This window comes from Triticum urartu, chromosome 3A, assembly GCF_056163025.1.
Source record: "Triticum urartu cultivar PI428250 chromosome 3A, HENAU_Tu73, whole genome shotgun sequence".
Taxonomy (NCBI): domain Eukaryota; kingdom Viridiplantae; phylum Streptophyta; class Magnoliopsida; order Poales; family Poaceae; genus Triticum; species Triticum urartu.
Window position 1 is genome coordinate 53,459,967 of NC_141875.1, and position 72,089 is coordinate 53,532,055.

Genomic DNA, 72,089 nt, shown 5'->3' on the forward strand with positions numbered 1-72,089 from the left:
GAAAAAACAGAAACTTTTACGCTCACGAAATTAATTTTAATTTTTTTACCAGAGATCGATAAAATACCCATTCCAATTGTAATAGACCATTATACAAATTTCTCAGGTCATCCTAATTTTTCAGAATTTTGGAGTTACAGAAGTATTCGAAATAGTCAGATTGCTATAGACTGATCTGTTTTCACAGATTCTGTTTTCTTTGTGTTTTGTGCTTATTTTGATGGCTCTATGGTTTTCTTTGATGGGTTTTTGCCATAGAAAAGTTGTAATATAGTAGATATAATAAAAAAAAATATGAATTGGTTTGATACAACACTTATAGTAGTGGTTTATTATTCTTATACTAACGGATCTCACGAAGGTATTGTTGAGTTTTGTGTGATTGAAGTTTTCAAGTTTTGAGTTATCTTACGATGGATGAAGGAAGGATGTAAGAGACTAAGCTTGGGGATGGCCCGGCATCCCAAGCTATTATCCAAGAATGAGCAACCAACTAAGCTTGGGGATGCCCCCGAGTGGCATCCCCGCTTTCTTCCAACAACTATCAGTATTTTACTCGAGACTATATTTTTATTCGTCACATGATATGTGTTTTACTTGGAGCGTCTTGTATGATATGTGTCTTTGCTTGTTTTATTTTGTGTTTTAAGTCATCAATCCTTGCTGGACACACCTATTTGAGAGAGCCAAAATTATGTTATGACTTGTTAGCATTGCTCTCTATGCTTCACTTAAATTTTTTATGAGCAATGGACTTGCTCTAGTGCTTCACTTATATCTTTTTAAGCACGGTGTGCTTTGTTATTTTTGAAGAAATGCTCTCTTGCTTCACTTAGATTTATTTGAGAGTTAGTAAAATTTTGAAGAATTTCTCTCTTGCTTCACTTAAATTATTTTGAGAGAAAGAAAATTTGTTATGCTCCTGATCTTCACTTATATTTGTTTGAGCTTTCGAAAAGCAAGACGTGAAAATTAGTCCCAAAGTGATAGATATCCAAGAAGGATAAAGAAAAAAAAGATGTCATGAAGATCATTGGACAAAATAAACTTGATTCTTAGTAATAGTTTTGAGATATGATGATGTGATATGTGAGTCATCTTGATGAGTGATTATGCTTTAGTAGGAATATTGGTGTTAAGGTTTGTGATTCCCTATGCAAGCATGAAAGTCAATAATCATGCAATGAAATTATATCCTACTTATGGTGCATTATTCGGTATTAATTATGCTTAATGCTTGCTTATGAGATTATTTGTTTCTTGGTTGGTCTCTTCCCAATCTTTTGCTAGCCTTCATTTTGCACTAAGTATGACCTCTACTTGTGCATCCAAAATCCTTTAAACCAGTTTTGCCACATGAGTCCACTATATCTACCTATATGCGGTATTCTTTTGCCGTTCTAAGAAAATTTGCATGTGCCATCTCTAATTTTCAGAATAAACTTCTCTTTTGTGTGTTTGTTTCGCTTGCGGAGTGGTGAGGGGTGGCTAATATTTTCCATGCTAGATGTGTTATTCTCAAGATGAGTGTTTATTCACTTGTCATTGCACGAGAGTAAGGTAAAGGTATTAGGGATGCCCAGTCCTGAAATGCAAAGACAAATGAATTTACTTTATGTTGTCAAATAATAAATTCCTTGGAAAGTATTGGTATGGAGGGCACCCGTGGATACGGTTAGACATGGAAAGTGAAAGTTATGGTGGAAAAAGGAATAAACTTTATTTTCTATTTGGGAACCGCCTATGTTATATCTATGCATGGAAAGTATCGGGAACTCTAAGTCATTTTCGTTGGTGGGATGGATACACCTCCCAAAATATTTTTTATCTCAAATTTTTCGCTTTGAGCTCTGGCACCTCTACAAATCCCTACTTCCTTCTGCGAAGGGCCTTTCTTTTACTTTATGCAATTTTTATTTTGAGTCCCCATCTTCTCTTATAAAAGCACCAACTAGGAGGCAATATGATCGTGCTTAAGTATTGGGTGTAGTTAATATTTGAGTGTGTTTCATGAATGGATCAATGTTTGAGCATGATGGGCTAGGGATAACTTATTTTAGCGTTGATATTTTGAAAGACATGGTTGCTTGTTGATATGCTTGAGTATCTAAATTATTATGTCAAAACTAGACTATTGCTTTAAATCACATAAAAGTCCAAATGTCCATGCTATAAAGAAAAGAATATGATATGACATGATGAACAACACTCCTCATCAAAAATTCTGGTTTTATCACTTACCTACTCGAGGACGAGTAGGAGTTAAGCTTGGGGATGCTGATACGTCTCCAACGTATCTATAATTTTTTATTGTTCCATGCTGTTTTATTATCAATCTTGGATGTTTTATAATCATTTTATATCATTTTTTGGTACTAACCTATTGGCATAGTGCCAAGTGCCAGTTGCTGTTTTTCCATGTTTTTTACATCACAGAGAATAAATATCAAACAGAGTCCAAATGCCACGAAACTTTACGGAGATTTTTTATGGACCAGAAGGAAGATGTTGGGCCCTGTTTGCACCTGGGGGGGAGTCCTGAGGAGGGGACAACCCACCAGGGCGCGCAAGGAGGCCCAGGCGCGCCCTGGTGGGCTGTGCCCACCTCGGGTGCCCCCCGGACTGCCTCTTTGCTCTATAAATACCACAATATTCCAGAAACCCTAGGGGAGTCGTCGAAATATTCATCCAGCCGCCGCAAAGTCCAGAACCACCAGATCCAATCTAGACACCATCACAGAGGGGTTCACCACTTCCATTGGTGCCTCTCCGATGATGCGTGAGTAGTTCTTTGTAGACCTTCAGATCCATAGTTAGTAGCTAGATGGCTTCATCTCTCTCTCTTGATTCTCAATGCAATGGTATCTGGGAAATCCATATGATGTAACTCTTTTTGCGGTGTGTTTGTTGGGATCGATGAACTTTGAGTTTATGATCAGATCTATCTTTTTATATCCATGAAAGTATTTGAGTTTCTTTGATCTCTTTTATGCATGATCTCTTATATCCTCGTATTTCTTCTCCGATATTTGGGTTTTGTTTGGCCAACTTGATCTATTTATCTTTCAATGGGAAGAGGTGCCCAGTAGTGGGTTCGATCTTACGGTGTTTGATCCCAGTGACAGAAAGGGAACCGACACATATGTATCGTTGCTACTAAGGATAAAAAGATGGGATCTATATCTACCGCCATAGATAAACGGATCTCTTCTACATCATGTCATCGTTCTTATTGCATTAATCCATTTTTCCATGAACTTAATACACTAGATGCATGCTGGATAGCGGTCGACGTGTGGAGTAATAGTAGTAGATGTAGGCAAGAGTCGGTCTACTAATCTTGGAGGTGATGCCTATGTAATGATCATTGCTTGGATATCATGATAATTATTTGAGGTTCTATCAATTGCCCAATAGTAATTTGTTCACCCGCCGTTTGCTATTTTTCTCGAGAGAAGCCACTAGTGAAACCTACGGCCCCCGGGTCTTCTTTCTCATATATTTGCCTTTGTGATCTACATTTCTCTTGCTTTTATTTTCAGATCTATTAAAACAAAAACCCCAAAATACCTTGCTGCAATTTATTTTATTTGGCGTTCGATCTATCAATATTTACAATTTTCCCCCGTCCACGCACCGTTTCTGGCGCTGTTACCCGAAAGGGATTGAGAACCCCTTTAACACGTCGGGTTGCGAGGTGCTATTATTTGTGTGTAGGGGCTGTTTACGTTGTGTTGATTGGTTCTCCTACTGGTTCGATAACCTTGGTTTCATATCTAAGGGAAATACCTACCGCCGCTGTGCTGCATCATCCCTTCCTCTTTGGGGAAAAAACCGACGTAGCTTCAAGCGACATCAAAAGGAATTTCTCGCGCCGTTGCCGGGGAGCATCTTCATCATAACCAATTTCCTAATCATAAATCTCATCTCCTTGCAATTTACATTATTTTCCATTTGTCTCTTGTTTTCCCCTCCCCCACTTCACAAAAATTTGCCGTTTTATTCGTCTCTCTTTTTTCGTTCGCCGTTTTCTCGTCAGATCTATTCTTTGCTTGCAATCATGAGTGATTTTGGTATGGCACCAATAGATGATGGCCTGACTCCTAAGATTGGATGTACATGAAATCTGGATGCTAAAACTTTTATCTTGGGGCAAGGGAACGTTATGGGAAAAGAACATATCCAAGAATTTTTCAATTGTGTTGGAAATTTAAGTCTTGACGATACTCCTATACTTAAAACTACTAGATCTTATGCGGATGCTGTTTCAACACTAGTTCTGAAACTTGAGAGTAAATTTATTCATACTCATCCTACCTTGCAAAGATTGATTTTTGAGCTTCCGGAAATAAAGAATCCTAGGGCTAAAAAGTTGGCCACTCTTGTTCTTATGAACGAGTTTGACTACATAATTCGGGAAGCTAGGGAAATCTTTGATTTTTATGGTATGAATCATGGAAAACCCATGATAGATGAAATTCTTTACAATAGTGACTATGCACTAAGGCATTTTCTTGGGGACAATAAGATCTTTTATGAGAATCTTAAAAAGGAAGTCCCCATTCTAGATATAATCCAACAAGTTTTTAATAATGTTAATCAACACTACTCTTGGATTATTGCGGGAAATCAAAGGGGTTATAATGAAAACCAACTAAGGAATGCTAAAGTTTCCATGGATAATATGTTTTATGTTTTGCTTACAAAACCTCATGATGGAAACACCTCTAAGAGAACTAAGAAGAAGAAGGATGACAAAACTTAGATCCTTGTCTTATGTCTAGCTAAGGGCGTAAAACTATAGCGCTTGTTGGGAGGCAACCCAATGAATAAAATTTATTTTTGCTTTTTGCTTCATGTTTTTGAGTGTTAGCACAATTATGCTACTGTTATGATTGTGTTCTTTATGTTTTAATTAGTGTTTGTGCCAAGTAAAGCCTTTAGGATCTTCTTGGGTAATAGTTGTTTGATCTTGCTGAAAAAACAGAAACTTTTACGCTCACGAAATTAACTTTAATTTTTTTACCAGAGATCGATAAAATACCCATTCCAATTGTAATAGACCATTATACAAATTTCTCAGGTCATCCTAATTTTTCAGAATTTTGGAGTTACAGAAGTATTCGAAATAGTCAGATTGCTATAGACTGATCTGTTTTCACAGATTCTGTTTTCTTTGTGTTTTGTGCTTATTTTGATGGCTCTATGGTTTTCTTTGATGGGTTTTTGCCATAGAAAAGTTGTAATATAGTAGATATAATAAAAAAAAAAATATGAATTGGTTTGATACAACACTTATAGTAGTGGTTTATTATTCTTATACTAACGGATCTCACGAAGGTATTGTTGAGTTTTGTGTGATTGAAGTTTTCAAGTTTTGAGTTATCTTACGATGGATGAAGGAAGGATGTAAGAGACTAAGCTTGGGGATGGCCCGGCATCCCAAGCTATTATCCAAGAATGAGCAACCAACTAAGCTTGGGGATGCCCCCGAGTGGCATCCCCGCTTTCTTCCAACAACTATCAGTATTTTACTCGAGACTATATTTTTATTCGTCACATGATATGTGTTTTACTTGGAGCGTCTTGTATGATATGTGTCTTTGCTTGTTTTATTTTGTGTTTTAAGTCATCAATCCTTGCTGGACACACCTATTTGAGAGAGCCAAAATTATGTTATGACTTGTTAGCATTGCTCTCTATGCTTCACTTAAATTTTTTATGAGCAATGGACTTGCTCTAGTGCTTCACTTATATCTTTTTAAGCACGGTGTGCTTTGTTATTTTTGAAGAAATGCTCTCTTGCTTCACTTAGATTTATTTGAGAGTTAGTAAAATTTTGAAGAATTTCTCTCTTGCTTCACTTAAATTATTTTGAGAGAAAGAAAATTTGTTATGCTCCTGATCTTCACTTATATTTGTTTGAGCTTTCGAAAAGCAAGACGTGAAAATTAGTCCCAAAGTGATAGATATCCAAGAAGGATAAAGAAAAAAAAGATGTCATGAAGATCATTGGACAAAATAAACTTGATTCTTAGTAATAGTTTTGAGATATGATGATGTGATATGTGAGTCATCTTGATGAGTGATTATGCTTTAGTAGGAATATTGGTGTTAAGGTTTGTGATTCCCTATGCAAGCATGAAAGTCAATAATCATGCAATGAAATTATATCCTACTTATGGTGCATTATTCGGTATTAATTATGCTTAATGCTTGCTTATGAGATTATTTGTTTCTTGGTTGGTCTCTTCCCAATCTTTTGCTAGCCTTCATTTTGCACTAAGTATGACCTCTACTTGTGCATCCAAAATCCTTTAAACCAGTTTTGCCACATGAGTCCACTATATCTACCTATATGCGGTATTCTTTTGCCGTTCTAAGAAAATTTGCATGTGCCATCTCTAATTTTCAGAATAAACTTCTCTTTTGTGTGTTTGTTTCGCTTGCGGAGCGGTGAGGGGTGGCTAATATTTTCCATGCTAGATGTGTTATTCTCAAGATGAGTGTTTATTCACTTGTCATTGCACGAGAGTAAGGTAAAGGTATTAGGGATGCCCAGTCCTGAAATGCAAAGACAAATGAATTTACTTTATGTTGTCAAATAATAAATTCCTTGGAAAGTATTGGTATGGAGGGCACCCGTGGATACGGTTAGACATGGAAAGTGAAAGTTATGGTGGAAAAAGGAATAAACTTTATTTTCTATTTGGGAACCGCCTATGTTATATCTATGCATGGAAAGTATCGGGAACTCTAAGTCATTTTCGTTGGTGGGATGGATACACCTCCCAAAATATTTTTTATCTCAAATTTTTCGCTTTGAGCTCTGGCACCTCTACAAATCCCTACTTCCTTCTGCGAAGGGCCTTTCTTTTACTTTATGCAATTTTTATTTTGAGTCCCCATCTTCTCTTATAAAAGCACCAACTAGGAGGCAATATGATCGTGCTTAAGTATTGGGTGTAGTTAATATTTGAGTGTGTTTCATGAATGGATCAATGTTTGAGCATGATGGGCTAGGGATAACTTATTTTAGCGTTGATATTTTGAAAGACATGGTTGCTTGTTGATATGCTTGAGTATCTAAATTATTATGTCAAAACTAGACTATTGCTTTAAATCACATAAAAGTCCAAATGTCCATGCTATAAAGAAAAGAATATGATATGACATGATGAACAACACTCCTCATCAAAAATTCTGGTTTTATCACTTACCTACTCGAGGACGAGTAGGAGTTAAGCTTGGGGATGCTGATACGTCTCCAACGTATCTATAATTTTTTATTGTTCCATGCTGTTTTATTATCAATCTTGGATGTTTTATAATCATTTTATATCATTTTTTGGTACTAACCTATTGGCATAGTGCCAAGTGCCAGTTGCTGTTTTTCCATGTTTTTTACATCACAGAGAATAAATATCAAACAGAGTCCAAATGCCACGAAACTTTACGGAGATTTTTTATGGACCAGAAGGAAGATGTTGGGCCCTGTTTGCACCTGGGGGGGAGTCCTGAGGAGGGGACAACCCACCAGGGCGCGCAAGGAGGCCCAGGCGCGCCCTGGTGGGCTGTGCCCACCTCGGGTGCCCCCCGGACTGCCTCTTTGCTCTATAAATACCACAATATTCCAGAAACCCTAGGGGAGTCGTCGAAATATTCATCCAGCCGCCGCAAAGTCCAGAACCACCAGATCCAATCTAGACACCATCACAGAGGGGTTCACCACTTCCATTGGTGCCTCTCCGATGATGCGTGAGTAGTTCTTTGTAGACCTTCAGATCCATAGTTAGTAGCTAGATGGCTTCATCTCTCTCTCTTGATTCTCAATGCAATGGTATCTGGGAAATCCATATGATGTAACTCTTTTTGCGGTGTGTTTGTTGGGATCGATGAACTTTGAGTTTATGATCAGATCTATCTTTTTATATCCATGAAAGTATTTGAGTTTCTTTGATCTCTTTTATGCATGATCTCTTATATCCTCGTATTTCTTCTCCGATATTTGGGTTTTGTTTGGCCAACTTGATCTATTTATCTTTCAATGGGAAGAGGTGCCCAGTAGTGGGTTCGATCTTACGGTGTTTGATCCCAGTGACAGAAAGGGAACCGACACATATGTATCGTTGCTACTAAGGATAAAAAGATGGGATCTATATCTACCGCCATAGATAAACGGACTCGTCTACATCATGTCATCGTTCTTATTGCATTACTCCGTTTTTCCATGAACTTAATACACTAGATGCATGCTGGATAGCGGTCGATGTGTGGAGTAATAGTAGTAGATGCAGGCAAGAGTCGGTCTACTAACCTTTGAAGTGATGCCTATGTAATGATCATTGCCTGGATATCGTCATAATTATTTGAGGTTCTATCAATTGCCCAGCAGTAATTTGTTCACCCACCGTTTGCTATTTTTCTCAAGAGAAGCCACTAGTGAAACCTACGGCCCCAGGGTCTTCTTTCTCATATATTTGTCTTTGCGATCTACTTTTCTCTTGCTTTTATTTTCAGATCTATTAAACCAAAAACCCAAAAATACCTTGCTGCAATTATTTTATTTGGCATTCGATCTATCAATATTTACAACTTTCTCTCATCCACGCACCGTTTCTGGTGCCGTTACCCGAAAGGGATTGAGAACCCCTTTAACACGTTAGGTTGCGAGGTGTTGTTATTTGTGTGCAGGGGTTGTTTACATTGTGTTGCTTGGTTCTCTTACTAGTTCGATAACGTTGGTTTCATATCTGAGGGAAATACCTACTGCCGCCGTGCTGCATCATCCCTTCCTCTTTGGGGGGAAAAACCAACGTAGCTTCAAGCGACATCAAGCCTAGATTCCGAGAAATGGCTAGAGGCCATGAAATCTGAGATGGGATCCATGTATGAGAACAAAGTGTGGACTTTGGTTGACTTGCTCGATGATCGGCAAGCCATAGAGAATAAATGGATCTTCAAGAAGAAGACTGCCGCTGACGGTAATGTTACTGTCTACAAAGCTTGACTTGTGGCAAAAGGTTTTCGACAAGTTCAAGGAGTTGACTACGATGAGACCTTCTCACCTGTAGCAATGCTTAAGTCTGTCCGAATCATGTTAGCAATTACCACATTTTATGATTATGAAATTTAGCAAATGGATGTCAAAACTGCATTCCTTAATGGATATCTTAAAGAAGAGTTGTATATGATACAACCAGAAGGTTTAATTGATCCTAAAGGTGCTAACAAAGTGTGTAAGCTCCAGCCATCCATTTAGGACTGGTGGAAGCCTCTTGGAGTTGGAATATACGCTTTGATAGTGTGATGAAAGCATATGGTTTTATACAGACTTTTGGAGAAGCCTATTATCGGTGTCAAAACCGGCGGATCTCGGGTAGGGGGTCCCGAATTGTGCGTCTAGGCCGGATGGTAACAGGAGGCAAGGGACACGAAGTTTTACCCAGGTTCGGGCCCTCTCGATGGAGGTAAAACCCTACGTCCTGCTAGATTAATATTGATGATATGGGTAGTACAAGAGTAGATCTACCACGAGATCGAGGAGGCTAAACCCTAGAAGCTAGCCTATGGTATGATTGTTGATGTGTATGATCTATCGACTAGCTTGGCCTTGGTTTATATAATGCACCAGAGGCCTATGATAACAAGAGTCCTAGCCGAATACGCCGGTGGGGAGGAGTCCTTGTCTTGATCCCCAAGTCTTGTGGAATCCTCCTTGTATGCGGTAGTTGTCCGAACTGGCCCATGAGTATACGGCCATGGGGGTCCTCGACCCAATCTAACAGATCGGGAGATGATGTGGTGAGTACCCCCTAGTCCAGGACACCGTCAGTAGCCCCCTGAACCGGTCTTCAAGTTAGGGACGCTCCTCGATTCTTTCGAACCATTCTTCATCTTCGGTCGTCGGTCTTGAAAACTGGTTCAACAAATCTTCTCATCTTCGATCTTGAGGATCACCGAAATGCATTCGACGAGTTTACACGTCGGGTATCCGAGGAGCGCCTTTAAGTTTTCGATCTTTATCAATGCCTTTTTATTTTTATGCCACACCTCGGGTTTGAAGTTGTTCCCGGGCGGCAGCGTCCTCTTGCGTCCGAGCTCCAACGCCGGACTACAGTCGAGGTATCTTTTGCAGCCGAGCACCAACCCGGAACCGCTTCCCAGCTCTAATGCTAGAATGTATCCGAGCTCCAACGCCGGACTATGTATCCAAGCTCCAACGCCGGACTGTATCCGAGCTCCAACATCGGACTATGTATCCGAGGTATCGTAAATCACCTTGGTTCAAAGAAGTTTGAAGGAGTTTAGCCGAGCTTAATGCCGGAAATGCCCTCTATGGAGCTAGCCACTAGCGCCCGAGCTTTATGCCGGACTGCTTCCGAGGTGGTGCACCACCCCGAATGTGGGCTGATTTTTGTCAATATTTTTGATTGGTGCAATTTATTCTCTGTCGAGATATATAGCCAGTAGCCCTCAAGGTGGGTATCGGTCTAAAACCCGAGATGCACATGAAGGATGACATAAGACCACTGATCCCAGTAGCCGCTGAGACTCAGGTTGATTTGCAAAATCGGTCTCAGGATCAAGTCCTAGCTCGGCAGAATACTTAGGGACACAAAAAGTGGCGTGCTCAGTCCTCGAGACTCAGGTTGGGTGCGGCGGACCAACCTGAGGATCAAAATCTCCTCGGAAACTGTATTACACTTAAAATTTTCTGCATTGGACAGGCAATGCAGTAGCCCCCAAGACACTGGTCGGGTGGAAACACCATATCAGGGGATTGATGTGCCCCTTTAATATTTGTAAATAATAAGCCCGAAGCCCAGTAGCCCCCGAGCCTTAATGCGGGCACGGGTGGCCTAATTAAGGATCGATATCCATAGTAAAATCACAAATTATGTGTAATGACTCTATGTATCCAAGTACTTTACGTCATTAATGCTCGGATCCGCATTGTACAAAACTTTGTTGACCGACCATCGGCTTCCACCTCCTCGGCCAGTAGCCGAGGAGTGTTTGTCCTACTTTATAAAGCCTTTATGAGGGCAAAGATTTACGACAAACAAGGCAAACTGGCCATACGGTTTTATAAACAAAGGTACGTAGAGAGATATGTTATATTACTGTTTAACAGAAGAAATGTCTTCCAAAGAAAATAATCCCTCTATGGGTTCCTTTCTTTGGGTTGTCATGCTAAGCATGATCATGAACCCTCAGCTCGAATGTAAGAGCAAAATATCGAGGATTTAGTTTGGGAGGCCAGTTAATAGCCCCCGGTAGTGTTCGGTGACAGTCGAGGTCAAGCCATAAACACTTCGGCCATTGTTATGAATGGCCCGTCATTTAACACCGTCATCGGATCGCTGACCAGTTTACGCTTATTGTGACAGTCAGTTTTCGGCTTTCTCCACTGAGGTGCTTAACCATGTGAGCTGGAAGCACAATCGCAATGGTTCTCCCAGTGCACACCTAGCCGAACAAAGTGGAACGTAGGAGGCAAGCGCAGGAGCCGGGCAACCCAACTATTGACCAAAGAAACAATTCGAAACCGATGCATATATAGCAATATCCGAGAATGTGTTTGACGAATCTCTAAAGGTGTCCGGCGTTGCACTGCGAGACCTGTGCTGAAAACACACAAATAGTTTAAAAGTGCCACAAGCTTGGAAAACCAAAAAAACGTCAGTAAAAACTTGACATCCGAACAAGATCAAGTGTTCGGTGCCAATCCAAAAATTGGCCTTAGAAAAAAAGTGCTCCTGTCGTGCTTTAACATGACACATCCTATCTCAAGACTTCAAGCAGGTCAGCCTACGGCTTCAACCTCCTATCCCGAAGGCGAAGTACTTCTCATTAGGCCAGCTTAGCAAACTAAACTCTAGCGGCTTTGAGAGAGAAATTAGGCTCCCCGGCTAGTGACCACACACTCGTGTCGAAAAAAGGAGTGATAAATAATAATAATAATAATAATAATAATAAAACTTTGCAACGACTAAGAAGAAGAACACCTATTATAAAACGGCTCAAATAAACTTAAGAGCCCCCAAGTGACTTGAGTAAAAGAATGATTCCACGTACCGAAGTACTTATATCATATCTATGTTCAACCGAACTTTAAACGCGTCTTAACCGACCGTCGGCTTCTCCCTCTTCGGTCAAGGACCGAAAAGTGTTATGTACTCCATCTGTCGAGAATATAGACGGTGTTTCCAATAACCAGGCAATCAGGCCATAAGGCTGTAACAGACAAAGCGCGCTCAGGGAACTTATGCTATATTACTGCAAAGTGTAAGAAGCATCTTCGAAGAAAATAGTACCCCCACCGATACCTTTCTTCGGTGCTCATTGTTATTATGAGACTTGTGCAATAGATTTTTTGTACTCATGAGTTCCGTTGTGTGCCGACCATCATTGAAAACAATAAGAGCGCTAGCTTTCGGCTTCACCTAGTCTGAGGTCCGGCTTGGGTGACCCGATCGTGACAATCGCAGAGGTGCTCCCTTTACTCCCTAGCCGAACAATCGGGAACGTAGGGGTAAACACAGGAGCGAGGCAACCCAGCTTGCAAATCGCTTAAGTCAATATGGTGCATATTGTGGCGTAATACACGAACAAGGAACGAAGCCGTACAAGTATAATCATATGCAAGAGGAAAAGCTTCATAAAGGAAGCCCCAAGTAAACGGGGTATTTGAATTTATGCGTCACAAACAAAGTTTGGACAAGGAAATTTTTTACAAGCAACTTTTTTCCAAAAAAGTATAATTCTTGGTCGAACCGAACACAAGTTAGAAATTAAAGCTTTGAGCACGAAAGCGACTTAGCTGGTTAATATGTTCGGTATTGATGACGCGGTCCGAGCTTGATGCGGGGCAAGGTTCCATCCCCCAAGCCGGTCCCGAGGTGGCGGAGCGGAGAGCTCGACACGCCAAAGTGGTGACATAGGATGGTCAATGCAGACCGACAGAGTGACGCCGAAGTCCCCGGATCATTTTCCTGTGCACAAAAATAGTGCAAACCGGAGATAATAGTGATAATGATAATTAAAAAAATTGTTGCATAATAAATAATTTATGCAAAGTGAGTAATAAAAGAAATATGGCCTGGCGCCGAAGTCAATGTCAATGCAGGGCGTCGGCGTGATGCGGTAAAGGCGTGGCAAAGCCTGAATTCACAGGTCGGTCCGAGTTCCGGATGCAGCATTCACCGGACTATGTACGGAGACTGACTGAACCACCATGCGGCCGTCGTTAATGCGGCCACCATTTGATAGACCTGTGTACATATGATGGACAAGCCAGAGTAATAATTCCTTGGGAAAAATGAACCCAAACAAGCAAAAAATACTGGGATTAATAGCACCTGGTTTATTTGTTGTAGCAATCCGAAGGAAGGTGATTCCCAAAATTGGGACTCGGTCCGCACACCCATTGCCTGATGGGCGATAAAACGACGGCATGGCAATGCTGGAAAAGGTTGGCTCGCCGAGGCAAAGCCCTCGGTCCAGCTAACGTGACGGAGCTGGTCGGCTAGTGACGCCGAAGTGTCCGGAGTAGGTTGATGAAGAGAAGGCGAAGCCCCCGGTCCAGCCGAGATGTCGAAGCCTCGATGTCAGCCGATGAGTCGAAGTAGGTCGGCGTGATGGACACCAGCTTGAAGAAGCAATAGTGTGGCCCTGCCGATGCAGGTCGTGACGTGGTCGATGCCGGCTTGATGAAGCGACCGTGCGGCGATGCCGGTATTCCTGCTCCGTGTAATCCGTGGGGCGATGTTGATGATGATTTATCCTTCGTGATGCCAGGCTCTTTTTCGGCTTGCCGAGATGATGATCCGAAGAAGTTGAGCTTGGCTCAACAAAGTGACGATGTGTCTAGCGCAGGTCGGCAGCTGTGGAACAATATTGCCGGACTGGTTTGACACCAGCATGATGTTGAAGATCATGTTCAAAAGATCTTAAAGTTAGTGGGATGTGTTCGGGAACAAAAAACAATACCCCATACAAAACTTCCTTCAAAAGGGATGTCCGAAATCTCATTCATAAAAAGACGAACTCGGGTCGGATTTGTTTTCGCGCAGAAAACATATCCGAAAAGTGATGCACTAATCGGAAGGTTCCCGGAGTTTGGACGGTCGGATCGAGCTGAAATTTTGAGAGGTGTTAGATATAGGAATTCCGCAGCCGATCAACGGTTGGATCTTCCAAAGGACGTATGAGTTAGAAGCTGGACACCACGCCCTAAACTCATCCAGATTCCCATCCAGATTTGACAGGGCTCCGGTATATCGTGGATTGCTAGAGATTCCTCCATCGAAACTCGACAAAATTTTCCAGGGTTGTTGTAGACTCAATTCCGCATAATTCCACCAAAGAGATCGTTAAAAAGACACTTGAGGAGGCGGTGGCGGAGGACACAAGTTTGCTGTTCGAAAAAACAGCACGGTCGCCCGAGGGCAATGTTGACGTTGAGCCCCCGGGCTCCATGGATGATTCCTCCATGATCTTGATAAAGATCGGAGTTGATGTTGATGAAGGCCCTCTTCCGAACACGACAATCGGAGATGGAGCACGGTCCTCGGTCGAGCCAAGGTGACCAGTCGAGCCGGCGACGAAGATGCCGGCATCGCAGTTGACCTGCAGACGAGCCATCGATCCTTTTGCCAATCACACAGCGAAACTCTCAATGAAAGCACCAATGTTGGTGTCAAAACCGGCGGATCTCGGGTAGGGGGTCCCGAACTGTGCGTCTAGGCCGGATGGTAACATGAGGCAAGGGACATGAAGTTTTACCTAGGTTCGGGCCCTCTCGATGGAGGTAAAATCCTACGTCCTGCTAGATTAATATTGATGATATGGGTAGTACAAGAGTAGATCTACCACGAGATTGAGGAGGCTAAACCCTAGAAGCTAGCCTATGGTATGATTGTTGATGTGTATGATCTATCGACTAGCCTGGCCTCGGTTTATATAATGCACCAGAGGCCTAGGATAACAAGAGTCCTAGCCGAATACGCCGGTGGGGAGGAGTCCTTGTCTTGATCCCCAAGTCTTGTGGAATCCTCCTTGTATGCGGCAGTTGTCCGAACTGGCCCATGAGTATACGGCCATGGGGGTCCTCGGCCCAATCTAACAGATCGGGAGATGATATGGTGAGTACCCCCTAGTCCAGGACACCGTCACCTATATTTACAAGAAAGTGAGTGGGAGCTCTGTAGCATTTCTAATACTATATGTGGATGACATATTGTTGATTGGAAATAATACAGAATTTCTGGATAGCATAAAAGGATACTTGAATAATAATTTTTCAATGAAAGACCTCGGTGAAGCTGCTTATATATTGGGCATCAAGATCTATAGAGATAGATCAAGATGCTTAATTGGACTTTCACAAAGCACATACCTTGATAAAGTTTTAAAGAAGTTCAAAATGGATCAGTTAAAGAAAGGGTTCTTGCCTGTGTTATGATACATCTCCAATGTATCTACTTTTCCTAATGATTTTCCTCTTGTTTTGGACTCTGCTAATTTGCATGATTTGAATGAAACTAACCCCGAACTGACGCTGTTTTCAGCAGAACTACCGTGGTGTTGTTTTGTGCAGAAATAAAAGTTCTCGGAATGGAATGAAACTTTGCGAGGAATTTTATATAATATATAAGAATTTCTGGAGTCAAGACCTACCAAAGGGGGGCACCAGGGCGCGCCCCCCTCACCAGGCGCGCCCAGGTGGGTTGTCCCCACCTGGTGGCCCCGCAAACCCTGATTCCAACTCCATAAATGCCTATTTTTCTAGAAAAACGAGGGAGAAAGAATTATCACAATCTACAAGACGGAGCCGCCGTCACTTCCTGTTCTTCATCAGGAGGCCAAATCTGGAGTTCGTTTGGGGCTCTGGAGAGGGGGATCTTCATTCTTCATCATCACCAACCCTTCTCCATCTTCAATTCCATGATGCTCCCCACCGGGAGTGAGTAATTCCTTCGTAGGCTCGCTGGTCGGTGAGGAGTTGGATGAGAATCATCATGTAATCGAGTTAGTTTTGTTAAGGCTTGATCCCTAATATCCACTATGTTCTAAGATTGATGTTGCTATGACTTTGTCATGCTTAATGCTTGTCACTTTGGGCCTGGGTGCCATGATTACAGATCTGAACCGTTTATGTTATCACCATTATATCCATGTTCTAGATCCGATCTTGCAAGTTATAGTCACCTACTACGTGTTATGATCCGGCAACCCCGGAGTGACAATAACCGTGACTTCTCCTGGTGATGACCGTAGTTTGAGGAGTTCATGTATTCACTATGTATTAATGTTTTGTTCCGATTCTCTATTAAAAGGAGGCCTTAATGTCGGTGTACAAAAGTAGGGGATCTCCTTTTGTCCCCTTTACTTGTGCACGGGCGGTCAGAGCCACGCGCCGCGGCCACACTTAACAGGGCAGAGGAGGGAAGCCGGAGAGAAGCCAAGGCACAAGATGACCAAGGCGATGCCAAGACCGGAAGAACGGAAGGGCAAGAGGGCGAGGTGGACTCCCTCGGCAAGATCCTTGCTGAGGTAGCCCCCCGCAGCCCCGGAAAGAGCCTTGCCGGGGCAACTTGCCCGATGCCAGCGGAGTGAACCACCCTTGAGCCCACTGGCTCCAACCCAACCAGCTGCGTTGGAACCAGGGCCCGGGAGGAGCCTCTGTGGTGAAATGCAAATCTTCGTCAAACTCATAAATATATGAGTCCAGATGAGGACTAGAAGACGGCAACCCTCGGCAGGATCCCACCGAGGAAACCCACAAGACCCCTGGCAAGACCCTTGCCGAGGATGACAGCAATGCCACGGCAAGACCCTTACCGAGCCCCCCGCAAGACCCTTGCTGAGGGCGTCAGCAGGGCCACTGCCAGGCCCGCACCAGCCAAGACTCCGTCGCCATTCGCATATAGCTGCCAGCCCAACCAGCTGGGTAGGCACCTGCGTGGCAACATGCAGCTTCCAGGCCAACTCAGCAAGCGTCTGCGTGGCGGCATGCAGATCTTCATGAAGGCCCTACTACCGCGCCATCTCAGCTGCCTGCCTGCATACATGGCGCTGCATGCATCGCCAGCCTGGGCGCGTGTCAAAGCAAGGCGGAGCGGCGACGGACGGGATGGGCCTCGTTCCCGACCCCGATAAAGCTAATGGACACCTACGTAGCGCATTTAATGCGCTTTGTCCCGTAATGCCGTGTGATAAGCTCGTGCACTATAGGCCTTTCCACCTCCCGTGTGCCACTGTGGCAGCCCCTCTTTCCTATAAAAGGAGGCCTGAGGCGACCAAGAGAAGGATTTGGCTTTTTGGAATGGGACGGCCACCGCAGGTAGTTCAGAAAGCTCAAGAACACTCAATACATCCACCAAAGCAGGACTAGGGTTTTACGCATCCTTGCGGCCCGAACCTGGGTAAACGATCCATGTGCTTGCTCCCAAACCTGCTCTTCTCATGACCCCGCGCCCGCCGACCGTAGGAGGGATCCCAGTGATCCCATAGGTGTCGTTCCCACCGACATCTTTGGCACGCCAGGTAGGGGGTGCAGTTGTGAGAATCTGGTCTAGCAGTTAGCCTAGAAGTTCTTCGTCGCCATGGCTCCCAAGAACAAGGCAGCCACGGCGGTCGGTTCGTCGGGAACCGGACAGCCCGTATCGGTGCGGGCGAGCAGCGGGCCGGTCACGGACAGAACCCGAGGCGCGACCCGCGAGCACCAACATCGCTCTGGCAGTCAGAGCCTGGCGAGCGGTGTTGTTCGTGCGCAAGGCGACAGGCCACATGCCGCGAAATCCAGAGACGGAGCTGGGCCTCACGCAGATGGCGCGGGACCCTCCGGGGCATTGCCGTACGACCTGCGGGCGACGCGGCGACCTCCAAGACGCCCACTCCGGCGCCCACAGCGCGCTCTTCCCAGGTTGTGCGCGACAAGCAGCATCACCACGCCGGTGACCCTGGACGCCGCCGTGGGAAGAGTCCTGTGCGTCATCCGCGGGACGAAGGAGGCCAGCATGCCCGCCGAAGTGCTGGCGAGGATGGCGCACAGCCGCTGGGCCGTGGCAGAGCTCCTTCTAACGTGGTTAGAAGTCGAAGCGCGCCACGGTCCATGCAGCTTTCGCCGCCGCCCACGCCAGCAGAAGCCTTGGCGCGCGCACAGTTGCTCCTTGAGTTCCCTCCTGGCGCGGAGAAGCTTGACGAGTGGAGAGCCACTATCCGGAGCCTCGTCGGCGTCGCCAACAAAGACGAGCCACAGCCGACAGGGCCCTCAGGCCGGCGCTCCATCGAGCCACTGCATGCTGGCGGTGGAGGGGCCGGAGGCGCCGCGGCCACGGTGCACTCTCCTCCTCCACGCCAGCCACCACAGATGTCGGTCCATCGTGATGACACTTGTGATGACATTTCCATAGCGTCATCCGACCCACGGACCCGCCACGATCAAGGCCAGGTTCTTCAGGAGCGAGCCCATGAAGACGCTTGAACCACCATCAAGCGCCAGCGCGATACGTGCCACTAGTCAAATAGGCGGGCGGGGCCCGCTATGGACCACCCAGCACCGGGGGCTCTGACGGCCTACCTTACGAGGTGGGTTGCCCAGCCTTTACCCGTGAGCTGCGGCAGTTCCAGTGGCCGTCCCACCGCATGTTCAAGCCCGACGTCGGTGAGAAGTACGATGGCAAGACCCACCCGTCAGAGTTCCTCAGCATCTACACCATCGCGATGCAAGCTGCTGGAGCTCATGACGACAAGGTGCTTGTCAACTACTTCCCTTGGCCCTGAAACCTAATGTCATGTCTTGGTTGATGCACTTGTCGGCGGATTCCATTTCTTCTTGGTCAGTTCTATGCCACGAGTTTGTTGGTGCCTTCACTGGAGGCCACCAAGCTCATGGCCAGGCGAGTGATTTGCATATCATTCCCCAGAAGGAAGGTGAAAACCTGCACAAGTACATATAGAGGTTCAGCCGAGTGCAATACAACATCCCGGATGTTCATCCTGCTGCCATGATCAGCGCATTCCATCAGAATGTGCGTAACCGCAAGATGCGTGAAGAGCTGGCAATGAACAAGGTCAAGGGCGTGGCCGAACTTTATGTTCTGGCCGATAGATGCGCCCGGGCTGAAGAGGGAAGGAAGTACCCCGACGAAGACGATGGTGCGGAAACCGACTCTACCGACGAAGACACCGCTGCCCCGACGAAGAAGGGCCGGTGTCGCAACAGGAAACACAAGGACAAGACCATGCTTGCCGTCGAGGGATCCGGCGACACCAGCGCCGCCAAGAAGGCCAAGGCAGATGACCCCGGCAAGGAGATTGCCGGGTGCGCCGTTTGCCGGGCCTTGGCGTCTGCCGACAAGCCAGGAGGCTTCGACAAGCAGTACTGCAAGATCCACCGCACCAAGGGCCATGACCTCCAGAACTGCCGACAAGTTGAGCTGCTTGCTGAAAAGCAAAAAGCCGAATATGAGAGGCGGGACAAGGAGAAGGGTCGGGATGGTGCCGAAGGATCCGACAAGAAGTGTGGCGGCCAAGGAAGTCGACGCGGCAAGGATAACCAGCAAGAGAGACCCGCCCGGGGCCGCGACAAGAAGCAGGAAGACGATGATCATGACGAGGACAACGAGTCCGGTGGGCATGAGTTCCAGAAGGCTACGGAGGCTATGTGCGTCGATGGTGGCACCTCGCTGCACACTTCTCACCGCTAGCTCAAGCAGTGGGCGCGTGAGATTACAGTAGCAGAGCCATCGTTCAACGCTCAGAAGCCACTGAAGTGGTCCAGCACACCCCTCATCTTTGACACCGAGGACCACCCTGACCGCACGACCACGGTCGGGTGTTTGCCGTTGTTGGTCTCACCAATGATACGCAACCTCAAGGTGAATAAAATGCTGGTTGATGGCGGGGCCGTCCTGAACTTGATCTCGCCCGTCATGATCAGAAGGCTGCAAATTCCTAATGGAGACCTTGAGGAAACGGGTACGTTTCAAGGGGTCAGCCCGGGAAGGAGCCAGCCGAAGCGGAAGGTCACATTGCCTGTGATATTTGGAGGTGAGTTGTACTATAGGACGGAGAGGATCGTCTTTGATGTGGCTGATATCCCCTTGCCCTACAACGGGATCCTCGGCCGCCCGGCACTAGCCAAGTTCATGCCGGTGTCGCACTACGCCTACAATACGCTGAAGATGCCTGGGCTGATGACCATCATCACCGTCCCTTCCGACAAGAAGGATGCACTGATCTGCGCTGACAAACTCTATCGAGAAGCAGTTGCAGCAGTTGCCGCCAAGGCACCTACTCCTGCCGTTGAGGCCCCGGGAGGGAAGAAGAAGACCGGCAAGACCTCTCACACCCACTCTGGCAAGCGCACCTCTTCGGAGTGCTATGCTACCATCGAGGACGTGCCCGAGAGCTCTACCGGCAAGAGCAAGAAATCCAGAGCTGCACCACCAGAGACCATTGATGGAGGCCTACGTAGATGAGGTGAGGAAGATGGAGGAGCGCTTCGACGGTGTTCAAGCGGAGCATGTTCCCCGAGCGGAGAACGACATCGCTAACTACCTGTCAAAACGCGCTGCATTCAAGCTACCTGTGGAACCAGGTACCTTTTTGCTTCGGCTAACTCAACCATCTGCCGAACCATCAATGGAGCGGAACAAGCGGAGGAAATCGGGCCCCGGCAAGTAGTTTCCCGCCGAGCCCCCAGGGGCCGCCGGCAAGAGTGTTGCCGCGGATTCCGAGCCTGCCAAGGGGCAGCTGGCTCCGTCAGGGCGCCAAGCCCTGGCCGTAGAGACGACCGCCTCTTGGCGGAAGAAATGCCTTTGGTCCTTGCCGTCGAGCCCCAGGCTCCGGCATGGGCACAACATACCGTCCATTTCCTCCAGACAGGGGAACTTCCTGAAGAGCAGGAAGAAGCGGAAAAAGTAGCCCGTCGGTCTGCCTTGTACCAGTTCGTCGATGACGTCCTATACAGAAAAGACTGAACGGTGGGAAATTGAAGTGCATCCCCCGGGAGGAAGGACTGGAGCTGTTGACAAAGATTCATGGAGGCATATGTGGCTCCTACATAGGGTCGAGGGCCCTTGCCGGCAAAGCATTCTAGCAAGGTTTCTTCTGGCCCACCGCCCTCCAGGATGCGACGACACTAGTAACCAGGTGTGAAGCGTGCCAGTTCCATTCAAAAAAGCTTCATCAACCAGCTCAAGCCCTTCAAACAATTCCCCTCTCCTGGCCATTTTCGGTCTGGGGGCTCGACATACTGGGCCCCTTCCCCCGTGTTGTCGGGGGCTTTGAGTACTTGTACGTTGCAATCGACAAGTTCACAAAGTGGCCGGAAGTGGAAGCAGTAAGGAAGGTGACAGCACAGTCCGCCATCAAGTTCTTTAAGGGACTAGTCTGCCGTTTTGGTGTGCCAAACAGAGTCATCACCGACAACGACATGCAGTTCACAAGCCACGCCTTCATGCAGTACACCCAAGACCTCGGTAGCAAGGTCTATTTTTCTTCCGTGGCACACCCACGGAGCAATGGCCAGGAAGAGAGGGAAAATGCTGAAGTACTGCGAGGCCTAAGAACAAAGACTTTTGACAAGCTGCACAAAAGCGGAAGCGCTGGATTGATGAGTTGCCGGCGTTTCTTTGGTCGATCAGAACGATGCCAAATCGAGCCACCGGCTAGATACCCTTTGCCCTGGTATACGGGGCAGAAGCAATTCTCCCCATGGAACTCATATACGGGTCACCTCGAGTGCTTGCTTATGACGAGCTTGAGCAAGAGCGATTGCGGCAAGACGACGCAACACTCCTTGAGGAAGATCGTCTTCGGGCGGCTGTGAGGGCAGCACGCTACCAGCAAGCCTTGCACTGCTACCATAGCCGCAAGGTCCATGCCCGAAGCCTTGAGGAAGGAGACCTTGTTCTTCGGCGTGTTCAGTCGGCCAAGAATTCCAACAAGTTGACGCCAAAGTGGGAAGGCCCTTATTGGGTAATACGAGTCACCAGACCCGGTGCAGTCCGCCTGGAGACCGAAGATGCTGTCCCAGTAAGCAATTCCTGGAACATCGACCGAACATCTTTGCAAGTTTTACCCATAAGGCGCGGTTGCCAGGCCTCCCGGCCAACCACCTTTTGTGCGAGCCTTGCCGACAAGGCATGTAACCCTCTGTACAAAGCCAGGCGCAGACCCTGAGCATAAATAGACGAAGCGATGGTGCCCTAAGTTATAGCATGCATGCTAGGTCAAGTCTTTCCTCGGTTAGGGTTGATAGTGCTTAGCGGCGACTAACCCCTAGCCTAGAGGTCGAGTGTGCGTCTTTCTGTTCTCTTTGGTTCGCAGGGCATGCAGACACTTCTACTGAGCCGCTTGGGAAAAAGAGAACGAACTGGCGCTCCGGCCCCGGCAAGCCAAGACTACCGGGGGCATAAGATACAAGGATCCAACCACGGCAAGCCAAGGTTGCTGGGGGCTGCGGATTCAGATAAGTCTTCCCCTTGTTATGCGTTTTCGTATAGAACTGGGACACATGAAACCTCGTTTATGTCCTTGAAACCACCATGCTCCCCCTTTCTTGTACCCAAGAGTTACCTCCTGGGTTGGAATTTGGTAGTAGACGCGGTGGCGAGGAGATGAACGAGGGGCCTAACTCTACTTCGCTCCCGCCTCCGCCAAGAGCGCGAGAATGGTCGACCGAAGTGGGGAGACAGCAAGGCCTGTTGCCGGGCGACATGTTTACATTAAAAATAACAAGGATTCATCCTTGGCGTGGGCCTCGCTCACGCACAAAGAACCCGGCAATCACCCTTTTCATTAAAAACATCCCATATAGGTACAGTTCATATGGAATTAAAAACATGAGTAAGGGGATAACATGTCTTAAAATAAACAAGTGCCCGTAGGCTTACAAACTAAAAAAAAGATAAGATCCCCGTAATCCCTTTCTTGTCCCTCTCCTCAGAAGGTGGAACAAGAGGGCAGGAGGGTGAAAAGAGCGCCTAGGTAAGGTGCGAGGAGCAGAAGGCGCCAAGAGAACGTCCCGATGCCGGGAGGGGAGCTGGAAGATGAGGCAGCGGGCCGGCAATACGCGAGAAGGCATCGGTGCCCGCATACTTTGACTTGACGGCCGCCACCCGCCTTCTTCGCCCTCTCCAGCCCTCCTATGCCAGCCGCCTAAGGAGACGACGGGGAGCACCCTGATGGAGAGCTTGGCGAGGATGGACCTCGGCAAGGTGCGTGGCCGAGGGAGGGGCAGCGCGGTCAGTCGAAGTCAGAGTCGGCATCCTGCCGCTCAACTCCCTCGCCGTCGCTGTCACTGTCCTCCTTGCCACTCCCGCTTGAGGAGGAATCTTCATCGCCGGAGGAGCTCTCCACGTAGCACTTCAGGCGAGTTCCAAGATCTCTGAAGACCTTGACGGAGAGCAGGCTGCCCTCCGTTAACTTGAAGTAGAGGACAAGCCCCGCCGCCAGACTGTGGTTGCGTGTGAACGTCTTCCATCCGCGGCGGAGGTACATGACGTGAGGGGCGGGGAAGTCGACGTCGACCCGCGTGCCGCCGTTCCCGTAGCCCTTCATGTGCAACCAGAGGGTCTGGGGTGGATCGAGCTCCATCTCCCAAACTTAGGCAGTAGGGAGACGGAGGCGGCGACGCGGTGGCCGGCACAGCCTGATGAAGAACTCGCGGGGCTGGTCCCCGACGTGGTGCTCCATCGGGGGAGGCATCGCTGGCGGAGGCGAGGCCGATGCGCCGCCTCGTCCTCCTCTTCCCCGAGCGCCACGACGACCTCGACCTCCCCCTCCCCCTTCCTCTCATGGCCGGTTCTGCCGCCACGAGCTCTTGGGAAGGAGGAACGCGCTGGCGGGTAGCGACCCTCGCCGCCACCGTCGAAGGGCCAGCGCTTCCTCTCTCCATGGCGGATGGAGGGAAGAAGCGGAGGTGGAAGGAGACAGGTGATGGAATAATGTGGAATGCCGCCCCTCCCCTCCTTATAAAGGGGCGGAGTCAGGGCTCGGCTGCCCCGCTCGACCAATCCGGTCATCGGGGGCGCAGGGAATCAGGACCGGCCCGCTGCCCCAATCAGCGACAGCCCGGTTTCCCGCCTCCACCTCGTGCCACCTGCATGAGGGACACATGGCGAGTGAGCAGCATTGAAGGGACAGGCGAAGCGGCCGCCCCCACCCTATGATCGTGGGGTGCGGGCGCCTTGAAGGCCATGACCCGAGTCCACCCGAGTAAATGGGCCGTGCCTCTACGCCTCCCTCCTTTTATGGGGAAGGCGTGAGCCGACTCTTTACCATGATGTGACGCATGCGTGCGGGAACCGCCCCACGCATGACCCCCACGTCACGCACGACCCTCCACGTCGCGCGTTCAACGCGGGTCGTGGGGAAGCGCAGGGGACAAGAAATTACTACAGTAAAATCCGCCTCACCTGCCCGCACACCATTCTGGGCCTAGCCCAACAGTGCGTCACGCTTATGTGTGGCCCAGGCCCGGGGGCTCCTGTCGGTGTACAAAAGTAGGGGCTCTCCTTTTGACCCCTTTACTTGTGCACGGGCAGTCATAGCCACGCACAGCGGCCACACTTAACAGGGCAGAGGAGGGAAGCCGGAGATAAGCCAAGGCACAAGATGACCAAGGCGACGCCAAGACCGGAAGCACAGGAGGGCAAGAGGGCGAGGTGGACTCCCTCGGCAAGATTCTTGCCGAGGCGGCCCCCCGCAGCCCTGACAAGAGCCTTGCCGGGGCAACTTGCCCGATGCCAGCGGAGTGAACCACCCTTGAGCCCACTGGCTCCAACCCAACCAGCTGCGTTGGAACCAGGGCCCGGGAGGCGCCTCTGTGGTGGCATTCAAATCTTCGTCAAACTCATAAATATATTAGTTCAGATGAGGACTAGAAGACGGCGACCCTGATACGTCTCCAACCTATCTATAATTTTTTATTGTTCCATGCTATTATATTATCAACCTTGGATGTTTTATATGCATTTATATGCTATTTTATATGATTTTTGGGACTAACCTATTAACCCAGAGCCCAGTGCCAGTTTCAGTTTTTTCCCTGTTTTAGAATATTGCAGAAAAGGAAAATCAAACGGAGTCCAATTGACCTGAAACTTCATGAAACTTATTTTTGGATCAGAAGAAGCCCAGAAGACTTGGAGTGCATGTCAGGGGATCAACGAGGAAGCCACGAGGCAGGGGAGAGCGCCCACCCCTGGGCGCGCCCTCCACCCTCGTGGGCCCCTCGTGGCCCCCCTGACGCACTTCCTCCTCCTATATATCTCCATATACCCTAAAACGATCGGGGAGCACAATAGATCGAGAGTTCCGCCGCCAGAAGCCTCCGTAGCCACCGAAAGCCAATCTAGACCCGTTCCGGCACCCTGCCGGAGGGGGCAATCCCTCTCCGGTGGCCATCTTCATCATCCCGGTGCTCTCCATGACGAGGAGGGAGTAGTTCTTCCTCGGGGCTGAGGGTATGTACCAGTAGCTATGTGTTTGATCTCTCTCTCTCTCTCTCTCTCTCTCTCTCGTGTTCTTAAGGTGAACGATCTTGATGTATCGCGAGCTTTGCTATTATATTTGGATCCTATGATGTTTCTTCTCCCCCTCTACTCTCTTGTAATGGATTGAGTTTTCCCTTTGAAGTTATCTTATCGTATTGAGTCTTTAAAGATTTGAGCACACTTGATGTATGTCTTGCCGTGCGTATCTGTGGTGACAATGGGATATCACGTGATTCACTTGATGTATATTTTGGTGATCAACTTGCGGGTTCCGCCCATGAACCTATGCATAGGGGTTGGCACACGTTTTCATTGTGATTCTCCGGTAGAAACTTTGGGGCACTCTTTGAGGTTCTATGCGTTGGTTGAATAGATGAATCTGAGATTGTGTGATGCATATCGTATAATCATGCCCACAGATACTTGAAGTGACATTGGAGTATCTAGGTGACATTAGGGTTTTGGTTGATTTGTGTCTTAAGGTGTTATTCTAGTACGAACTTTAGGGCTGTTTGTGACACTTATAGGAATAGCCCAACGGATTGATTGGAAAGAATAACTTTGAGGTGGTTTCATACCCTACCATAATCTCTTCGTTCGTTCTCCGCTATTAGTGACTTTAGAGTGACTCTTTGTTGCATGTTGAGGGATAGTTATGTGATCCAATTATGTTATTATTGTTGAGAGGACTTGCACTAGTGAAAGTATGAACCCTAGGCCTTGTTTCAACGCATTGCAATACCGTTCGTGCTCACTTTTATCATTAGTTACCTTGCTGTTTTTATATTTTCAGATTACAAAAACCTTTATCTACCATCCATATACCACTTGTATCATCATCTCTTCGCCGAACTAGTGCACCTATACAATTTACCATTGTATTGTGTGTGTTGGGGACACAAGAGACTCTTTGTTATTTGGTTGCAGGGTTGCTTGAGAGAGACCATCTTCATCCTACGCCTCCTACGGATTGATAAACCTTAGGTCATCCACTTGAGGGAAATTTGCTACTGTCCTACAAACCTCTACACTTGGAGGCCCAACAACATCTACAAGAAGAAGGTTGTGTAGTAGACATCAAGCTCTTTTCTGGCGCTGTTGCCGGGGAGGTGAGTGCTTGAAGGTATATCTTTAGATCTTGCAATCGAATCTTTTTGTTTCTTGTTTTATCACTAGTTTAGTTTATAAAAGAAAACTATAAAAAATGGAATTGAGTTTACCTCATACGCTTCATATTTTTAATATCTTTCATGAGTATTATGGAAAGGATAATTGTGCTCAAGTGCTACAAGAAGAAATCTATAAAATGTTTGGCACTAAATATTTGAATGATGAGCATGATTGTAATGTTGTTAGTACGAACTCCTTGAATATCTATGATGCTAATGATATGCAAAGCCACAAGCTTGGGGATGCTACGTTTGATGAAGATGATATTTTTTGTCCCCCAAGTTTTGATGATCAAATTTACTATGATGAAAGCATGCCTCCTATTTATGATGATTATATTGATGAAAGTGGATTTGGAGAGGTCATGACTTTATTTTGTGATGAATCCACTATTTCGGAAGAGGTTCCAATTGATTATGAGAACAAAGTTGCTATCTATGATGATTATTGTGATGACTTGTATGCTATAAAGAATAATGATATCCATGAAACTTGTCATCATGATTTTAGTTTTCAATTGGATTATGCCTCACATGATAATTATTTTGTTGACTTTGCTCCCACTATTATTCATGAGAAGAAGTTTGCTTGTGTGGAGAGTAATAAAATTTCTATGCTTGTAGATCATGAAAAGAATGCTTTAGGTGCTGGTTATATTGTTGAATTCATTCATGATTCTACTGAAAATTATTATGAGGGAGGAATATATGCTTGTACGAATTGCAATAATACCAAGTTTCCTCTCTATGTGCTTAAAGTTTCAAAGTTATGCTTGTTTTACCTTCCTATGCTAGTTGATTATTGTTACCATAAGTTGTTTAATCACAAAATACCTATGCGTAGGAAGAGGGTTAGAGTTAAATGTGCTAGTCATATTCTTCTTGATGCTCTCTTTATGTTACAATTCTTATCTTTTATGTGAGCATCATTGAAATCATCATGCCTAGCTAGGGGCGTAAACGATAGCGCTTGTTGGGAGGCAACCCAACTTTATTTTTGTTCCTGTTTAGTAATAAATAATTCATCTAGCCTCTGTTTAGATGTGGTTTTATGCTTTTAATTACTGTTTGTGCCAAGTAGAACCTTTGGGAAGACTTGGGGAAAGTCTTGTTGATCTTGCTGTAAAAAACAGAAACTATAGTGCTCACGAGAATTGCTGCCATTTCTTATTGGAGAGTGCTATTTAGTTAATTCTTTTTTAAGATTATTAATATATAAATTACTCACGTCCAGAAATTTATTTTAGAATTTTTGGGGTTCCATAAGTTTGCATTAGTTACAGATTACTACAGACTGTTCTGTTTTTGATAGATTCTGTTTTTCGTGTGTTGTTTGCTTATTTTGATGAATCTATGGCTAGTAAAAGAGTTTATAAACCATAGTGAAGTTGGAATACAGTAGGTTTAACACCAATATAAATAAATAATTAGTTCATTACATTACCTTGAAGTGGTGTTTTGTTTTCTTTCGCTAACGGAGCTTACGAGTTTTCTGTTAAGTTTTGTGTTGTGAAGTTTTCAAGTTTTGGGTAAAGATTCGATGGATTATGGAATAAGGAGTGGCAAGAGACTAGGCTTGGGGATGCCCAAGGCACCCCAAGGAAATATTCAAGGACAAACAAGAGCCTAAGCTTGGGGATGCCCCGGAAGGCATCCCCTCTTTCGTTTTCGTTCATCGGTAACTTTACTTGGAGCTATATTTTTATTCGCCACATGATATGTGTTTTGCTTGGAGCGTCATTTTATTTTATTTTGTTTTGCTTGCTGTTTGAATAAAGTATCAAGATCTGAAATTCTGAAATGTTAGAGAGTCTTCACATAGTTGCATAATTATTCGACTACTCATTGATCTTCACTTATATCTTTCGGAGTAGTTTGTCATTTGCTCTAGTGCTTCACTTATATCCTTTTAGAGCACGGTGGTGGTTTTATTTTGTAGAAATAGATGAACTCTCATGCTTCACTTATATTATTTTGAGAGTCTTTAGAACAGCATGGTAGTTTGCTTTGGTTATGAAACTAGTCCTAATATGACGGGCATCCAAGAGGGATATAATAAAAACTTTCATATAAAGTGCATTGAATACTATGAGAAGTTTGATACTTGATGATTGTTTTGAGATATGAGGATGGTAATATTAGAGTCATGCTAGTGAGTTGTTGTGAATTTGAGAGATACTTGTGTTAAAGTTTGTGATTCCCGTAGCATGCACGTATGGTGAACCGCTATGTGATGAAGTCGAAGCATGATTTATTTATTGATTGTCTTCCTTATGAGTGGCGGTCGGGGACGAGCGATGGTCTTTTCCTACCAATCTATCCCCCTAGGAGCATGCGCGTACTTTGTTTCGATAGCTAATAGATTTTTTCAATAAGAATGTGAGTTCTTTATGACTAATGTTGAGTCCATGGATTATACGCACTCTCACCCTTCCACCATTGCTAGCCTCTCTAATACCGCGCACCTTTCGCCGGTATCATAAACCCACCATATACCTTCCTCAAAACAGCCACCATACCTACCTATTATGACATTTCCATAACCATTCGATATATATATTGCCATGCAACTTTCCACCGTTCTGTTTACTATGACACACTCCATCATTGTCATATTGCTTTGCATGATCATGTAGTTGACATCGTATTTGTGGAAAAGCCACCATTCATAATTCTTTCATACATGTCACTCATGAGTCATTGCATATCCCGGTACACCGCCAGAGGCATTCATATAGAGTCATATCTTGTTCTAAGTATCGAGTTGTAATTATTGAGTTGTAAGAAAATAAAAGTGTGATGATCATCATTACTAGAGCATTGTCCCAGTGAGGAAAGGATGATGGAGACTATGATTCCCCCACAAGTCGGGATGAGACTCCTGACGAAAAATAAAAAAGAGAGAAAAAGAGGCCATAAAAAAGAAGAAGAGAAAATGCCCAAATAAAAAAATTGAGAGGAAAAGAGAGAAGGGGCAATGCTACTATCCTTTTACCACACTTGTGCTTCAAAGTAGCACCATGATCTTCATGATAGAGAGTCTCTTATGTTGTCACTTTCATATACTAGTGGGAATATTCCATTATAGAACTTGGCTTGTATATTCCAATGATGGGCTTCCTCAAAATGCCCTAGGTCTTCGCGAGCAAGTGAGTTGGATGCACACCCACTAGTTTCTTTTGTTGAGCTTTCATACATTTATAGCTCTAGTGCATCCGTTGCATGGCAATCCCTACTCACTCACATTGATATCTATTGATGGGCATCTCCATAGCCCGTTGATACGCCTAGCTGATGTGAGACTATCTTCTCCTTTTTGTCTTCTCCACAACCACCATTCTATTCCACCTATAGTGCTATATCCATGGCTCACGCTCATATATTGCGTGAAGATTGAAAAAGTTTGAGAACATCAAAAGTATGAAACAATTGCTTGGCTTGTCATTGGGGTTGTGCATGATTTAAATATTTTGTGTGGTGAAGATAGATCATAGCCATACTATATGATTTTGTAGGGATAGCTTTCTTTGGCCATGTTATTTTGAGAAGACATGATTGCTTTGTTAGTATGCTTGAAGTATTATTATTTTTATGTCAATATCTTTTGTCTTGAATCTTATGGATCTGAATATTCTTGCCACAATAAAGAGAATTACATGGATAAATATGTTAGGTAGCATTCCACATCAAAAATTCTGTTTTTATCATTTACCTACTCGAGGACGAGCAGGAATTAAGCTTGGGGATGCTGATACATCTCCAACGTATCTACTCCCTCCGTTCCTAAATACTTGTCTTTCTAGGCATTTCAACAAGTGACTACATACATAGCAAAATGGGTGAATCTACACTCTAAAATATGTCTACATACATCCGTATGTAGTAGTCATTTGAAATGTCTAAAAAGACAAATATTTAGGAACGGAGGGAGTATAATTTTTGATTGTTCCATGCTATTATATTATCAACCTTGGATGTTTTATATGCTATTTATATGATTTTTTGGGACTAACCTATTAACCCAGAGCCTAGTGCCAGTTTCTGTTTTTTTTCCTATTTTAGAATATCACAGAAAAGGAAAATCAAACGGAGTCCAATTGACCTGAAACTTCACGGAACTTATTTTTGGGTCAGAAGAAGCCCAGAAGACTTGGAGTGCACGTCAGGGGATCAACGAGGAAGCCACGAGGCAGGGGGCGCGCCCACCCCCCTGGGCGCTCCCTCCACCCTCATGGCCCCCCCGTGCCCCCCGACGCACTTCTTCCTCCTATATATCTCCATATACCCTAAAACGATTGGGGAGCACAATAGATCGGGAGTTCCGCCGCCAGAAGCCTCCGTAGCCACCGATAACCAATCTAGACCCGTTCCGGCACCCTGCCGGAGGGGGCAATCCCTCTCCGGTGGCCATCTTCTTCATCCCGGTTGAGGGAGTCCTGGATTAGGGGGTATCCGGACAGCCGGATTATATCCTTTGGTCGGACTGTTGGACTATGAAGATACAACATTGAAGACTTCGTCCCGTGTCCGGATAGGACTCTACTTGGCGTGGAAGGCAAGCTAGGCAATATGGATATGTATATCTCCTTCTTTGTAACCGACCTTGTGTAACCCTAGCCCCCTCCGGTGTCTATATAAACCGAAGGGTTTTAGTCCGTAGGACAACATACAATCATACCATAGGCTAGCTTCTAGGGTTTAGCCTCTCCGATCTCATGGTAGATCAACTCTTGTAATACCCATATCATCAAGAATAAATCAAGCAGGACGTAGGGTTTTACCTCCATCAAGAGGGCCCGAACCTGGATAAAACATCGTGTCCCCTACCTCCTGTTACCATCCGCCTTAGACGCACAGTTCGGGACCCCCTACCCGAGATCCGCCGGTTTTGACACCGACATTGGTGCTTTCATTAAGAGTTCCTCTGTGTCGTCGCCGTTAGGCTCGATGGCTCCTACAATCATCGATAGCAATGTAGTCCAGGGTGAGACTTTTCTCCCCAGACAGATCTTTGTGTTCGGCGGCTTCGCACTACGGGCCAACTTGCTTGGCCATCTGGAGCAGATTGAAAGTTACGCCCCTGGCCACCAGGTCAGGTTTGGAAGCTTAAACTACACGACCGATATCCGCAGAGACATGATCTTCGACAGATTCGAGCCCCTGCCTTGTGTGCCACGCGGTCTCGATGTGTACGATCTATCTCTACCATTGGACAGTGTTCAAGAAATCGCACCGGCAACCGCTCCGACCCTCAATTCAGAGCCAGTTGCGCCATCCATGGATGGGTGGATAGACCCCGCCACGGAGGCCGTATCCTCTACGGCGATCGAGCCGAATATTGACCTTACCCTTCATGAGAGCCCTGTTGCCAAACTACCGGATCTTTCTCCGGCCACGGACTCCGAACCGCCTGCGCCCATTCCTGTCGAATCCGATTGGGCGTCGATCATGGAGTTTACCTCCGCGGATATTTTTCTGCACTCGCCCTTTGGCGACATACTGAACTCATTAAGGACACTCTCCTTATCAAGAGAGTCCTGGCCGAACTATGTCCGGCAGGATTGGGATGCGGATGACGAAGAAATTCGCCGCCCACCCACCACCCACTTAGTAGCCACTGTCGACGATTTAACCGACATGCTCGACTTCGACTCTGAAGACATTGATACGTCTCCAACGTATCTATATTTTTTGATTGCTCCATGCTATATTATCTACTGTTTTGGGCAATATTGGGCTTTATTATCCACTTTTATATTATTTTTGGGACTAACCTATTAACCGGAGGCCCAGCCCAGATTTGCTGTTTTATGCCTATTTCAGTGTTTTGAAGAAAAGGAATATCAAACGGAGTCGAAACGGAACGAAATCAACTGGAGAAGTTATTTTTGGAAGGAAACACACCTGATGGACTTGGACCCAACGTCAGAAGATACGGGAGCTGCCCACAAGGGTGGGGGGCGCGCCCACCCCCCTAAGGCGCGCCCCCTGCCTCGTGGGGCCCCCGTGGCTCCCCTGACGTGCTTCTTCTGCCTATATAACTCCATATACCCTAAAACTTCTAGAACGCAAGATAGATCGGGAGTTCCGCCGCCAGAAGCCTCTGTAGCCACCAAAAACCAATCGGGACCCTGTTCCGGCACGCTGCCGGAGGGGGGAACCCTCACCGGTGGCCATCTTCATCATCCCGGTGCTCTCCATGACGAGGAGGGAGTAGTTCTCCCTCGGGGCTGAGGGTATGTACCAGTAGCTATGTGTTTGATCTCTCTCTCTCTCTCTCTCTCTCGTGTTCTTGAGATGATACGATCTTGATGTATCGCGAGCTTTGCTATTATATTTGGATTCTATGATGTTTCTTCCCCCTCTTCTCTCTTGTAATGAATCGAGTTTCCCCTTTGAAGTAATCTTATCGGATTGAGTCTTTAAAGACTTGAGAACACTTGATGTATGTCTTGCCGTGGATATCTGTGGTGACAATGGGGTACCACGTGCCACTTGATGTATGTTAAGGTGACCAACTTGCGGGTTTCGAGACATTGGGAACCTATGCATAGGGGTTGGCACACGTTTTCGTCGTGATTCTCCGGTAGAACTTTGGGGCACTCTTTGAGGTCCTATGTGTTGGTTGAATAGATGAATCTGAGATTGTGTGATGCATATCGTATAATCATACCCACGGATACTTGAGGTGACATTGGAGTATCTAGGTGACATTAGGGTTTTGGTTGATTTGTGTCTTAAGGTGTTATTCTAGTACGAACTCTAGGGCTGTTTGTGACACCTATATGAATAGCCCAACGGATTGATTGGAAAGAATAACTTTGAGGTGGTTTCGTACCCTACCATAATCTCTTCGTTCGTTCTACGCTATTAGTGACTTTGGAGTGACTCTTTGTTGCATGTTGAGGGATAGGTATGTGATCCAATTATGTTAGTATTGTTGAGGGAACTTACACTAGAGAAAGTATGAACCCTAGGCCTTATTTCCACACATTGCAATACCGTTTACGCTCACTTTTATCATTCGTTACCTTGCTGTTTTTATTATTTCAGATTACAAATACCTTTATCTACTATCCATATACCACTTGTTTCACCATCTCTTCGCCGAACTAGTGCACCTATACAATTTACCATTGTATTGGGTGTGTTTGGGACACAAGAGACTCTTTGTTATTTGGTTGCAGGGTTGCTTGAGAGAGACCATCTTCATCCTACGCCTCCTACGGATTGATAAACCTTAGGTCATCCACTTGAGGGAAATTTGCTACTGTCCTACAAACCTCTGCACTTGGAGGCCCAACAACGTCTACAAGAAGAAGGTTGTGTAGTAGACATCAAGCTCTTTTCTGGCGCCGTTGCCAGGGAGGTGAGTGCTTGAAGGTATATGTTTAGATCTTGCAATCGAGTCTTTTAGTTTCTTGTTTTATCACTAGTTTAGTTTATAAAAGAAAACTATACAAAATGGGATTGAGTTTGTCTCATACGCTTCATCTTTTTAATATCTTTCGTGAGTATGATGGAAAGGATAATTGTGCTCAAGTGCTACAAGAAGAAATCTATAAAATGTTTGGCACTGAATATTTGAATGATGAGCATGATTGCAATGTTGTTAGTATGAATTCTTTGAATATCCATGATGCTAATGATATGCAAAGCCACAAGCTTGGGGAAGCTATGTTTGATGAAGATGGTATTTTTTGTCCCCCAAGCTTTGATGAGCAAATTTACTATGATGAAAGCATGCCTCCTATCTATGATGATTATTGTGATGCCACATATGCTTTAAAGAATAATGATAACCATGAAACTTGTCATCTTGATCTTAATTTTCAATCACATGATAGTTATTTTGTTGAGTTTGCTCCCACTATTATTCATGAGAAGAATTTTGCTTGTGTGGAGAGTAATAAAATTTCTATGCTTATAGATCATGAAAGGAATGCTTTAGGTGCTGGTTATATTGTTGAATTCGTTCATGATGCTACTGAAAATTATTATGAGGGAGGAATATATGCTTGTAGGAATTGCAATATTATCAAGTTTCCTCTCTATGTGCTTAAAGTTTTAAAGTTATGCTTGTTTTGCCCTCCTATGCTAGTTGATTATTGTTCCCACACATTGTTTGCTCGCAAAATCCCTATGCATAGGAAGCATGTTAGACTTAAATGTGCTAGTCATATTCTTCATGATGCTCTCTTTATGTTTCAATTCTTATCTTTTATGTGAGCATCATTGAAATCATCATGCCTAGCTAGGGGCGTTAAACGATAGCGCTTGTTGGGAGGCAACCCAATTTTATTTTTGTTCCTTAATTTTTGTTCCTGTTTAGTAATAAATAATTCATATAGCCGCTGCTTAGATGTGGTTTTATGCTTTTAGTTAGTGTTTGTGCCAAGTAGAACCTTTGGGAAGACTTGGGCAAAGTCTTGTTGATCATGCTGTAAAAAAACAGAAACTTTAGCGCTCACGAGAATTGCTGCCATTTTTATTTGGAGAGTTCTATTTAGTTAATTCTTTTTTAATATGATTAATAGATAAATTCCTCAGGTGCATAAATTTATTTGAGAATTTTATGAGTTCCAGAAGTATACGTTTGATCCAGATTACTACAGACTGTTCTGTTTTTGACAGATTCTGTTTTTCATGTGTTGTTTATTATTTTGATGAATCTATGGCTAGTAAAAGAGTTTATAAACCATAGAGAAGTTGGAATACAGTAAATTTAACACCAATATAAATAAATAATGAGTTCATTACAGTACCTTGAAGTGGTCTTTTGTTTTCTTTCGCTAACGGAGCTTACGAGTTTTCTGTTAAGTTTTGTGTTGTGAAGTTTTCAAGTTTTGGGTAAGGATTCGATGGACTATGCAATAAGGAGTGGCAAGAGACTAAGATTGGGGATTCCCAAGGCACCCCAAGGTAATATTCAAGGATAGCCAAGATCCTAAGCTTGGGGATGCCCCGGAAGGCATCCCCTCTTTCGTCTTCGTTCATCGGTAAATTTACTTGGAGATATATTTTTATTCGCCACATGATATGTGTTTTGCTTGGAGCGTCAATTTATTTTGTTAGGATTTGCTTGCTGTTATTTAGAAAAATGTTTTGCATCTTTTATTCCAATAAAAGTGGCATTGATAGCCTTTACTATGCCTATTTTAGAAGTCCACATGTTGCTGTTTGAAAACAGAAAGTTTACCGCTGTTGCAATAATTCCCTAGAAAAGTAAGAATGTGATAAAATGTTGAAAACTTTTGCATATTAAGATCTGATAAATTTACTACAGTGGGAATTTTATTTCATAATTTTTGGAGCTAGGGAAGTATGGATGTTGTTGCATTCTTTACAGACTATCCTGTTTAGGCAGATTGCTGTTATGTTTGCATATGTTTGCTTCTTTAATGATTCTATTTGAGGATAGGACTATTAAATATGCAGAGGCATTTAGTATGCAATTTTGAATAATAATTTTAGTGATTTTCTACAGTAGAGTATGATAAGGTTTTTGCAATGGTTTATACTAACTTATCTCACGAGTTCTTGTTGAGTTTTGTGTGAATGAAGCTTTTGAGATTTAGGGAGTCCGTGATATGAGAGGAATTAAGGAGACACAAAAGCTCAAGCTTGGGAATGTCCAAGGCACCCCAAGATAATATTTCAAGAAGTCTCAAGAATCTAAGCTTGGGGATGCCCCGGTTGGCATCCCACCTTTCTTCTTCAACAATTATCGGTTAGTATCGGTTAATCCTAAGTTTTTGCTTCTTCACATGATGTTTGCTATTCTTAGAATGTCATTTTATTTTGCTTTGCTCTCTGTTTGAATAAAATACCAAGATCTGAAATTATTAAATGTTAGAGAGTCTTCACATAGTTGCATAATTATTCAACTACTCATTGATCTTCACTTATATCTTTCGGAGTAGTTTGTCATTTGCTCTAGTGCTTCACTTATATCTTTTAGAGCATGGTCGTAGTTTTATTTTGAAGAAATATATGAACTCTCATGCTTCACTTAGATTATTTTGAGAGTCTTAAATAGCTTGGTAATTTGCTTAAAATCCTAATATGCTAGGTATACAAGATTAATAATAAAATTCTCTTATGCGTGTGTTGAATACTAAGAGAAGTTTGATACTTGATGATTGTTTTGAGATATGAGGATGGTAATATTAGAGCCATGCTAGTTGAGTAGTTGTGAATTTGAGAAATACTTGTGTTGAAGTTTTTGATTCCCGTAGCATGCACGTATGGTGAACCGTTATGTGATGAAGTCGGAGCATGATTTATTTATTGATTGTCTTCCTTATGAGTGGCGGTCGGGGATGAGCGATGGTCCACTAGTAGAAGAAGGGTCAAACGTGAAGCACATTAGTGCCGGTTTGAATTTGAGCCGGGACTAATGTGTACATTAGTGCCGGTTCCAACGGCTAGCCGGGCCGCTCTCATTAGTACCGGTTCGTGGTGAACCTTTAGCACCGGTTCGTGCCACGAACCGGTACTAAAGTGAGTGGTGGCAAGATGTTGTCAGTCCGGGGCCCCTCCAGCACCTTTAGTACCGGGTCGTATCACGAACCGGTACTAAAGGTCGTCCTACATAGACCCTTCGTCCACCCGAGCTCGCTCTGTTCTTCCCCTTTCCCCTCTCCTCTCTGTTCTTTTCCCTCTTCCTCTCAAGCTCATCACACATTTTGCCCAAGATTTGAAGGCCCCCATCCATTCAAATGATCACAAAGGTTAGCAACTCTTTCCTTTCATCTCTCATTGCTAGATTAGCTCGTGCAATGCTTTATATAGTGATTGATTTTTGAGTTTAGTAATTTGGGAGGAATTATATATATGTGCTAGTATTTGATTTATATGCAATTTGAGGTCAAAAATAACACTTAGTTTTGCATATGTAGGTGTGGTTTACTTAGTACGTTCTAAATCTCCGTCGTAACCACCGTCGATCGCTCGCAACGTCCCGTCGCCGGCACCACCTTGTGGTGAGCCTCTTGTTCATGAAGTTTTATATCAAAAATTGATGTTTGTGTGATTTGGATATATAGTTACTCGTATAATTATCTTACCCGTACGTTGTTTGTTATGCATAGTGCCATGGTTTTGATATCCGTCCCCGTCGGCCCTCGTCCGGGTTATGATTCAGATGTGGTATATTCTCTTTTAAAACTATTCATTGCATTTCGTGTTTATGACAAATTATGCCCATCAAGTTGACATAGATATTTCTATGTAGGAGGTAGTTGAACCCGAAATTCCAACCGACCCTATTGTCGAGAGGTTAAATTTAGTTGAAAGAGAAAACGAGGATTTGAAGAAAAAATTGAAAAAAATTGAGGGGGAGAAGATGGAATTGGAGTTGCATGTTGCTGATGTCGTCGCTGATCACAAGATTAAGATGGAGAAAATGCGCTTGAAGATTAGAAAGATTAGAAAATATGCTATTCATAGTGAGGCTTGGTATCATTATGCTGTTGGATCAATTGTTAACTTAGTTGCGATCTTGATCGCATTTGTTGTTGCATTTAAATTCTTTAGCTAGAGAGTTATTTGTTTGTTGCATTAAAGTGTTGTATGCTCTTTATGTATGAACTTTATGTATTGTATTAATTTGATGTTTTCGGTGCTGTGTATTGAAGATGAGCCGACAATGGATGTACGATGATCGATGCTCTCCCGAGTTCATTAATGGCGTGCGTACTTTTCTGCTTGCGGCTGAGGCAAACAAGTGAGCGGATGGTTTTATGCATTGTCCATGTGCTGACTGTAAGAATGGTCGCAATTACTCTACGTCAAGAACCATTCACATCCACCTATTTGAGTCCGGTTTCATGCCCCACTATAATGTTTGGACCAAGCATGGAGAAAGAGGGGTTATGATGGAAGACAATGAAGAAGAAGAGGACGACGACAGCTATCCTGGCCATGGGTTCCCTGAATACGATGATACAACAATGAGGGAAGAAGCTGAGCCGGTAATGCGGGAAGAAGCTGAGCCGGCAATGCGGGAAGAAGCTGAAGAAGAGGCATCGGATGAGCCCGTTGATGATCTAGGTCGGGCCATTGCCGATGCAAAGAGAAACTGCGCAAGTGATTTGGAGAAGAAGAAGTTGCAGCGCATGTTAGAGGATCACAAAAAATTGTTGTACCCGAATTGCGAAGGTGACAAGAAAAAGCTGGGCACCACACTGGAATTGCTGCAATGGAAGGCAGAGAATGGTGTATCTGACAAGGGATTTGGAAAGTTGCTGGTAATGATAAAGGATATGCTTCCAAAGGACAATGAATTGCCCGAGAGTACGTACCAAGCAAAGAAGGCTGTCTGCCCTCTAGGGTTAGAGGTGCAGAAGATACATGCATGCCCTAATGATTGCATCCTCTACCACCTTGAGTACGAGGATTTAAACACTTGCCCGGTATGCGGTGCATTGCGCTATAAGATCAGCCGCGATGACCCTGGTGATGTCGAGGGCGAGCGCCCCAGGAAGAAGATTCCTGCCAAGGTGATGTGGTATGCTCCTATAATACCGGTTGAAACGCTTGTTCCAAAACAAAGAGCATGCCAAGGCGATGCGATGGCACAGAGAAGACCGTAAGAAAGACGGAAAGTTGAGAGTACCCGCTGACGGTTCACAGTGGAGAAAAATCGAAAGAAAGTACGGGAAGGAGTTTGCAGATGATGCAATGAACGTATGGTTTGGTCTAAGCGCAGATGGCATTAATCCTTTTGGGGAGCAGAGCAGCAACCATAGCACCTGGCCTGTGACTCTATGTTTGTATAACCTTCCTCCTTGGTTGTGCATGAAGCCGAAGTTCATTATGATGCCAGTGCTCATCCAAGGCCCTAAGCAACCCGGCAACGACATTGATGTGTACCTAAGGCCATTAGTTGAAGAACTCTTACAACTATGGAATGGAACATGTGTACGTGCGTGGGATGAGCACATGGGGGAAGAATTTGACCTAAAGGCGTTGCTGTTCGTGACCATCAATGATTGGCCTGCACTCAGTAACCTTTCAGGACGGACAAACAAGGGATACCGCGCATGCACGCACTGTTTGGATGATAGCGACAGTATGTATTTGGCTAATTGTAGGAAGAATGTGTACCTAGGACATCGTCGATTTCTTTCGAGCTGGCATCCCGTAAGAAAGAAAGGCAAGCATTTCAAAGGTGAGGCGGATCACCAGATGAAGCCTCGCCACCGTACTGGTGCTGATGTACATGATATGGTCAAGGATTTGAAGGTGGTCTTTGGAAAGGGTCATGGTGGACAACCTGTTCCGAATGACGCTGACGGACGCGCACCCATGTGGAAGAAGAAATCTATATTTTGGGACCTGCCCTATTGGAAAGACCTAGAGGTCCGCTCCGCAATCGACGTGATGCACATGACGAAGAATCTTTGTGTGACCGTGCTTGGCTTCTTGGGCGTGTATGGGAAGACAAAAGATACACCTGAGGCACGGGAGGACCAGCAACGTATGCACGGAAAAGAAGGCATACATCAGGGTCATGCAAGCTACGCTCTTACCAAAGAATAGAAGGAAATCTTCTTTGAATGCCTGCTTAGTATTAAGGTACCGTCTGGCTTCTCGTCGAATATAAAGGGAATAATAAACATGGCAGAGAAAAAGTTCCAGAACCTAAAGTCTCATGACTGCCATGTGATTATGACGCAACTGCTTCCGGTTGCATTGAGGGGGCTTCTACCGGAAAATGTTCGATTAGCCATTGTGAAGCTATGTGCATTTCTCAATGCAATCTCTCAGAAGGTAATCGATCCAGAAATCATACCAAGGTTAGAGAATGATTTGGTGCAATGTCTTGTCAGTTTCGAGTTGGTGTTCCCACCATCCTTCTTCAACATCATGACGCACGTCCTAGTTCACCTATGCGAAGAGATTAACATTTTGGGTCCTGTATTTCTACACAATATGTTCCCCTTTGAGAGGTTCATGGGAGTCTTAAAGAAATATGTTCATAACCATGCTAGGCCAGAAGGAAGCATCTCCAAGGGCCATGAAAATGAGGAGGTCATTGAGTTTTGTATTGACTTTATTCCTGACCTTAAGCCGATTGGTGTTCCTGAATCGCGGCATAAGGGCAGACTGGATGGAAAAGGCACGCTAGGAGGGGAACAAATAATATGTATGGACGGACATTCTCTCACTGAAGCACACTACACAGTTCTACAGAATTCTGCCTTGGTGGCTCCGTATATGGATGAACACAAGAATTTGCTACGCTCCAAACATCCGGAGCGGTCTGATGACTGGATTACATGTGAACAAACCAGGAGTTTTGCCAGCTGGTTGCAGACACGTACCATGCATGACACCTCTATTGAAGATGACCTGTACTTGCTGTCCCAGTTACCATCTTCGAATATAATGACTTTCAAAGGGTACGAGATAAATGGTAATACATTTTACACGATCGCCCTAGATAAGAAGAGCACCAACCAAAACAGTGGTGTCCGCTTTGATGCAGAAACCAAGACAGGAAAGGAAACATATTATGGTTATATACAGGACATATGGGAACTTGACTATCGACGTGGTTTGAAGGTCCCTTTGTTTCGGTGCAAATGGGTCAATATGACACGAGGTGGGGTAACGGAAGACCCGCAGTACGGAATGACAACAGTGGATCTCAACAATCTTGCGTATGCAGACGAACCATTCGTCCTAGCCAATGATGTGGCACAGGTTTTCTATGTGAAGGACATGTCTACCAAGCCAAGAAAAAGAAAAGATAAGGAAGGGAATGCATCGTACGATGAGCCAAAGTGGCACATAGTTCTTTCTGGGAAGAGAAACATCGTGGGAGTGGATGACAAGATAGACATGTCAGAAGATTATGAAAAGTTTGATGAAATTGCTCCATTCACAGTGAATATTGACCCGAGCATCCCGTTAAATGATGAAGATTTTCCATGGTTACGGCGCAAAGGGACACACGCGAACAAAAAGTTTCACACCCAAAGATCTGGGATGTGATCGGCTTCACTATAATCACTTTCTTCTATGTTTCACACCCAGGAGGGAATCTGTGTAATAGTTAGGGTAGTTATGTGTTTTGGCATTTGAAACGCGAAGAAATTTTATGTGCAAACAAATTCTTTCATGCCTTTACTGATTTTTTTAAGCTAAATGACCCTGAAATTGAAAAGCATTTCAGATGAACTCAGAAAAGGTTGAAAGTTGGCATGGTATCATAATTTCACCCACATAGCATGTGCAAAAAAGTAGAGAGGGTTACCACAAAAACTGGATGCACTTCGTGTACTAAATGGACAATCTCTTTTGAAGTATCAGGGTTTCGGACAAAAACTCATCCGTTACAAAAGGCATTTCATTTTTTAAAATAACCTAAGAATTACCAAATTGAATATAATTATAAAACACACTAATATTAAACATAAGAAAAAAGAATCACTGAAAAATCTATTCTCAAAGTTAAGTTATTCACAAACTAGTGATTCACACAAATTTCAAATAAATCAAAATTTAAACTATTCAAATTTGTAAACTACCGGTACTAACAGAAAGTTTGTAATTTTTTGTACCTAAAGCAAAAATATTCACAAAGAAACTCTAAATACAGCAAAAAAACAACTCAAAATAATTTTTTTTTTCTGTTTTTTAGTTATAGAAATATTAGAAATGTTAGTTATATAGCATTGTTAGAAATGTTATAGGAATGTTAGTTATATAGAAATGTTAGAAATTTTAGTTATCAAAATCCAATCATTAAAAAAATGTTACTTTTTGCGGGCATATAGCTAGTATTTGTTCTGGACGATGCCCGGCCTGCATCCTCGCCGTCGACCCGTTCGCGACGACGTCCGGCTGACCCATGTCCGGGACTGGGCTCCGCCGGGCTGGCACTGGGAGGTGTTGCCTGGAGGGGCGCGCCGCTTGATGAGGAACCCGGCCCCGGGTCCCGTCGTCGACCCTGATCTCGTTTGGTGGCGTTCGCGTGGGCCAGTTTCGGCACGGAGGGAGCCGGCCCCACTGGAGGTGGTACGTCGCCGTGTCAGGGAGGAGGACGAGCACGTCCATCGCTACATGGTTGCGTTAGAGGGCGACAGGTTCTCCAATACCTGGCAGTTTCTTCAGGGATCTCACTTCAGCTATGATCCTGTGAGGGTTCCTTCTCTTTGGGTGTCCACCGCCCGCGCCAAAGGAACCGCGAGTGTCCTAGATTCTTCTGTAGTATTCAATCTTTATTAGCTACCTAGCCAGTGATGTACTCGATATATAATATTCGAGACGATGTATTCGAGATTATATATTATTCGAGATGATGTATTCGAGATTATATCTATTATTCGAGACAATGTATTCAAGATTATATCTATTATTCGAGACGATGTATTCGAGATTATATCTATTATTCGAGACGACGTTTTCGAGATTATATTCGATGATGCTTATTATATACTATGATTGATTCAGTTTTTCCTTATTAATTGATTGCATCCATGCATTGTAATTTGAATATATTTCTTTTGGATTAGTTAAACAAAACCTATGGCAGACAATACTGGCAGAGAGGGAGAAGAGGCCCTGTTCAATATCATACGCAATCCTCGCGGGCCAGATGATGATCAGAATGAAGAAGATTATGACGGCTCCGAATATCTAAACAACACCGGGGAGGGTGATATGATATTCGATCGCGACGACCGAATTGATGAAGTCGTGAACTATGAATATGACGAAGAAAATGTTGATCTTGAAACAAGAAAGACCTGCGAGGTACATATATTTATATAAGCAGGCATCTGGTGATCATCACATGTTTTAAATGACTTGAAGATATACTAACGAATCGATCTTTCTTCTTTCAGCCATCCGGATCGAGCAAATCTTCAGGCAACAGGACGAAACGAGGCCCGAACAAAAAGTTGAAGGAGGGCGTAAAGTACAATATCGAGGCAATCAAACCTAATGGCGAACCATTTGCGCCTAAGAAGATTGCGGACAAGTTCGTTCGTCAGTGCAGAGTTCTTGTGAAGGACCTACTCTCGATCTCCCTTCAAGAATGGAGAGAGCCATCAAAGCCACGTCCAGGAGTTACTTTTGTCGACGACAGACAAAAACATTTGCTTTGGGAAACGCTCATGGAACATTTCACCCTACCAGATCATTTCACAAAAGCAGATGTGGACAAAGTCAAGGACCATGCTCTTAGGAAGATGGCAGTTGCATTCAAGAACCACAAGATTCGTGAATGGGCCAAGTACATCAATGGAGGAAGGAAGACTCCAGTATTGGAGGGAGTACTAGAGAAGCAAAGTGCTCATTGGGACGATTTCGTGAAATTCAAGGATTCGGAATTATCTAAGGAACGGTCGAGAATAAACAAGGCCAATGCCGCAAAAAAGGATAAGTTCCATAAGCTGGGGCCAGGTGGCTATGCGGTGGGATTGCCTAAGTGGGATAAGTCTGAGAAAGAGATGCTGGATGCAGGTGTCACTCGAGAAACATTGAGCTGCCCCCCAGGTGCAGGACTTGGTTCTATGCGCATGGGGGGGAGTTGGACCCAAAGACAGGCAAAGTTTCCAAGAAGGCATGTCTGGACGGAGCCGAAGATAAGCTACTTGTTGCAATAGAAGAGGCTCGATCCGGGTTGTTCGAGCCTAACAGAGAGAACGAGGAGCTTATGCGTGCCCTGGGAAATCCTGAACACCCGGGAAGAACACGAGGCATGGGCGCTATTCCGTGGTATGAGGGGTTTTCGGACTGGAACGCCGACTACAGAACCCATGCGAGAAAGAAGATTGCGGAGGAGAAGAAGAGGAAGATGGAGGAGGAGCAGAGGAAGCTAGACTATGAACGCCTTCAAGGCCTAGAATCAGAGCACGTGGACTTGGCAATCAAATTCCAGCGGCAGCAGGAGCAGATCGACTCACTTAGCCAGCAAAGGGGGTCTCAGCAGCTAGCGGATGATCCACCGATGGATAGCACCGTCCCATACATGCCAAGAAGCAGCATGGGTTCCGCCCCGGGCGACGCATTGCTGGATAGCTACCCAGTGGATGACATCATGGAGAACACTAACTGCGAGCTACACTTCAAAATGAAGAACATATCCGTGAAGGTGGCGGACGCCCTTGCTTTTACAAATCCCCCCGAGGCAACCTTCCATTGCAACCCGATTCCAGCGGGCTATGCTCGTGTCTTGGTTGGTGAGGTGGTGGACCAATATTCGGGGCTAGAGCTTGACATTCCTGGAGGTGACGATGAGCACACACTAGGAGAGGCCAACCATCGTATCATCCTATGGAGAAAGGATTGCATCATCTTTCCAAGGCCACCAACACCGTGTCATCCGACTCCTCGTTGCAGTCCGCCACCGAGTCAGCATACTCCCGCTCCTCCAAGTCCACCAACGCATCAGGCCACTCCTCCTCCAAGTCCAACACAACTTCAGGCCACTCCTCCTCCAAGTCCGGCAAAGAGTGAGGCCACTCCTCCTCCAAGTCCGGCACAACTTCAGGAAACTCCTCCTCCAAGTCCGGCACAGCTTCAGGCCACTCCTCCTCCTCCAACTCAGCCACGTCAGCCGTCTTCGCCGCCTCAGCAATCACGGAAGAGAGACGCCTCAGCTATGGTGCATAGCAGTACAAGTTGAGGTAGTACTGCAGGTACAGGCGGAGGCAAGCGATTTCAATATGGTCCAAGAAGCCTCGCGCCTCTTCCGTAGAGGCCTTACGACAAGTCCGAGGAGGAAAACGTAGCCATATCGAAGGCCGAGGTGGAAGCCCATTTTGCACCGAAACCGCCACCGCCGCCAAGGGAGAAAGTGCCTGTGGAAAAGATTGACCACTTCATTCGTATGGCTAGACCACTAGCTCCCAAGCCTGTTGACTCAGACTATGAGCGCCACATCAAGAAGTTAAATCGAGCACGTCTACAGAAAGAGGCGAGCTCGAGATCAAGCAAATCAGCTGGCAAAAGGAGCGGTAAAACCGTTCCCCAGCTGGGAGAACAGGCGGCGCAATCAATCCCCCCGCTTGTTGTGCCAACAACACATGAGAGTAGGCGCGCCCAATATTATTGTGGGCAAACCATTAACGTTCCCGGGCTGGGCGATGTCGTAATAACCGAGGAGCATATTGCGCAGGCTGAATCGATCGGGATCACTGTTGGACAACTCCTCGATATTGAGCCCATGTCTTCGACTAGAGAGGAGGAAATAAAATGGAAATATGCCCGGGGCCAACCTTTGGTCGAGCCAGAGGAGGTCAATAAGCTCCCAACAAGAATGTATGCATTGCATCAATGGTACATGGACATTACCAAGGTTTCCAATCGAGAGTCCCTCATGGTGAATGTCAACGAGGAGCATTACTACCATAAGAAAGCTGTGACCATTGAGTATTCAGAACTTTTTCAGCTATACAATAAAGACGCACTCGACAAATCTATCGTCAGTTGCTATTGTCTGTAAGTGATTTCTTTCTGTAATTGAAGTCTCAAGCTAGCTGATCATTTTGATCAATCATTACCTATAATTATCCTCACTATATTCTTTTCTGTGGTATTATGCAGGATGAAGATTTATGAAATGAAAAAAGGTGGATGCTATGGCATTGGGTTCGTTGATCCAAATACCATTAATGAATACACATGGAAAATAGATCCATATCACGCAAAATGTGTAGAGGAAAGCATGCTACAGTTCTTCAAGGAACTCAAATACAATGAAGATATACTACTTCCTTACAACTTCCAGTGAGTCACACTGTCTTGTACTACAAATTCTGTTTTTCCCTACTAGCTATAGCTACATGTTTTTACTTACATATGCCCACTTAATTAAGACATGCAAACGTGTGTGCATGCAGATTTCACTGGATCTTGTTAATCATTAAAGTTGATCAAGGAACAGTTGAAGTACTAGACTCATTACTTAAGAAAGCAAGCGACTACGGCATCGTGAAGGGGATAGTCAACAGGTAATTTCAATCATTATTAACTATATCTCGGCCTATTTTATTAGTTCGTCATTTCCTGATAACAACTATTTAATAACCCATTTATTCATTTTCTTTGTCGGCGGGCAGGGCTTGGGCAAAGTTCATCAGGGTCACTCCAGGCCCATGGAAACAAAGTCTGAAATGGTATCGACCCAAGGTAAGTAATTAAGTAATACTACCTAGCTGCCATCTCTTTAATACTCATGCTTGATTAATTATTATCTGATCAAAATTCCATTCTCGTAAAGGCCCTGAAGCAGGCGCCGGGGAATGATCTATGTGCATACTACATTTGCGAGAACATTCGCATGATGGCGTCCAAAAGGAGCAAATCTCAAAGACCGAAGTGGGTACGATATCGATTGTCAGAACACTATTCACAACTTTTACACCATTATCGATATCTAGTCACACAACTAATACACATGCATATTGATCTCCTTCTTAACAATTCAAAGAGGTGCGGGACAAGCTCCTAGCACAGGACCGCATAGAAGCAATTCAAGAGGAAATAGCGGGATTTTTGCTCGACCAGGTCATAGATCCCAAAGGAGAATACTATTACCCGCTACCGCCCCCATGAACCACTTCCAATTGTTATCGTGCTCCGAAGGCACCAATTAGCTAGGCTAATGCCACTGGCTCCGAAGGCACCAATTAGGAGAAATTGTATATATATATATACATGTGTGTATATATGTGTGAATTAATTAATGGTGGTTGTGAGACATTCGATGATATATATATATATATATATTATGATCGGCCGTTCTACTAGAAATTCTATTTATATATATGCATAACGTGTACAATATGTAGTATCGTAAAATACCAGCAAACGAAAAAGAATTAAATGGAAAACACAAAATTAAATGAAAAAGAAATCATAAACCCAAAACCCCCCAAACATTTTAATACCGGTTGGTGACACCAACTGGTACTAAAGGGCTCCCTGCCCCTGAAGCTGGCTCGTGCCACGTGGTTGCCCTTTAGCACCGGTTCATGCTGAACCGGTACTAAAGGGGGGGCTTTAGTGCCTACATTTTAGCACCGGTTACCAAACCGGCACTAAAGGGCCTTATGAACCGGTGCTATTGCCCAGTTCTGCACTAGTGGTCTTTTCCTACCAATCTATCCCCCTAGGAGCATGCGCGTAATACTTTGCTTTGATAACTTCTCGATTTTTGCAAAAAGTATGTGAGTTCTTTATGACTAATGTTGAGTCCATGGATTATACGCACTCTCACCCTTCCACCATTGCTAGCCTCTCTAGTACCGCGCAACTTTCGCCGGTACCATAAACCCACCATTTACCTTCCTCAAAACAGCCACCATACATGCCTATTATGGCATTTCCATAGCCATTCCGAGATATATTGCCATGCAACTTTCCACTGTTCCATTTACTATGACACGCTTCATCATTGTCATATTGCTTAGCATGATCATGTAGTTGCCATAGTATTTGTGGCAAAGCCACCGTTCATAATTCTTTCATACATGTCACTCATGCATCATTGCACATCCTGGTACACCGCTGGAGGCATCCATATAGAGTCATACTTTGTTCTAGTATCGAGTTGTAATAATTGAGTTGTAAATAAATAGAAGTGTAATGATCATCATTCAATAGAGTATTGTCCCAAAAAAGGCCAAATAAAAAAAGGGAAGGACAAAAAAAAGAAAGGCCAAAAAAGGAAAGGCCAAATAAAATAAAAAAATAAAAAATAAAATAAATAAAAAGGGGCAATGCTACCATCCTTTTTTCCACACTTGTGCTTCAAAGTAGCACCATGATATAGCGAGTCTCATATATTGTGCTTCAAAGTAGCACCATGTTCTTCATATAGAGAGTCTCATATGTTGTCACTTTCATATACTAGTGGGAATTTTACATTATAGAACTTGGCTTGTATATTCCAATGATGGGCTTCCTCAAATTGCCCTAGGTCTTCGTGAGCAGGCAAGTTGGATGCACACCCACTAGTTTCTTTTGTTGAGCTTTCATACATTTATAGCTCTAGTGCATCCGTTGCATGGCAATCCCTACTCACTCACATTGATATCTATTGATGGGCATCTCCATAGCCTATTGATACGCCTAGTTGATGTGAGACTATCTTCCCCTCCTTTTTGTCTTCTCCACAACCACCATTCTATTCCACCTATAGTGCTATGTCCATGGCTCACGCTCATGTATTGCGTGAAGATTGAAAAAGTTTGAGAACATCAAAAGTATGAAACAATTGCTTGGCTTGTCATCGGGGTTGTGCATGATTTAAATATTTTGTGTGGTGAAGATGGATCATAGCCAGACTATATGATTTTGTAGGGATAGCTCTCTTTGGCCATGTTATTTTGAGGAGACATAATTGCTTAGTTAGTATGCTTGAAGTATTATTGTTTCTATGTCAATATTAAACTTTTGTCCTGAATCTTATGGATCTGAATATTCATGCCACAATTAAGAAGATTACATTGAAATTATGCCAACTAGCATTCCACATCAAAAATTATATTTTTTTATCATTTACCTACTCGACGACGAGCAGGAGTTAAGCTTGGGGATGCTTGATACGTCTCCAACGTATCTATAATTTTTGATTCCTCCATGCTATATTATCTACTGTTTTGGGCAATATTGGGCTTTATTATCCACTTTTATATTATTTTTGGGACTAACCTATTAACCGGAGGCCCAACCCAGATTTGCTGTTTTATGCCTATTTCAGTGTTTTGAAGAAAAGGAATATCAGACGGAGTCGAAACGGAACGAAATCAACTGGAGAAGTTATTTTTGGAAGGAAACACACCTGATGGACTTGGACCCCACATTAGAAGATACGGGAGCTGCCCACGAGGGTGGGGGGCGCGCCCCCTGCCTCATGGGGCCCCCGTGGCTCCCCTGACGTGCTTCTTCTGCCTATATAACTCCATATACCCTAAAACTTGCAGAACACAAGATAGATCAGGAGTTCCGCCACCAGAAGCCTCTGTAGCCACCAAAAACCAATCGGGACCCTGTTCCGGCACCCTGCCGGAGGGGGGAACCCTCACCGGTGGCCATCTTCATCATCCCGGTGCTCTCCATGACGAGGAGGGAGTAGTTCTCCCTCGGGGCTGAGGGTATGTACCAGTAGCTATGTGTTTGATCTCTCTCTCTCTCTCTCTCTCGTGTTCCTGAGATGATACGATCTTGATGTATCGCGAGCTTTGCTATTATATTTGGATCCTATGATGTTTCTTCCCCCCTCTTCTCTCTTGTAATGAATCGAGTTTCCCTTTGAAGTAATCTTATCGGATTGAGTCTTTAAAGACTTGAGAACACTTGATGTATGTCTTGCCGTGGATATCTGTGGTGACAATGGGGTACCACGTGCCACTTGATGTATGTTAAGTTGACCAACTTGCGGGTTTCGTGACATTGGGAACCTATGCATAGGGGTTGGCACATGTTTTCGTCGTGATTCTCCGGTAGAACTTTGGGGCACTCTTTGATGTCCTATGTGTTGGTTGAATAGATGAATCTGAGATTATGTGATGCATATCGTATAATCATACCCACGGATACTTGAGGTGACATTGGAGTATCTAGGTGACATTAGGGTTTTGGTTGATTTGTGTCTTAAGGTGTTATTCTAGTACGAACTCTAGGGCTGTTTGTGACACCTATAGGAATAGCCCAACGGATTGATTGGAAAGAATAACTTTGTGGTGGTTTCGTACCCTACCATAATCTCTTCGTTCGTTCTCCGCTATTAGTGACTTTGGAGTGACTCTTTGTTTCATGTTGAGGGATAGTTATGTGATCCAATTATGTTAGTATTGTTGAGGGAACTTACACTAGCGAAAGTATGAACCCTAGGCCTTATTTCCACACATTGCAATACCGTTTACGCTCACTTTTATCATTCGTTACCTTGCTGTTTTTATTATTTCAGATTACAAATACCTTTATCTACTATCCATATACCACTTGTTTCACCATCTCTTCGCCGAACTAGTGCACCTATACAATTTACCATTGTATTGGGTGTGTTGGGGACACAATAGACTCTTTGTTATTTGGTTGCAGGGTTGCTTGAGAGAGACCATCTTCATCCTACGCCTCCTACGGATTGATAAACCTTAGGTCATCCACTTGAGGGAAATTTGCTACTGTCCTACAAACCTCTGCACTTGGAGGCCCAACAACGTCTACAAGAAGAAGGTTGTGTAGTAGACATCAGACATTGACGGTATGGACGACGATGCGGGAGGCGAAGACGAACCACTGCCCATAGGGCACTGGACAGCCACCTCATCATATGACATATACATGGTGGACACACCCAAAGAAAGCAATGGCGACGGGACAGCGGAGGATGACCCCTCCAAGAAGCAACCCAAGCGTCAGCGTCAGTGGCGCCGCTCTAAGTCCCGCCAAGGCAAAAGCGGTGATACCGGCAACAGAGATAATAGCACTCCGGACAGTGCCGAAGACAACAACAATCTCCTCCAGCAAGATTTAGAGCAGGAGGATGGAGAGACTAGCCCTCCTGAGAGAGCGGTAGATGGAGAGGCGGAAGATGATAATTCCATGCCTCCCTCCGAAGACGAGGCAAGCCTCGATGATGACGAATTCGTCGTGCCAGAGGATCCCGTCAAACAAGAGCGCTTCAAGCGCCGGCTTATAGCCACGGCAAATAGCCTTATGAAACAGGAGCAGCAGCTTCAAGCTGATCAGGATTTGCTAGCTGACAGATGGACTGAAGTCCTGGTGGCCGAGGAATATAAACTCGAACGCCCCTCCAAGAATTACCCAATGTGCAGGTTGCTACCCCGACTGGAGGATGAAGCACCGAAACCTACATCCCCGGTGTATGACACGGCTGATCGGCCACCTCATGGCCGCGACAGAGAGGCATTCCAGCCAAAAGCTAAGCCCGCACCCCGGCGCCATCCAACTAAAAAGGCATGGGGAAATACGCCAGAACTTTGATATGTATTGGAGGACAAAGCAAAACATGCAAGATCGATCTATGGATCACGAGGGCGTGGCACTACGCGAGACGATAATCGTCACGCAGGATACAGTAAAAGTAAGTCCGGCCGGGCCGAACACAGCGGGCAAGACTCATTTGAGCCGCGTCGCGATATAGCCCAGTACAGAGGCGCCGCAAACCCATTATGCTTCACAGACGAAGTAATAGATCATCAAATCCCAGAGGGTTTCAAACCCGTAAATATAGAATCATACGACGGCACAACAGATCCTGCGGTATGGATCGAGGATTTCCTCTTGCACATCCACATGGCCCGCGGTGATGACCTACACGCCATCAAATACCTCCCACTCAAACTCAAAGCACAAGCTCGGCATTGGCTCAACAGCTTGCCAGCAGAGTCCATTGGCTGTTGGGAAGATCTGGAAGCCGCATTCCTCGACAACTTTCAGGGCACTTATGTGCGACCACCAGATGCCGATGACTTGAGCCACATAATTCAGCAGCCAGAGGAATCGGCCAGGCAATTCTGGACACGGTTCCTAACAAAGAAAAATCAAATCGTCGACTGTCCGGATGTAGACGCCCTAGTAGCTTTCAAGGACAACATCCGCGGCGAATGGCTCGCCCGGCACCTTCGCCAGGAAAAGCCGAAATCTATGGCAGCCCTCACGACACTCATGACCCGCTTCTGTGCGGGAGAGGATAGCTGGTTGGCTCGCAGCAATAACATATCAAAGAACCATGGTACTTCGGATACCAAGGACGGCAACGGCAGGTCACGTCGCAATAAACATAAGCGCCGCATTAATAGCGACAATACCGAGGATACGGCAGTCAATGCCAGATTGACAGGCTCTAAACCCGGTCAGCGGAAAAAGACATTCAAAAGAAGCACTCCGGGCCCGTCCAGTTTGGACCGTATACTCGATCGCTCGTGTCAAATACACGGCACCCCCGGCAAGCCAGCCAACCACACCAACAGGGATTGTTGGGTGTTCAAGCAGGCCGGCAAGTTAAATGCCGAAAACAAAGATAAGGGGTCGCATAGAGACGACGAAGAGGAGCCCCGGCAGCCGAACACCAGAGGACAGAAGAGGTTCCCCCCACAAGTGCGGACGGTGAACATGATATATGCAACCCACATCCCCAAGAGGGAGCGGAAGTGCGTGCTCAGGGACGTATATGCGTTAGAGCCAGTCACCCCAAAGTTCAACCCATGGCCTCCTGTCCAATCACCTTCGATCGCAGGGACCACCCCACTAGTATCCGTGATGGCAGATTCGCCGCACTGGTCCTAGACCCAATCATTGACGGATTTGACCTCACTCGAGTCCTCATGGATGGCGGCAGCAGCCTGAACCTGCTTTATCAGGACACAGTGTGCAAAATGGGTATAGACCCCTCAAGGATCAAACCCATGAAAACGACCTTTAAAGGCGTCATACCAGGTGTAGAGGCCCATTGCACAGGCTCAGTCACACTAGAAGTGGTCTTCGGATCCCCGGATAACTTCTGAAGTGAAGAGTTAATCTGCGATATAGTCCCGTTCCGCAGTGGCCACCATGCACTGCTCGGGCGAACCGCATTTGCGAGATTCAATGCGATACCGCATTATGCGTATCTCAAGCTCAAGATGCCAGGACCTCGGGGGGTCATCACAGTCAATGGAAACACAAAGCGCTCTCTCCGCACGGAGGAGCACACTGCAGCCCTCGCAGTAGAAGCGCAAAGCAGCCTTTTAAGGCAATCCACTAGTTCGGCGGTCAAGGACCCGGACACCTTCAAGCGCGCCCGAAGTAATCGGCAACTAGACTGCCTGGCACGTGCTGAGCTCGCATAGCAATGCAGCCCCCACCCCGGTCCCAGCCAACCGGCAAAATTCGTGCCACGCGTACATAATTACGCATTAAAAATACCATGGGCACAGGTGGGGAGGGGGGCACGACTACGGCACGCCCCAAGACGCGGTTTAAACCGCACTAGGGGCTTCCGCTTTGTTATTTTTCTCTTTCAGGACTTAAATCTCTGGAAACCCTGTCTAGCAGCATGACTGCCGAACACATGATGCAGCAACCAAGGAGGCAGAAAGCTACGTCACACCACGGAACTCCCAGGTGGATTACGATAACGAGTGAAATATTTGCTTTAATACTATTCCCCAGCTTGCCCTTGGAAGGGACATGTCAAACAGTCCTACTTTTTTCTTATCGCACTACTTGTATCATTCTGCTTTACCGCACCTTTTTGAATAAACAATGCATAACATTAAGACTATTATTGCATTCTTCCTTTCTATATATATATATGTTCATTCATGACATCTAGCACCCGTACACTCTAGTAAGGCCAATACGCTAGGGGCTTAAGCATACCCCATAATACGGCGTGAGAAGTCCGAACACTTTCGACAGTGCGGCACCCCGAACTTATAGCATTATATGCATCAGCTCCGAATCATGTCTTGGGTCAATAGTTGGGTTTGCCCGGCTCCCATGTTTTGGTACCTTACGTTCCACTATATTGGCTACGGTAGCACTGGGAGAACTACTGTGATTGTCCCCCGGTTCTGCTGGGCTAAGCACCTTAGTAGAGAAAGCTAAAACTGACTATCATGATAAGGCGAGACACTGGTCGCTGTTTGAGAGGTTTTCAAGTCCCTAAAGACTTATGCCGCTTAGAGCGAGGAGTCGGCCCTGTCCGGCTTAAGGCGTGTATCGCGCCCCAAATTCGGCCTTTCGAATACTAGGGGCTTCGCCAAAATTTAAAATTATAGAATTCTATGGCTAAGTGAGAGTGATAACGCATTATAGTCCGATTGCCTTGTTCGTTGTGCTGAGCACCTCCCTCGAAGGACCCAAAAATGGGAACAAGAGTGCTCAGGTTTATCCCGAACACCCCAGCACTCGTGGCGTGGGGGCAGAAGCCGACGACTAGCCATCTCTCAGATTTGATAAACAGCCGAACAGAAGGTAATATTTTAAATTCAAACAAGCATTGCATAGAGCATATGAACAAGTTTTCATAATACAGGATTACACGAGCAAGTTTACTCAAATATTACATCTTTCGTACACTCGTCCTCTACAAGACGGGCACCCTTCAGGACACCCTCATAGTATATCTCTGGGTGGCGATGCTCCTTGCCCTGCGGCGGCCCTTCCTTCACCAGCTTCACGGCGTCCATCTTAGCCCAGTGCACCTTCGCACGGGCGAAAGCCCGGCGTGCACCTTCGATGCAGACGGACCGCTTGATGACTTCCAGCCGTGGGCAGGCATCCACAAGCCGCCTCACCAGGCCAAAGTAGCTGTTGGGAAGGGCGTCGCCAGGCCACATTCGGACTATAAAGCCCTTCATGGCCTGTTCAGCCGCCTTGTGTAGCTCGACCAGTTGCTTCAGCTGGTCGCTCAGAGGCATCGGGTGTTCGGTCCCAGTATACTGAGACCAGAACAGCTTCTCCGTTGAGCTTCCCTCCTCAGCTTGATAAAACTGTGCGGCATCCGACACGCTGCGGGGCAAATCTGCGAATGCTCCTGGAGAGCTCCGGATTCGGATAAGTAACAAGTAATTTACTTTCACATGCTTGCTTTGCATATAGAATGCCTTACCCGCTGCTATCTTCTTCATTGCATCAATCTCCTGGAGGGCCTTTTGGGCTTCGGCCTTGGCACTCTTGGCACTCTCAAGGGCCGCGGCAAGCTCGGACTCTCGTGTCTTCAAGTCAAGCTCCAACGCCCCGTGCTTCGTCACGAGAGCGTGGAGCTCTTGCTGCACCTCGCCCACCCGTGCCTCATGCCTTTCCCACTCGGTGCGCTCCTTGGCCGCTTTGTTTTCGGTCTCGGATAGCGCTTGCTTCAGGGTCGCCACCTCGGTCGTGGCCCCTGGCAAATTTACAGTGATCCTGTCATTTTGCAATTGCATTCTTTTTATATATATATATCCATAGACTAGGTGTTACTTACCTTTGTTCTCCTCGAGCTACCTCTTGGCAAGGCTGAGCTCTTCCTCGGACCCTTTGAGGTCCTGCTTCAGTGTGGCGACCTCCGCAGTCAGTGCGGCAGAGGCCAGCAGCGAAGCCTGCATACGCATATAGACATACTTATATTAGACTCCTGCAATATTGTTTGATCCTCTATTCGGCTTTTCTTTGTGAACACCGAACAGAGCATCAGGGGCTACTGTCTATGCGGTAATATTTTTCCTATATTTCAAATACTTACCTCAAAGCCTGTTAGAAGGCTGTCACAGGCTTCAGTCAGTCCGCTCTTGGCAGACTAAACCTTCTGGATCACCGCACTCATAATAGTGCAGTGCTCTTCGTCGATGGAAGTGCTGCGAAGCGCTCCTAGCAGATTGTCCGGTGCACCTGGATGGGCAGAGGTCACCGGCACAGGCGTCTTGCCCCTTTTGGAAGGAGGCCGCCTGCCCGAGTCCGGAACCACTGGAGGTTCCGGCGTGGTGTTCGCCTGAGGGCCGAACTCAGAGCCCTCGGGAGCCTTACTCCCTCTGCTCCTGGAGTCCGAAAGGTCGCCTTGAGGCACCTCCGGGATTGTCTCCCCTCGACCCAGTGCCTCTTGAGACAATACCTCGACATTGTCCACAGGGTAAGGGGAGGTGGCGGTCGGAACTGGATCACTATCCATATCCGACGAGTCCAAGGAGCCGCCCGACGAAGATACGTCGATACGGGCTTGGGGCGGTCTGCATAATCATATTCGGCGTTAGGGGAAGCAGTGCGACGCATGTATGCTATGAGTTACTCTGGTATCTGAATACTTATGACTTCGCCAGGGGCTTGGCCCTGAGCAGCCACTCGTCTTTGCCTTCGGCGGCGGTGGTGGAGTATTCTGGAAGGAGGGTTCTCCCCTTCTTGGGCCCTTCGCCCCCCCCGGTCGGGGCGACCTTCCTTTTCTTGTCTCCCCCGACTGGAGGGGGAGCATCTTCATCTTCCTCCTCGTTGTCATGAGAGGAGGGCGTCGCGGAATTATCGAACAATGAGTCCGACACCACCCGACACCGGGAACTCTTTCGGGTTCCCTTGGCCTTCTTGGTCTTATCCGGCACCGCATAAGGAGCTGGAGTCAGCATCTCCGTCAGGAGAGCGTCTGCGGTGTCTTCGGGCAGAGGGGCCGGACAGTTAATCTGCTCCGGTGTCTCCACCCAGTCCTGTCAAAGGCAGGGGAGCTTAGATCCCGCACATGTTTAAAGCTATGGGAAATAAATAACATATGTACAGAACTTACCGAATGCGCGGGGCGCTTCGCGCTTAGCCACAGTCCTCGGTAAGAGAGGGAGGGACCTCGGTGCCCTTGAACATCACCCTCCTGACGTCCTTGCGTGTCGTGTCGAAGAGTTCGCTCAGAGTCTGCTGCTGGGCCGGGTCGAACTCCCACAAGTTGAAATCCCGTTGTTGACAAGGGAGGATCCGGCGGAAGAGCATGACCTGGACTATGTTGACAAGTTTGAGCTTCTTGCTTATCATATTCCGGATACATTTCTAGAGTCCGTCCAGCTCCATCGATGAACCCCAGGACAGGCCGTTCTCCTTCCAGGAAGTGAGCCGAGTGGGGATTCCGGATTGAAACTCAGGGGCCACCACCCAGTTGGTGTCGCGCGGCTCGGTGATGTAGAACCACGCCGATTGCCACCCCTTTATGGTCTCCACGAAGGAGCCTTCAAGCCATGTAACGTTGGGCATCTTACCCACCATGGCTCCACCGCATTCCGCTTGTTGGCCTCCCACCACCTTCGGCTTGATATTGAAGGTCTTTAACCACAGGCCGAAGTGGGGGCGGATGCGGAGGAAAGCCTCACACACGACGATGAACGCCGAAATGTTGAGGATGAAGTTCGGGGCCAGATCATGGAAGTCCAGCCCATAGTAGAACATAAGACCACGAACGAATGGATGGAGGGGAAACCCCAGTCCGTGGAGGAAGTGGTGGAGGAAAACTACCCTCTCGCGTGGTTCCGGGGTAGGAACAATCTGCCCCGCAGTGGGCAGCCGATGCGCGATATTCACTGCTAAGTATCCGGCTCCGCGCAGCTTCTTAATGTGTCCCTCTGTAATGGAGGAAGCCATCCATTTGCCTCCCGCTCCGGACATGTTTGGAGAAGGTTGAGGGGAAGGACGTGGGCTTGGGCGTTGGAGCTCGAGTGCGCAAGAATGGATGAGCAAGGAGGAAGAAGGCGTGGGTACAAAAAGGTTAAGCCTTATCCCTTTATAAGGGCGGCCGAAACTATGCGCCCCCACTAGCCTGGTAAAACTCGCTTATCCCCCAAGCGCCATAATTGATGGCGCGGTTGGGTTACCCACACCCGTATTGATGAGAATCCCGTAATAAGGGGGACACGATCTCTGCTTTGACAAGACGTGTCAAGAAACTGCCTCGCGTTATGTGCGGGGCTAGTTAAAGGAAATGGTTCGAATAATCACCGGGCCATGGCATGATGTCATGTTGCCAAAACATGTCAGCCGATTAGATTTGTGGAAGTATTATTCTCTCTACGATGGTATGTGGAATTTATTTTGCAGCGTCGGACACTATCCTTGTATTCAAATTCTTCCGTGGTGTATTCGGAGGAGGAACCCGCCTTGCAATGCCGAAGACAACACTGCGCGCCGGACTCATCGTCATTGAAGCATGGTTCAGGGGCTACTGAGAGAGTCCTGGATTAGGGGGTATCCGGGCAGCTGGATTATATCCTTTGGCCGGATTGTTGGACTATGAAGATACAAGATTGAAGACTTCGTCCCGTGTCCGGATAGTACTCTACTTGGCGTGGAAGGCAAGCTAGGCAATATGGATATGTATATCTCCTCCTTTGTAACCGACCTTGTGTAACCCTAGCCCCCTCCGGTGTCTATATAAACCAGAGGGTTTTAGTCCGTAGGACAACATACAATCATACCATAGGCTAGCTTCTAGGGTTTAGCCTCTCCGATCTTGTGGTAGATCAACTCTTGTAATACCCATATCATCAAGAATAAATCAAGGAGGACGTAGGGTTTTACCTCCATCAAGAGGGCCCGAACCTGGATAAAACATCGTGTCCCCTGCCTCCTGTTACCATCCGCCTTAGACGCACAGTTCGGGACCCCCTACCAAAGATCCGCCGGTTTTGACACCGACACCGGAGCTCTCCATGACGAGGAGGGAGTAGTTCTTCCACGGGGCTGAGGGTATGTACCAGTAGCTATATGTTTGATCTCTCTCTCTCTCTCTCTCTCTCGTGTTCTTGAGGTGAACGATCTTGATGTATCGCGAGATTTGCTATTATATTTGGATCCTATGATGTTTCTTCTCCCCCTCTACTCTCTTGTAATGGATTGAGTTTTCCCTTTGAAGTTATCTTATCAGATTGAGTCTTTAAAGATTTGAGAACACTTGATGTATGTCTTGCCGTGCGTATCTGTGGTGACAATGGGATATCACGTGATTCACTTCATCTATGTTTTGGTGATCAACTTGCGGGTTCCGCCCATGAACCTATGCATAGGGGTTGGCACACGTTTTCGTCGTGATTCTCCGGTAGAAACTTTGGGGCACTCTTTGAGGTTCTATGTGTTGGTTGAATAGATGAATCTGAGATTGTGTGATGCATATCGTATAATCATGCCCACGGATACTTGAGGTGACATTGGAGTATCTATGTGGCATTAGGGTTTTGGTTGATTTGTGTCTTAAGGTGTTATTCTAGTACGAACTCTAGGGCTGTTTGTGACACTTATAGGAATAGCCCAACGGATTGATTGGAAAGAATAACTTTGAGGTGGTTTCGTACCCTACCATAATCTCTTCGTTTGTTCTCCGCTATTAGTGACTTTGGAGTGACTCTTTGTTGCATGTTGAGGGATAGTTATGTGATCCAATTATGTTATTATTGTTGAGAGGACTTGCACTAGTGAAAGTATGAACCCTAGGCCTTGTTTCAACGCATTGCAATACCGTTTGTGCTCACTTTTATCATTAGTTACCTTGCTGTTTTTATATTTTCAGATTACAAAAACCTTTATCTACCATCCATATACCACTTGTATCATCATCTCTTCGCCGAACTAGTGCACCTATACAATTTCCCATTGTATTGGGTGTGTTGGGGACACAAGAGACTCTTTGTTATTTGGTTGCAGGGTTGCTTGAGAGAGACTATCTTCATCCTACGCCTCCTACGGATTGATAAACCTTAGTTCATCCACTTGAGGGAAATTTGCTACTGTCCTACAAACCTCTGCACTTGGAGGCCCAACAACGTCTACAAGAAGAAGGTTGTGTAGTAGACATCAGACCTCGGCAGGATCCTAGCCGAGGAAACCCACAAGACCCCCGACAAGACCCTTGCCAGGGATGACAACAACGCCACAGCCAGACCCTTACTGAGCCCCCGGCAAGACCCTTGCCGAGGGCGTCAGCAGGGCCACTGCCAGGCTTGCACCAGCCAAGACTCGCCATTCACATGCAGCTGTTAACCCAACCAGCTGGGTAGGCACCTACGTGGCAACATGCAGCTTCCAGGCCAACTCAGCAAGTGCCTGTGTGGCGGCATGTAGTTCTTCATGAAGGCCCTACCACCGCGCCACCTGAGCTGCCTGCCTGCCTACATGGCGCTGCATGCATCGCCAGCCTGGGTGCGTGTTGAAGCGAGGTGGAGCGGCGACGGATGGGACGGGCCTCGTTCCCGACCCCGATGGACACCTACGTAGCGCATTTAATGCGCTTTGTCCCGTAATGCCGTGTGATAAGCTCGCGCACTGTAGGCCTTGCCACCTCCTGTGTGCCACTGTGGCAGCCCCTCTTTCCTATAAAAGGAGGCCCGGGGCGACTATGAGAAGGGTTCAGCTTTTTGGAACGGGACGGCCACCGTAGCTAGTTCAGAAAGCTCAAGAACACTCAATACATCCACCAAAGCAGGACTAGGGTTTTACGCATCCTTGCGGCCCGAACCTGGGTAGACGATCCATGTGCTTGCTCCTAAACCTACTCTTCTCACGACCCCGCGCCCGCCGACCATAGGAGGGATCCCAGTGATCCCATAGGTGTCATTCCCACTGACACTTAATATCCCTTAGTTTCCAATATGGACCCCGCAGCCACGTGAGGGTAGGACAAAAGATGTCATGCAAGTTCTTTCCATAAGCACGTATGACTATTTACGGAATACATGCCTACATTGTAGTGACGAACTGGAGCTAGTGTTGTATCGCCCTAGGTTATAACTGTCTCATGATGAATATCATCCAACACGTCACCAATCCAATGCCTACGAATTTACCTTATATTGTTCTTGCTAAGTTACTACTGCTATCATCACTATTACACTTGCTACAAAATTACTGCTATCACTGTTACCGTTACTGCTGCTACTATTATCAAAACTATCATACTACTTTGATACTGATCACTTTGCTCTAGATAATTAATCTCCAGGTGTGGTTGAATTGACAACTCAGCTGCTAATACCTTCAAATATTCTTTGGCTCCCCTTGTGTCGAATCTATAAATTTGGGTTGAATACTCTACCCTCAAAAACTATTGCGATCCCCTATACTTGTGGGTTATCATGTTACAAGGTGTGAAGTTGAGTCAGACTCAATGCCCGACCACTGCAAAAGATAGAGAGAAAATGAAAGTCATTTCCTATGCTTCAACCATAGGTTCTATCATGTATGCAATGCTGTGTACCAGCCCTGATGTGTGCCTTGCTATAAGTTTAGCAGGGAGGTACCAAAGTAATCCAGGAGTGGACCACTGGATAGCGGTCAAGAACATCCTGAAAAGGACTAAGGATATGTTCTTGTTTATGAAGGTGACAAAGATCTTGTCGTAAATGGTTACGTCGATGCAAGCTTTCACACTGATTCGGATGACTCTAAGTCACAAACCGGATACGTATGTATATTGAATGGTGGAGCTGTCAGTTGGTGCAGTTCCAAACAGAGCGTCGTGGCGGGATCTACATGTGAAGCAGAGTACATAGCTGCTTCCGAAGCAGCAAATGAAGGAGTCTGGTTGAAGGAGTTTATATCTGATCTAGGTGTAATACCTAGTGCATCGGGTCCAATGAAAATCTTTTGTGACAATACTGGACCAATTGACTGTTGGGGAACAGAGTATTTCAAATTTTTTCCTACAATCACGCAAGATCTATCTAGGAGATGCATAGCAATGAGAGGGGAGAGTGTGTCTATGTACCCTTGTAGACCGAAAGCGGAAGCGTTTAGTAACGTGGTTGATGTAGTCGAACATCTTCGCGATCCAACCGATCAAGTACCGAACGCACGACACCTCCGTGATCTGCACACGTTCAGCTCGGTGACGTCCCTCGTACTCTTGATCTAGCTTTGGCTGAGGGTGAGTTCCGGCTGCATGACGGTGTGTTGACGGTGTTGATGAAGTTACCGATGGAGGGCTTCGCCTAATCACTACAACAATATGACCGAGGTGTAAAACTGTGGAGGGCGGCACCACACACGGCTAAAGATCAACTTGTGTGTCTATGGGTTGCCCCATCCCCCGTATATAAAGGAGGGGAGGAGGAGGCCGGCCGGCCACGAGGGGCGCGCCCAAGGGGGGGATCCTACTCCAAGTAGGAATCGCCCCCCTTTCCTAGTCCAAGTAGGAGAAGAAGGAAGGAGAGGGAGAGGGAGAGGGAAAGAGGGGCCGCGCCCCCTCCCCTAGTCCTACTCGGACTCCCCTTGGGGGAGGGGGCATGCTACCTCGTGGCTGCTGCCCTCTCTCTCCCCTAAGGCCCACTAAGGCCCATAACTTCCCCGGGGTATTCCGGTAACCCCTCCGGCACTTCAGTTTTATCCGAAACCACCCGGAACACTTCCGGTGTCCGAATGTAACCTTCCAATATATCAATCTTTATGTCTCGACCATTTTCGAGACTCCTCGTCATGTTCGTGATCTCATACGGGACTCCGAACAACCTTCGGTACATCAAATCACATAACTCATAATACAAATCGTCATCGAACGTTAAGTGTGCGGACCCTACGGGTTCGAGAACTATATAGACATGACCGAGACACATCTCCGGTCAATAACCAGTAGCGAAACCTGGATGTTCATATTGGCTCCTACATATTCTACGAAGATCTTTATCAGTCAAACCGCATAACAACATACATTGTTCCCTTTGTCATCGGTATGTTACTTTCCCGAGATTCGATCGTCGGTATCATCATACCTAGTTCAATCTCGTCACCGGCAAGTCTCTTTACTCATTCCGTAATGCATCACCCCATGACTAACTCATTAGTCACATTGCTTGCAAGGCTCATAGTGATGTGCATTACCGGGAGGGCCCAGAGATACCTCTCCGATACATGGAGTGACAAATCGTAATCTCGATCTATGCCAACTCAACAAACACCATCGGAGACACCTGTAGAGCATCTTTATAATCACCCAGTTATGTTGTGACGTTTGATAGCACACAAGGTGTTCCTATGGTATTCGGGAGTTGCATAATCTCATAGTCATAGGAATATGTATAAGTCATGAAGAAAGCAATAGTAGAAAACTAAACGATCATAGTGCTAAGCTAACAGATGGGTCTTGTCCATCACATCATTCTCTAATGATGTGGACCCATTCATCAAATGACAACACATGTCTATGTCTAGGGAACTTAACCATCTTTGATTAACGAGCTAGCCTAGTAGAGGCATACTAGGGACACTCTGTTTGTCTATGTATTCACACATGTACTAAGTTTCTGGTTAATACAATTCTAGCATGAATAATAAACATTCATCATGATATAAGGAAATATAAATAAAAACTTTATTATTGCCTCTAGGGCATATTTCCTTCAGTCTCCCACTTGCACTAGAGTCAATAATCTAGATTACACAGTAATGATTCTAACACCCATGGAGTCTTGGTGCTGATCATGTTTTGCTCGTGAGAGATGCTTAGTCAATGGGTCTGCAACATCTAGATCCGTATGTATCTTGCAAATCTCTATGTCTCCCTCCTTGACTTGATCACGGATGGAATTGAAGCGTCTCTTGATGTGCTTGGTTCTCTTGTGAAATCTGGATTCCTTTGCTAAGGCAATTGCACCAATATTATCGCAAAATATTTTCATTGGACCCGATGCACTAGGTATTACACCTAGATCAGATATGAACTCCTTCATTTAGACTCCTTCATTTGCTGCTTCCGAAGCAGCTATGTATTACGCTTCACACGTAGATCCCGCCATGACGCTCTGCTTAGAACTGCACCAACTGATAGCTCCACCATTCAATAAAAATATGTATCCGGTTTGTGACTTAGAGTCATCTGAATCAGTGTCAAAGCTTTCATGGACGTAACCATTTACAACGAGCTCTTTGTCACCTCCATAAACGAGAAACATATCCTTAGTCCTTTTTAGGTATTTCAGGATGTTCTTGACCACTGTCCAGTGATCCACTCCTGGATTAGTTTGGTACCTCCCTGCTAAACTAATAGCAAGGCACACATCAAGTCTGGTACACAACATTGCATACATGATAGAACCTATGGCTGAGGCATAGGGAATGACTTTCATTTTCTCTCTATCTTCTGCAGTGGTCGGGCATTGAGTCTGACTCAACTTCAAACCTTGTAACACAGGCAAGAACTATTTCTTTGCTTGATCCATTTTGTGTTGGAAATATGCCCTAGAGGCAATAATAAAATGATTATTATATTTCCTTGTTCATGATAATTGTCTATTATTCATGCTATAATTGTATTATCCGGAAATCGTAATACATGTGTGAATACATAGACCACAATGTGTCCCTAGTGAGCCTCTAGTTGACTAGCTCGTTGATCAACAGATAGTCATGGTTTCCTGGCTATAGACATGGGGATGTCATTGATAACGGGATCACTTCATTAGAAGAATGATGTGATGGACAAGACCCAATCCTAAGCTTAGCTCAAAGATCGTGTAGTTCGTTTGCTGTAGCTTTTCTGAGTGTCAAGTATAATTTCCTTAGACCATGAGATTGTGCAACTCCCGGATACCGTAGGAGTGCCTTGGGTGTGCCAAACATCACAACGTAACTGGGTGACTATAAAGGTACATTACAGGTATCTCCGAAAGTGTCTGTTGGGTTGGCACGAATCGAGACTGGGATTTGTCACTCCGTATGACGGAGAGGTATCTCTGGGCCCACTTAATGCATCATCACAATGAGCTCAAAGTGATCAAGTGGTTGATCATGGGATCATGCATTACGGTACGAGTAAAGTGACTTGCCGGTAACGAGACTGAACGAGGTATTGGGATACCGACGATCGAGTCTCGGGCAAGTAACCTACCGATTGACAAAGGGAATTGTATACGGATTGATTGAATCCTCGACATCGTGGTTCATCCAATGAGATCATCGTGGAGCATGTGGGAGCCAACATGGGTATCCAGATCCCGCTGTTGGTTATTGACCGGAGAGGCTTCTCGGTCATGTCTGCATGTCTCCCGAACCCGTAGGGTCTACACACTTAAGGTTCGGTGACGCTAGGGTTGTAGAGATATGAGTATGCAGTAACCAGAAAGTTGTTCGGAGTCCCGGATGAGATCCCGGACGTCACGAGGAGTTCCGGAATGGTCCGGAGGTGAAGAATTATATATAGGAAGTGCAGTTTCGGCCATCGGGAGAGTTTCGGGGGTCACCGGTATTGTACCGGGACCACCGGAAGGGTCCCGGGGGTCCACCGGGTGGGGCCACCCATCCCGGAGGGCCCCATGGGCTGAAGTGGGGAGGGGAACCAGCCCCTGGTGGGCTGGTGCGCCCCCCTTGGCCCCCCCATGCACCTAGGGTTGGGAACCCTAGGGGAGGGGGCGCCTCCACTTGCCTTGGGGGGTACTCCTGTTGGGTTATGTAGTAATTTCAAAATTTTCCTACGCACACGCAAGATCATGGTGATGCATAGCAACGAGAGGGGAGAGTGTGATCTACGTACCCTTGTAGATCGACAACGGAAGCGTTTGGTTGAAGTAGTCGTACGTCTCCACGGCCCGACCGATCAAGCACCGAAACTACGGCACCTCCGAGTTCTAGCACACGTTCAGCTCGATGAAGATCCCCGGACTCCGATCCAGCAAAGTGTCGGGGAAGAGTTCCGTCAGCACGACGACGTGGTGACGATCTTGATGTACTACTGTCGTAGGGCTTCGCCTAAGCACCGCTACAATATTATCGAGGACTATGGTGGCAGGGGGCGCCGCACACGGCTAAGAATATGATCACGTGGATCAACTTGTGTTTCTCTGGGGTGCCCCTGCCTCCGTATATAAAGGCTCAAGGGGGGGGGTGCGGCCGGCCTAGGAGAGGCGTGCCAGGAGGAGTCCTACTCCCTCTGGGAGTAGGATTCCCCGCCCCCAATCCTAGTTGGAATAGGACTCGCGGAGGGGGGGGGGGGAAAGAGAGAGGGGGGCCGACCCCCTCTCCTTGTACTATTCGGACCAAGGGAGGGGAGGGGCGCGCGGCCCATCTTGGGCTGCTCCTTCTCTTTTCCACTAAGGCCCACTTAGGCCCATATAGCTCCCGAGGGGTTCCGGTAACCTCCCGGTACTCCGGTAAAATCCCGATTTCACCCGGAACACTTCCGATATCCAAACATAGGCTTCCAATATATCAATATTTATGTCTTGACCATTTCGAGACTCCTCGTGATGTCCGTGATCACATCCAGGACTCCGAACAACCTCCGGTACATCAAAATGCATAAACTCATAATATAACTGTCATCGTAACCTTAAGCGTGCGGACCCTACGGGTTTGAGAACAATGTAGACATGACCGAGACACATCTCCGGTCAATAACCAATAGCGGAACCTGGATGCTCATATTGGCTCCTACATATTCTATGAAGATCTTTTATCGGTCAGACCGCATAACATCATACGTTGTTCCCTTTGTCATCGGTATGTTACTTGCCCGAGATTTGATCGTCGGTATCTCAATACCTAGTTCAATCTCGTTACCGGCAAGTCTCATTACTCGTTCCGTAATACATCATCTCACAACTAACTCATTAGTTGCAATGCTTGCAAGGCTTATGTGATGTGCATTACCGAGAGGGCCCAGAGATACCTCTCCGACAATCGGAGTGACAAATCCTAATCTCGAAATACGCCAACCCAACATGTTCCTTTGGAGACACCTGTAGAGCACCTTTATAATCACCCAGTTATGTTGTGACGTTTGGTAGCACACAAAGTGTTCCTCCGGTAAACGGGAGTTGCATAATCTCATAGTCATAGGAACATGTATAAGTCATGAAGAAAGCAATAGCAACATACTAAACGATCGGGTGCTAAGCTAATGGAATGGGTCATGTCAATCAGATCATTCACCTAATGATGTGATCCCGTTAATCAAATAACAACTCTTTGTCCCTGGTTAGGAAACATAACCATCTTTGATTAACGAGCTAGTCAAGTAGAGGCATACTAGTGACACTCTGTTGGTCTATGTATTCACACATGTATTATGTTTCCGGTTAATACAATTCTAGCATGAATAATAAACATTTATCATATAAGGAAATAAATAATAACTTTATTATTGCCTCTAGGGCATATTTCCTTCAACTCCACCCCCTTGGCCGCCGCCCCCCTAGGAGATCCCATCTCCTAGGGCTGGCGCACCCCCCTAGGGGGCCTATATAAAGGGGGGGAGGGAGGGCAGCTACACCTCATGTCTTGGCGCCTCGCTCTCCCCTGCTACACCTCTCCCTCTCGCAGAAGCTCGGCGAAGCCCTGCTGCAATCACTGCTGCATCCACCACCACGCCGTCGTGCTGCTGGATCTTCATCAACCTCTCCTTTCCCCTTGCTGGATCAAGAAGGAGGAGACGTCATCCGCTCCGTACGTGTGTTGAACGCGGAGGTGCCGTCCGTTCGGCACTTTGTCATCGGTGATTTGGATCACGACGAGTACGACTCCATCATCCCCGTTCTCTTGAACGCTTCCGCTCGTGATCTACAAGGGTATGTAAGATGCACTCTCCTCTCGTTGCTAGTTGACTCCATAGATTGATCTTGGTGAAACGTAGGAAATTTTTTGTTTTCTGCAACGTTCCCCAACAATGGTATCAGAGCTAGGTCTATGCGTAGTTACTATGCACGAGTAGAACAAAAAGTAGTTGTGGGCGTCGATGTTGTCAATTTGCTTGCCGTTACTAGTCTTATCTTGATTCGGCGGCATCGTGGGATGAAGCGGCCCGAACCAACCTTACACGTACGCTTACGTGAGACCGGTTCCACCGACTGACATGCACTAGTTGCATAAGGTGGCTGGCGGGTGTCTGTCTCTCCCACTTTAGTCGGATCGGATTCGATGAACAGGGTCCTTATGAAGGGTAAATAGAAATTGACAATTCACGTTGTGGTTTTGGCGTAGGTAAGAAAACGTTCTTGCTAGAACCCTATTGCAGCCACGTAAAACTTGCAACAACAATTAGAGGACGTCTAACTTGTTTTTTGCAGCAAGTGTCATGTGATGTGATATGGCCAAAGTTGTGATGAATGATGAATGATATATATGTGATGTATGAGATCATGTTCTTGTAATAGGAATCACGACTTGCATGTCGATGAGTATGACAACCGGCAGGATCCATAGGAGTTGTCTTTATTTTTGTATGACCTGTGTGTCATTGAGAAATGCCATGTAAATTACTTTACTTTATTGCTAAACGTGTTAGCCATAGTAGTAGAAGTAATAGTTGGCGAGCAACCTCATGGAGACATGATGATGGAGAACATGATGATGGAGATCATGGTGTCATGCCGGTGACAAGATGATCATGGAGCCCCAAGATGGAGATCAAAGGAGCTATATGTTATTGGCCATATCATGTCACTATTATTTGATTGCATGTGATGTTTATCATGTTTTTGCATCTTGTTTACTTAGAACGACGGTAGTAAATAAGATGATCCCTCATAACAATTTCAAGAAAGTGTTCCCCCTAACTGTGCGCCGTTGCGACAGTTCGTTGTTTCGAAGCACCATGTGATGATCGGGTGTGATAGATTCCAACGTTCACATACAACGGGTGTAAGACAGATTTACACATGCAAACACTTAGGTTGACTTGACGAGCCTAGCATGTACAGACATGGCCTCGGAACACAGAAGACCGAAAGGTCGAGCATGAGTCGTATAGAAGATACGATCAACATGAAGATGTTCACCTATGTTGACTAGTCCGTCTCATGTGATGATTGGACACGACCTAGTTAACTCGGATCATGTTATACTTAGATGACTGGAGGGATGTCTATCTGAGTAGGAGTTCATTGAATAATTTGATTAGATGAACTTAATTATCATGAACTTAGTCTAAAATCTTTACAATATGTCTTGTAGATCAAATGGCCAACGTTGTCCTCAACTTCAACGCGTTCCTAGAGAAAACCAAGCTGAAAGACGATGGCAGCAACTATACGGACTTGGTCCAGAACCTGAGGATCATCCTCATAGCTACCAAGAAAGATTATGTCCTACGAGCACCGCTAGGTGAAGCACCTGCTTTCCCTGCAGAACAAGATGTTATGAACGCTTGGCAGACACGTGCTGATGATTACTCCCTCGTTCAGTGCGGCATGCTTTATAGCTTAGAACCGGGGCTCCAAAAGCGTTTTGAGCGACACGGAGCATATGAGATGTTCGAAGAGCTGAAAATGGTTTTCCAAGCTCATGCCCGGGTCGAGAGATATGAAGTCTCCGACAAGTTCTTCAGCTGTAAGATGGAAGAAAATAGTTCTGTTAGTGAGCACATACTCAGAATGTCTGGGTTGCATGACCGCTTGACTCAGCTGGGAGTTAATCTCCCGGATGACGCGGTCATTGACAGGATCCTTCAGTCGCTTCCACCGAGCTACAAGAGCTTTGTGATGAACTTCAATATGCAGGGGATGGAAAAGACCATTCCTGAGGTATATTCAATGCTGAAATCAGCAGAGGTAGAAGTCAAAAAGGAACATCAAGTGTTGATGGTGAATAAAACCACTAAGTTCAAGAAAGGCAAGGGTAAGAAGAACTTCAAGAAGGATGGCAAGGGAGTTGCCACGCCCGGTAAGCAAGCTGCTGGGAAGAAGCCAAAGAATGGACCCAAGCCCGAGACTGAGTGCTTTTATTGCAAGGGAAGTGGTCACTGGAAGCGGAACTGCCCCAAATACTTAGCGGACAAGAAGGCCGGCACCATGAAAGGTATATGTGATATACATGTAATTGATGTGTACCTTACCAGTACTCGTAGTAGCTCCTGGGTATTTGATACTGGTGCAGTTGCTCACATTTGTAACTCAAAGCAGGAGCTGCGGAATAAGCGGAGACTGGCGAAGGACGAGGTGACGATGCGCGTCGGGAATGGTTCCAAGGTCGATGTGATCGCCGTCGGCACGCTACCTCTACATTTACCTACGGGATTAATTTTAAACCTCAATAATTGTTATTTAGTGCCAGCTTTGAGCATGAACATTGTATCAGGATCTCGTTTAATTCGAGATGGCTACTCATTTAAATCCGAGAATAATGGTTGTTCTATTTATATGAGAGATATGTTTTATGGTCATGCTCCGATGGTGAATGGTTTATTCTTAATGAATCTCGAGCGTAATGCTACACATATTCATAGTGTGAATACCAAAAGATGTAAGGTTGATAATGATAGTTCCACATACTTGTGGCACTGCCGCCTTGGTCACATAGGTGTCAAACGCATGAAGAAGCTCCATGTAGATGGACTTTTAGAGTCTCTTGATTACGAATCATTTGACACGTGCGAACCATGCCTCATGGGTAAAATGACCAAGACTCCGTTCTCAGGAACAATGGAGCGAGCAACCAACTTATTGGAAATCATACATACTGATGTGTGCGGTCCAATGAGTGTTGAGGCTCGCGGTGGCTATCGTTATGTTCTCACCCTCACTGATGACTTGAGTAGATATGGGTATGTCTATTTAATGAAACACAAGTCTGAGACCTTTGAAAAGTTCAAGGAATTTCAGAGTGAGGTGGAGAATCAACATGACAGGAAAATCAAGTTCTTGCGATCAGATCGTGGGGGAGAATACTTGAGTCACGAATTTGGCACACACTTAAGAAAATGTGGAATAGTTTCACAACTCACGCCGCCTGGAACACCTCAGCGTATTGGTGTGTCCGAACGTCGTAATCGCACTCTATTAGATATGGTGCGATCTATGATGTCTCTTACCGATTTACCGCTATCATTATGGGGCTATGCTTTAGAGACTGCCGCATTCACTTTAAATAGGGCTGCGTCAAAATCCGTTGAGACGACACCGTATGAATTATGGTTTGGGAAGAAACCTAAGCTGTCATTTCTAAAAGTTTGGGGATGCGATGCTTATGTCAAGAAACTTCAACCTGAAAAGCTCGAACCCAAGTCGGAAAAATGCGTCTTCATAGGATACCTTAAAGAAACTATTGGGTATAGCTTCTACCTCAGATCCGAAGGCAAGATCTTTGTTGCCAAGAATGGATCCTTTCTAGAGAAAGAGTTTCTCTCGAAGGAAGTAAGTGGGAGGAAAGTAGAACTTGATGAAGTATTACCTCTTGAACCGGAAAGTGGCGCAACACAGGAAAATGTTCCTGAGGTGCCTGCACCGACTAGAGAGGAAGTTAATGATGATGATCATGAAACTTCAGATCAAGTTGCTACTGAACTTCATAGGTCCACAAGGACACGTTCCCCACCAGAGTGGTACGGCAACCCTGTCTTGGAAATCATGTTGTTAGACAACGGTGAACCTTCGAACTATGAAGAAGCGATGGCGGGCCCAGATTTCGACAAATGGCTGGAAGCCATGAAATCCGAGATAGGATCCATGTATGAAAACGAAGTATGGACTTTGACTGACTTGCCCGTTGATCGGCGAGCCATAGAAAATAAATGGATATTTAAGAAGAAGACAGACTCGGATAGTAATGTGACCATCTATAAAGCTCGGCTTGTCGCTAAGGGTTATCGACAAGTTCAAGGGGTTGACTACGATGAGACTTTCTCACCCGTAGCGAAGCTGAAGTCCGTCCGAATCATGTTAGCAATTGCCGCATTCTATGATTATGAGATATGGCAAGTGGACGTCAAAACGGCATTCCTTAATGGTTTCCTTAAGGAAGAATTGTATATGATGCAACCGGAAGGTTTTGTCGATCCTAAGAATGCTGACAAGGTGTTCAAGCTCCAACGCTCGGTTTATGGGCTGGTGCAAGCATCTCGGAGTTGGAACATTCGCTTTGATGAGATGATCAAAGCGTTTGGGTTTATGCAGACTTATGGACAAGCCTGCGTTTACAAGAAAGTGAGTGGGAGCTCTGTAGCATTTCTCATATTATATGTGGATGACATACTTTTGATGGGAAAAGATATAGAACTTTTGGACAGCATTAAGGCCTA